Raw genomic sequence first — 55682 nt, 5'->3', positions numbered from 1 at the left:
GTTTGTAGTTCTCCTTGAAGAGATACTTCACATCACTTGTAAGTTGTATTCCTAGGTATTTTATTCTCTTTGTAGCAATTGCAAATGGGAGTTCACTCATGATTTGGCTCTCTATTTGTCTATTATCAGTGTATAGGAATGCTGTGATTTTTGCACATTGATTTTATGTCCTGAGACTGTTGAAGTTGCTTATCAGCTTAAGAATATTTTGGACTGAGACGATGGGGTCTTCTAAATATACAATTGTGTCATCTGCAAATAGAGACAATTTGCCTTCCTGTCTTCCTATTTGAATACACTTTATTTCTCTCTCTTGCCTGATTGCCCTGGCGTGAACTTTGAATACTATGTTGAATAGTGTTGAGAGAGGGCATCCTTGTCTTGTGCTGATTTTTAAGGGAGATGCTTCCAGCTTTTGCCCATTCAGTATGATATTGGCTGTGGGTTTGTCATAAGTAGCTCTTATTATTTTTAGATATGTTCCATCAATACCTAGTTTATTGAGAGTTTTTAGCATAGAGGGGTGTTGAATTTTATCAAAGGCCTTCTCTGCATCTATTAAGATAATCATGTGGTTTTTATCTTTGGTTATGTTTATATGATGGATTACGGTTATTGATTTGCATATGTTGAACCAGCCTTGCATCCCAGGGATGAAGCTGACTTGATCATAGTGAATAAGCTTTTTGATGTGTTGCTGGTTCAGTTTGCCATTTTTTTACTGAGGATTTTCACATTGATGTTTATATGGAACCAAAAAAGCCATTATAGTCAAGAAAATCCTAAGCAAAAACAAAAAACAAACAAACAAACAAAAAAAACAAAGCTGGAGGCATCATGCTACCACACTTCAAACTATACTACAAGGCTACAGTAACCTAAACAGCATGGTACTGATACCAAAGAGGATACATAAACCAACGGAACAGAACAGAGGCCTCAGAAATAATGCCGCACATCTAAAACCATCTGATGTTTGATAAACCTGACAAAAACAAGGAATGGGAAAATTATTGAGGATTTTTACATCCATGTTCATATGGAACCAAAAAGCCGTTATAGCCAAGAAAATCCTAAGCAAAACAAAATAAAACAAACAAGCAAAAAAAAAGCTGGAGGCATCATGCTACCAGACTCAATAAAGTACTGGCAAACTGAACCAGCAATACATCAAAAAGCTTATCCACCACTATCAAGTTGTGCTGCATATGACTAGCCTGTTTTCCTAACACCATTTATAGTGGGATCTAATTAAACTAAAGAGCTTCTGTACAGCAAAAGAAACTATCATCAGAGTGAACAGACAACCTACAGATTGGGAGAGAAGTTTTGCAGTCTATCCATCTGACAAGGGCTAATATCCAGAATCTCCAAGGAACTTAAACAAATTTACTAGAAAAACACAATCCCATCAAAAAATGGGTGAAGTACGTGAACAGACACTTCTCAAAAGAAGACATTTATGTGGCCATCAAACATGAAAAAAAGCTCATTCTCACTGGTCATTAAAGAAATGCAAATCAAAACCACAGTGAAATACCATCTCATGCCAGTTAGAATGGTGATCATGAAAAAGTCAGGAAACAACAGATGCTGGAGAGGATGTGGAGAAATAGGAATGCTTTTACACTATTGGTGGGAGTTCTGGGATACATGTGTAGAACTTGCAGGTTTGTTACATAGGTATACATGTGCCATGGTGGTTTGCTGCATCCACCACCCTGTTACCTACAATTTAAAACATAGCTTTAGAATACTTGTACTTCTCTATTATTTTTCTCAACTCATCGATAAGATATTGAATTTACTTTACCATTTGCTGCCTCGAAGCCTTAGATTTTGCTGAGAAGGTGTAATATTTTTAGGTCTGTCTAGACCATGATTTGGTTTTGTTTTTCTCGTAAGGAGTGAAATAGTAAGTTTTGGGGGTTGGGACAGTCTCTGTCCAAACTACTCACACCTGCCATTGTAGTGCTAAACGAGCCATAGGCAATACGGAAATCAGTGGGCATAGTTTTGTTCCAATAAAATAGTATTTATACAACAGGCAGTGGGCTGGAGTAGTTTGGTGCAAATTAGTAATACTCAATACTATATCTCTTCATTTATCTCTTCATTTTCAAAAGTCCTAATGCAGAATTTAAATCACATATTCCTGATTGATCACCTTCCACCTCATATTTCTGGTTGATCCCCTTCCACCTTCTATAATTTAAAGAATTGTAGAAATTTACAAACCACTGCTCAATGTAACCCCATTGTATATTGAGGATAATAGTAAATGACTATCATTTTACACTCTCATAAATTCAAATAATTGTAAGTCAAGCCATGGTACATTGCAGATTGTCTGTCTTCCTTGAAGGTTTTAGATTTTCTTATATGTTATTAATATAAAACATTTATTATTTTTTTGTTCAAAGTATCATCAGTCTCTCACATATGTTTTAACCAGAAGCCCATTGTCTTTTGGATCTTGCTTCTTCTATGGTTGCTGAAGAGTAGGCAGGTTATTTGTATGCAACGAAATGTGTTGCTTGGCTCTTTCAGATCTGTCTGTCATGCAGAGGTAAGACTAACTGAAAACAGTTTGCAAAACCTTACAGCAGCTTCCTTAAGCACAAAGATACTTTGGGGGTAATGGAATTTTCATTTTCTTGCTTGTGGTGATGGTTTCATGAGTGTATATGTGTGTCAAAACCTATTAAATTGTACTCTTTACATATGTATCATTTATTATGCCTAAGTATTTATAATAATATAAAGTTACAGCAGATTTTCTGCAGATAGTGTAGGATGGGAAGTTTTAATCCTGAGTAGGAAAAGATGTGTGTGTGTGTGTGTGTGTTGTGTATACACCTACACATACATACATACATACACACTGCTCCTTTAAATTTGAGACTTTAAAGCAAAGTCTCAAAATTTCAAAAGTCCTGGCAGTAATGAGGTATGGTAGAGATATGACAAAAAGTGCTGTTTCACAACAATGCAGACAGCTCCATTAATATTCAGCATATCAACACATGAAAGGTCCTTAGTAGGCAACAGGGTGATAGATGGATGAAGTGGAGGGTGTGTTTTTGTGTGTGTGAGGGTTCGTGTGAAGGGTTAGTGTTTAGCCTAATTAATGTGATGCTGACTGAGGCATTTGAGAAGCCCTTGTTGATGATCTTCTGTCTGATGATGAGAGGACTTGTTAGCTCAGATCATTTGTTCTTTTATAAACATGTCCAAGAACCTCTTGTACGCTTCCTGCTTTACCTCTATAATATTTCTCTCCACCTCCTAGTCATATTACTCAAGGTCTTATAGATCAAAATTTTTTGGTAATGTTTTAAGCAACCGAATATAACTTCTGCCTTATCCTTTAGGTTGCATTTGTATCCCTTAGCTGAGTTGTGTTTTTAACTCATGTCCTCCAATGTCTTGCATGTACTAGTAGACAACTACTCCCATCTTTAAACCAGGAATGGTGATACCCGCCTTATGTGTTCTCAAAGGCTGTTGCATAAAACAAGAATAAAATTATAAGGAAAAGCCATTTTAAAACTCTAAGACAAAATGTAAATGCTGCTAGTAATTTATATAGCTATTAGAAAGCATTGATGTAATATTCACTACCAGACCAGATTATAAAAGAAAAGACTACGATTTGCATATTGTTGGTACTAATATATTGACATGAAATATACTTCTCTCAATGGAAGTGACACTTCTAAATGGAATCTCTTGAACAACTGAAGATATTAAGTGCATTACTATGGGAATGACATATAATACATAAAAATTGTATTTTAAGGATATGTAACAAAGAAAATAATAAAAATATATTTTGGTGGGTCACAAATGCTGTTTAAAATCTTGCTTATGCATTTTGAATCTTTCAAAGTCAGGAGAACAAGAAATGTATTTTTAAATTATATTCATTTTCCAGAAACAGCTATTTCCTATCATCTTAGCTCTCTCTTTCCTGTCAAGATTTGTCACACTGCTTTTTAACAAGCCAGGAAAAGAGATCTGTCCATAGCTATCAATTTTTATTCCATAAGTATTCACAAAGAAAATATATGTTTTCCTAAGTAGTCATAGATTTAATCCCAAATCAAATTACCATTTTCTGCAGTACCTACAAAATTTTATGGTTTTAAAAAAAGATACAGTTTCACCCACTAGAAAAAAATTCATGTATCCCTTTGAGTCTTCTTGATTGAAAACTTAAAATGTCTGTAAAGATTTTGTTATCCTATTTAGAGGAAAAAAATTCATGTTAAGATGTTAAATTATGTAAGAAAAGACAGTGTGGGTAACTTTGCAGGAGATCAGAGACAGAAAACTTGTACTGATATTTTGATATTCTGACATAAAGAATGTGGTTATAATCTAGTACTTCCTTTCACATGATAGAGAGATGCCAATTGTGTTAGACGACTTTTTAAAAAATTTTACCTCAAATTTTTAATTGACCCAAAATGTTTACTAGATTAAAAAAATAAATAAAATGTACTTTCAGTTGCTTATAGAGGATTGAATATTAGGATTAAATGGAGGCAAGTTTGTGTGAAACAGACTGTTACAGGACTACAAAGAAAACCTTTTAAAAACATTTCTACTGTGTAAAATTCTTTTTTATTTTATCCAAAGTAAGTTCCATTGATCCTTTTTTTGGGAGGGAAATATATCTGTATCTATACATCTGTCGCTGCTTCTATAGCTCTATCTGTGGATAAATCCATCTATCTATGAGAGAAAGAGCATTTCAATGGTTTTTAAATTTTTTTTTTTTTTTTAAAAAGGGTCTTGCTCTGTTACCCAGGCAACACATGTGGAGGAGCACATCATGGATAACTACAGTTTCAGCCTTCTGGGATCAGGTGATTCTCACACCTCAACCTCCCAGATAGCTGGTACTTCAGGTTCCTGTCACAAGACACTGATAATTTTTTGTATTTTTGTAGAGGTGGGGTTTCCTCACATTGCCTAGGCTGGTCTTAAGTGATCTGCCAACCTTGCTTGGCCTCCCAAAGTCCTGGGATTAAACTGTGTTACTGTTTCTTGGCCAATTTTGCTTTCCTTCCTTCCTTTCTTTTTTTTGTTCTATACAGAATTATCTTCTTTCCTTTGTTTCAGGTAACAAATATTGTAGTGATTTAACATACTTTGGGTAATATCATTCTATTTTTAATATTGTAAAAGTTTTAAACTATCTTCTGGCATTTTGATTTTAGATTATTGGTTGCATCAGAATTTTTCTCCAATTCCTACCAATGTTGAGAAAATTTAGACTGTAAATCCTCAACAATGGTTTATTAGTTTGTTCTCATGCTGCTAATAAAAACATACCAGGGATTGGATAATTTACAAAGGAGAGAGGTTTAATTGAATCACAATTCCACATGGCTGGGGAGGCCTCACAATCATGGTGGAAAGCAAAGGGGAGGCAAAGCACTTCTTAGATGGAAACAGGCAAAAGAGAGCTTGTATAGGGGAACTCCCATTTATAAAACTCTAGGACCTCCGGAGATTTATTCATGATTACGGGGGAAACTGCCCCCATGATTCAATTAAAACTGTCTCCTGCCCTTGACATGTGGGGGTTATTAGAATTCAAGTTGAGATTTGAGTGGAGATACAGAAAAACTGTATCAAATGGAGTAATTTGAAATAAGTGGTATAATAAACAAATTTAAAAAAGAAAAAACAGCAGATGATTAGAGATGAAAATAATGTGAACTCTATATAAATTGTAGTCATGAATTAATATGCCAGAAGGATGTACATTTTCGATATATCATTTTCTATTCATATTTTTGAATTCTCTCTCAATATGTGATTATGCATATATGTGTAAGGGTATGTGTGTGTGTGTGTATGCATACATTGCATATATGTGGGTATACACATACTCATATTGGCTACAAAGGAACCTATTATGCATATTTAAAATATGTTGAATAAAGTACTTTCAAACATTTCATTTTGAACATCTTGAATCATGTCAAAATTCATAATGGCATAATTGCAGAGGAGCCTCCAGACCAAGGTGTATTGGGATGGGAAGGACTCCTAAATACATCCTAATACTATTTTGGTATGTGTAGTATAATGCAGATATCTTTACTATGTAGATTTGTTGCCTCCACTTTAAAACTGTGTCTATATTTTATCTGTCTCAAAAGTTTTGACAGTTCCTTATTGATAAGCTATGAGAAAGGAAGACATGAATAGTAACCTTTATTATACCAGGATTTTGTGAAGATGCTGCATGCTTAGGATCTCTGTAGGTAGGAGTTTGGTGAGGCAAGAATGCCTTACACAAAAGTTTTTCCCTATCCTAGAACACAAATTAAAAACGAAACAAGCTAATTCTCATGTGTTGAAAATTGCCTGTGAATCCAGTACTTTAGGTACCTTGCTTGGGTCACATTGTACCGTCATCCCTTAACATTCATGGAAGAATAGTTCCAGGAGCTTCACAAATGCCAGCATTTGTGGATGCTCAAGTTCTTGAAATAAAATGGTGTAATATTTGCATATAACCTATGCACAACTGACTGTATCGTTTAAATCATCTCTAGATTACTTATAATACCTAATACAAAGTACCATGAACATAGTTATACTGTATTGTTTAGGGAATAATGTTAAGATGAAAAAGTCCATACCTATTCAGTACAGATGCAATTTTTTAATGAATATTTTTCTATCCAAGATTGCTTGAATCCACTGATGTGGAACCCATGGATATGGAGGATCAACCCATGAATATGAAGGACTAAGGCACATAACAAAATTGCACACTAGATTAAGTCTTACAGGTTTTTGGAGTCTTTAGCATTAGTGGCTATGGAATAAATTCTAATGAGGTGCTCATAATTTTGTATTTCTTGAAGACCTTTACTTAGTTTTTAACTTCGTGGTTGTTTTTTGTTTGTGTGTTTGTTTTGCTAATGTGTGCTCTAGGTTGAGGGTTATTGAACTTTAACAACAAAACAGAATAAAAGTATTCATTGGCAGATGTTAAAGCGTAAGGATAGTATCTAATTGGGAATTTGGTGTACCCTATCATTTGCTTATCCTTTTTTAAATCTTCCTTGGCATTCTCAGTTTTGTTTTGTTTTGTTTTGTTGTTTTGTTTATATAAAAAGAATATTGGCCTGTAATCCCAGCACTTTGGGAGGCCGAGGAGGGTGGGTCACGAGGTCAAGAGATCGAGACCATCCTGGCCAACATGGTGAAACCCCGTCTTATTAAAAATACAAAAAAATTAGCTGGGCGTGGTGGCGCACGCCTGTAGTCCCAGCTACTCGGGAGGCTGAGGCAGGAGAATTGCTTGAACCCGGGAGGCGGAGGTTGCAGTGAGCTGAGGTCGCGCCACTGCACTCCAGCCTGGCGCCTGGTGACGGAGTGAGACTCTGTCGCAAAAAAAAAAAAAAAGAATATTGGCGATTTTATATACCTAATATTATGGGACTCGTACATCACATTGCACAGGTTTCTTAGACCTAACATCGCAGCCTATCCCTAACTGAATTAGTAAAGGCAGTTTCCACATGAACTTACAACTAATATAGTAATTATCACTTTTGCCAATGTTTGTTCTTGTTTACATATGAATGTTAGCTAAAACACCTTTGATTATTGCCAACATTAACCCATTAAATATGTATTTGACTCTTAACAGTCAAAATAGAATTTGAGTTTCAAGGCATTTTCAGAATCTTTTCATCCACCGATTTTCTATAACAATATCCTAAAGCTTGTAGATTTTAGCCAGAAAAGCTCTAATTTCGGTAGCCATTGAGAAAACATGTTTTTCTTTGTCTGTTTCTGTGGCTTAAAAACTGGAAATACGCCTTTGTTATCTTCTGATTTTCTTATTTCACTGTGGAGAATCTTGTAGACTCCAGAACTCAGTAAATCATTATACATTGTCTCATTCATGGCCACTTAGTGGCAGAAATCTTGTCTGAATGTTTGGGCACAAAAATAGTAAAATAAAAATCGTTAAGATTCTCACATAGAGCTAATTGAATATTGACATATTGCATAGCACTCAGCAAAGAGATATGTTTATTTTTTGAAGAAATTGGTATTTTCTATTTCCTTTTTAAATGTATAAAACATAACCATTTCTGTGTATTATTGTTGCTAACAGCCAAATATATATTTATTGAAGCACTCATTTTTCACTCTACTATTTGAAATTAAATTAAAAATGTACTTATACAGCATTCAAGTGTACCTTATGTGCAGAGCAATACTCAGGGATCAGTTTTTACTAATTAAGAGAGGGTCCTTAAATATTTGTACAATGTAAAATATCCATTGGCTGTAAAATGATGTTTATCTTGAAAATAAAAGATTGTATCAAGACCTGAACCGTAGTAAGAATTGTGTAACCGTAACTATGATTTCCTTCTGCTTTTTAAATTTTACTAACTACAGACTTCATTGACTTTATACATCCATATGACATCATTTTCCTTCAAATGTTGAGGCATTGTGAGTCTGTGTCTCTGTGTGTGCATTTGCACACACGATTGCCACAAAAGAAGCTACCAAGCATCCAAACATATTTAAAAATTTTTATATAAAGCACTTTTAAACATAAATCAAAAAATATGTGGCTGTCATGACTGGTTATTACAACACAAATCATGTGTTGGCCTATAGCTGTTGAAATCCCTAGCTGCTGAATGTCCTAGAAATTAAATTATATTTTTCTTTTCCTGCACTCTATGGAATTTGAGGCCGATCTCTGAGGTTAAATCACTTTTTTGACCTCAAAGATCTTTCAAGAAGTATTCATAAGAAGCTGTCTCTGGAGCCTTCCACTTTATAGTAACAAATGATATGAACTGTGGAGCTAGTAAAAAAAAAAAAATAGCAAGTAAAGTTTAGCTAATAGATCTAACGTCAGGTGAATGAGATTTTCTTTTGCCACGTACTTGTTCTCTTTTCATTTTCATATCTAAAGCAATTATTTTACCAAAATCAAATAATATTCTATATCACATTAATACCTTCAAACGATGTATGATTTTACTTAAGGTAATAACCAGAGATATTAGGGGAAACATCTCTCTCCTACCTATGACTTTTATGAAAATAGATTTTCTTTAAATACAGAAAAGTTCGAGTTGTAACTTTCACTTCCTTAGACAAAGATGCCCTGAGTTATCTGGTAAGTCAGCAATAGTATTTACATTTCTTAATTGGTAAAAATTATTTAATAATTTGTCAAGAGTTCTGGATATAGGGTAAATTTGTTTCTTCTGTTTTCTTTTCCTTTTTTTTTTTTTGAGACGGAGTTTCGCTCTTGTTACCCAGGCTGGAGTGCAATGGCGCAATCTCGGCTCACCGCAACCTCCGCCTCCTGGGTTCAGGCAATTCTCCTGCCTCAGCCTCCTGAGTAGCTGGGATTACAGGCACGCGCCACCATGCCCAGCTAATTTTTTGTATTTTTAGTAGAGACGGGGTTTCACCATGTTGGCCAGGATGGTCTCGATATCTTGACCTCGTGATCCACCCACCTCGACCTCCCAAAGTGCTGGGATTACAGGCGTGAGCCACCGCGCCCAGCCCGTTTCTTTTGTTTTCCTAGATTGCTGTGACAAGGAGCCATGTAAGTAAGTATTCCCTACAAATAATTTTTTTAATTGAAATTTACAAACACGGAGTTTAGTGAACATATTGTTTTCTCACATTAGATGATTTTTAACCTTAAAATCAATTTTATCAATAATGTGTAGGTGATACTTCGATTCTCTATTCATTTTTTTTTTTCTTATTTATGAAAGTATATTTGAGGAAACGGTTTACTTTTTTTAAATTATACTTTGTTCTGGGATACATCTACAGAATGTGCAGGTTTGTTACATAGGTATACACGTGCCATGGTGGTTTGCTGCACCCATCAATCCATCATCTACATTAGGTATTGCCTCTAATGCTATCCCTCCCCTAACCCCCCACCACCTGATAGGCCCCCATGTGTGATATTCCTCTCCCTGTGTCCATGTGTTCTCATTGTTCAACACCCACTTATGAGTGAAAACATATGGTGTTTGGTTTTCTATTCCTGTGTTAGTTTGCTGAGAATAATGGCTTCCAGTTTCATTCATGTCCCTGCAGAAGACATGAACTCATCCTTTTTTATGGCTGCATAGTATTCCATTGTATATATGTGATACATTTTCTGTATCCAGTCTATCATTGATGGGCATTTGGATTGGTTCCAAGTCTTTGCTATTGTGAATAGTACTGCACTAAACATACATGTACATGTGTCTTCATAGTAGAATGCTTTATAATCCTTTGGGTATATACCCCTAATGGGATTGCTGGGTCAAATGTTATTTCTGGTCCTAGATCCTTGAGGAATCACCACACTGTCTTCCACAATGGTTGAACTAATTTACACTCCCACCAACAGTATAAAGGTTTTCCTATGTCACCACATCCTCGCCAGCATCTGTTATTTCCTGACTTTTTAATGATTGCCATTCTAACTGGCACGAGATAGTATCACATTGTGGCTTTAATTTGAATTTCTCTCAAGAGAAGTGATGATGAGCTTTTTTCATGTTTGTTGACCACATAAATATCTTCTTTTGAGAAGCATCTGTTCATACATTTCGCCCACTTTTTGATGGGGCTGTGATTTGTTTTGTAAATTTGTTTAAGTTCCGTGTAGATTCTGGATATTAGCCCTCAGATAGATAGATTGCAAAATTTTCTCGCATTCTGTAGGTGGCCTTTTTGATTATAGTTTCTTTTACTGTGCAGAAGCTCTTTAATTAGATCCCATTTGTTAATTGTGACTGTCGTTGCAATTGTTTTTGGTGTTTTAGTTATGAGTTCTTTGCCCATGCCTATGTCCTGAATAGTATTTGTATAATTAAAAGATTTTAAACAATATATGGATAATTAAGTAAACATTTTATTATTATGATAAGTGCAGTGTTTGAATAGGAAGTAATTCCCAGTGAATAGGAAGTAAATGGAACAGAAGAGAGGCCTCAGAAATAACACATTTACTTGATATTTAAAATTAAAAATAAGGATTCAAATAAAAAGACAAGCTATATGGTAAGAATGATTTTATCATGCTGATTTTGATTGCCATAAAGCATTACACTAACAATATTACTACCACTGCTACTACTACTAAGTAAACAAAAAGAGATATTTAATTGGGCCTATTTCTTAATGGTGATATTTTGTTATCCACTACCATTCAGTTGGGTTATTAAACATCACTTTGTCTAGCCTTCCAAAATTATTTATGAATCTAATCGTTTTATTTTGGTTCATAATATATTACTGAGGCTCAGAGCTTTTCCTCAAAAGAGCACCAAAATTTGGTTTTAATTCTCTCCCAACTGTGTGAAAATCTCAGTCAGAATAGGAATTTGATTTCTCCTTAATGAGGGAGTAAAGTAGGATACAGAAATGTCTTAGCATGCCCATCCTGTCATGATGATGCTCACTCCCTGAAAGACCTCCTGTGTCCACAAGGCCCCCAGTGCATTTTGGAGTTTTTGTCCTGATAGTCAGTGTTCTGCTCTTGAGGCTGGTGTTCATATTCAGTTTTTGGGCTGTTATACACCTCTCAGTTTGGATTTCTTATGTGGAAAACACAGAAATTTTGGGTTTGGAGATTATAACTCAACATTGCTGGCTAATTTATCTTCCATTTGGGGAAAAAATTTCAATTTATGTGTTTTCTGTGTTTTACACCTGAATTGATAGTGACTTATGGAAACTGAGATGAGACTATGGAGCCATACTTGTTTTGCTCACCATGTAAAACTGAGAAAGTATTCATTGGTGTTTAATCATTGCTAAAGCATCCTAATGTTTTGCACAGGTTGATTGTTATCAAAATAGCTTATAATAGGAAAGCAATAACTTAACAGGTAGTTGAACTGCTTTGATTAGAGGAAACAATGTCCCTTAGAAAGAAGTCAAAATTATATCTAAACCTATATGAAGGAGTGTGATAGGATATTAAAATAGAAGATTGAGCTGAATCAAAAATTGTGTATTTGGAAGTGAATAGATACCATAAAATATTTCAGTATATTTTATTTATTAAAACTTCTGAAGCTAGGCTAAGCTGAGTTACAGAATATAATAGCAACTATTTCAGTTTCCCTTGCTTTTAGGCATAGCAAGATAAACAGGTTCTAGTAAATGGGATGAATCAATAACTGGAATTGTGTAGCTTCTGGAAAGTGTTCTTAGTGGGAGATAACTCTTTTTTTCTCCTCATTGCTGGATTTTCACATTCTCACCCTGTAGACTTTTCATGTGGTCTGAAGTCTGTGATGCATTCTGTGGGTGTTATACTGGTGGCCAGTTCCAGATGCAGATGTCATTATGATTCCAGCCAATGAGGGCTACGTTTACGTAGATGACGGGATAGAGAGCTGGAAGAAACGCAGATCTTTAATGAACCACTGATGTTGACTAGGTACCTTGACATATTACAAGAGATATATTAAGTCCCAACTTCATTTTTCTGGAGCATTGTGGCAGTTACTACATTTCCTTCTAGCTGGGATGCCTTTGGAAACTATATCAGTTTCTCTCTGTCACTTTCTGCCTCTGCTTTTCTCTGACTCTTTTCTTTTCCTTTCAGAACTCTGGTTCTAATACACACTTAGGGGTTTCCTTATTCTGTCCATATTTTCTGAACTCCCCCTTCCCAGATTCTGTGGTTGAAATAATCTAGAATGTTTTGGAAACATTTCCCGACAATTATTGTTGCCATTTTATATCCCCCAGGGTTCATTTACTTATTGGAAACTTATTTAATAAGCTAATTTTAGTGAAATTTTTATCAGCTGTTATTGGACAACTGTACATTAGTTTCTAGATAACATTATAATGCTACTTTAGTCTTTATGTTCATTAAAAATAAAGGTCAGATTAAATAGTGTGAACATTTTAGAACACAGGCTTATCAGCAGAGAGAATTAAATACCTCTTAATTTTTTTACAAAGGGATGGTTATCTCTTCTGCCCATCTGTATGTCCAGAACTGCTATAAAATAGGTGCAAATTAATTTAATAAATTTACAATATGAATTATCTTGCAAATATGTATATATACAAACACATAAATTGACCACCTCAGGACAGATCCATTACTCTATAAGTATTGAATTCTCATACTTCATGTATACAGTGTTGACTGTTATTGAGGAAAAAGTCAAAGAGAACAGGTCCTTGTTTGGCAAACTAGATGACAGGAGGAATACTCAGTTCACTGTGACAAAGTAGGCAGTTCTAAGATAAATAGCTCCTAGCAATGCTTGGGAAGGGAAATTTTCCTTAGATGGCTCTGTAGAAACTCTGTGAACAAGCTGTTATATCTTTTACAAATCTGCCAGCTACTTTTTATGAGCTTCAGTTGCTCTTTATGACTATAATAAAAGGAGAGTAGAAGCCGTGTGTATATCCCATGGTCCCCGAAGCAAGCATCCTTACACAGCAAAGGTAATGAGATCTTTGGATGTTCCTTTCCTTCAGCTGCTGGATGCTCTCTTAACTCTTGTTTTGACACCATTTTATTGTGCCTATCATAATAAAGTATGTGTGAAATATATTTGACAGATTTCAGTATTGTTAATCTAATAATTGGCAACATTAGATCTACTATTAAGAAAGAATTAAAAAACAAGAAAATTAAAATTTTAAATAATTCATTCTATTTGATAGACACCTTGTCATTTAGATATGTATTTATTAACAGTGCAATCTTAAAATATCTTCCACCTTTAAGCATAAATTCGATATAAATTTTAAAGGACAGTTAAAATAATACCATGTATATAAAAATATCAACTCATGTTTTATAACAGTGATAGATTTATAAAATTTGTACCTTAAATTCTACATCAATGTAGATATTCTCATAATTTTAACCTCCATAGACTTTTTACCAAACTATAGTTTGCCATTAAAAAAGTAGATATAAGCAATTTCAAAAAATTTTATTAATGTCCTTCATAGTTACTATGTGTCATAATATATTATTTAAATAACATGTAAGAACTATGTCTTTTGGGGTTTAATTCCAAAAATTGGCATGGATACTTTAAAACTTTTTATATTTTAGGGACAATGTATCTTAATTTACTAATATTTATCTCTTTGACATCTTGAAACCCGACAGCTACATTATCTTCTTACAATTTGTTGACCTGTAGAAATTTATGATTTAAATTTTGAACTCTATCAAAATTTATTTAACCTTATTTTTATTCATTTCAATTATCTGATTTTCTGTTTATGTGTTTCCTTGTTTTTGCTTTTTAAAATCCTAGCAAATATAGTAGCATGCATTTCTATGTCATTGCAAACTTTTTCTGAATAATGTTGTGGTGTAATGCAAATAAAGATGTAAGAATTCAGCGCATCTTACTCAAAGCTATTTCTTTCTCTTCTGAGGTCAGCACCATGGTGTTTATTTCTCTCTACCTATGTCTTCATTTTTCATAAAACAATCTAAACATGACAATTGATATAAAGGTAACTCTATGGCTTCCTGGTCTCCCTTGCTACTGAACTACTTTCAGTTTGAACCATGCATTATACTTCAGCATCATTAAACAACTTTTAAATCCTCATAGACAGAAACGTTTTGCCTCCTGTTCACCTTTCCTATATTTATTTACTTCTCTTTATAGTTACATAGTTTTAAGATTTAATTTTGACATCATTTTTTTCACTAAAGATGTGACTTCGTTTTGAGCACAGTGTCTTGAGCACATTGAATATTTTCTCTCGTTGCTCTTATGTCTATACAATTAGTGCTGTCACATTATTGGATACATAAGTAATGACCCAACTCACCCTATATCACCTTTGCCAAAAATAAACAGCATTTATTTTGTTTTTCTGCCCTTTCATTATCTGTTCATTTTACATAAAAGCCCCTTTCATTCTCTACACTTTTGTCTTATTTATCATTCAGATCTTATCTTCTCCATCAACTCTTCATCAATGTCCAAGATTTTTCTCTTTATTCTTCTGTACTACTACAGACATTACTGATTATGCTTTTCATCTGGCAATTTGAATGTTCTTCATGTTGTCATTAGTCTTGTTAATTGCTTAAAAATGTGTCCTGTATCCTCAACTAGGCTGAAAACCCTGAAGAAAGAACTGGCTCTTAACTAAGTTCATGGCTGATCTGGGAATGTTCTTATGTAGACCTATGAATCTTTTGAAATTATAGGTAATACAGTGTATTTATGTACATTTCTATGTATATATTTTTTTCCCAAAAACACAGTGGCTAAAAGTCTTTGTCAATATAATGAAGGTCTTCATATCTAAAATCCACTGATCTAAAATAATAAGAATCGTGATTTGTACTTTTATTTCTTCCATAAGGCATATAAGTCAAAATACTTAAAAAGCATTTGTAATTGCTTCCCCAAACCTTAGGCTCCTAGTTGGAACTCCTGGAGTGATACTCCCTAGAAGTGTAGAAAAACCATAGCTAGATGAACCTAATAAACAAATGCAATGAAGCTGTAAGTTAGCTCAAATCCATAATGGTCGTGTCTCCTATTGGGTTGTATTGCTTATGTTATTTTTTAAAGAATACTTTTACATATTTTCTCATGAAATTACAGATAATTTTGCAAAATATGTATGTATATTTTAAGGAATACTTGTAAAGAGAATATCCACGTAAATACCATGAAGCTCAAGATCTGGATAATTGCCTACAAATCAGAAGCTTCCTGGAAGTCCCTTCATATGTAAATGTTCTTCTTTTCTCCTAGAGATTTTATTCTTTCCAAATCTAGATATATTAATGTATAAATAAACATTAAGATATGCCATGATTGCTGATAGCAAGATTCCTGTTAGTAAAAAACTACTCATGCCCCTCTCATGTTTCTGCATGTTATTCAGAATCATAAACTCCATTTTTCCAACTATTTTTAAAGCTATTTGTTATTATATTAACACAATAAACATCCAATGTAAAATTTATCATTCTATATAATAAAGATAATGTCCCCTTCTCAGGCAAGAGTTAGACAGGCTAACGTTTGCCCAGTATAAAGTATGTATTATCAAAGCCAGCATTCTTGAAACTGTGGCAGGCAAACTGGAGAGCTGACATGTAAAATAAAATTTCAGACCCTTTAGAGTTCTTGGCAATCCTACCTTATAAAGATATTACGTCTCCACAAATTTTTATGCATATGCAGTATAATTCCAGTCATAAAATATTTTTGTTGAACTTGACAAATGTATTCATATATTGTATGCGTATAAATGCAAAAAGAGTCTATTAGGCAGAATATTTCTGAAGAAAAATAAGGTGGAAGGAGATAATCTATAAGATATCATAACTTTTCATATAACTAAAGTGATTAAGAAAATGTGGAATTGGCACAAGCATTTGGAAAACGGATGTTGGAACAGAAAAGAGAGCCACAAAATAGATCTATACTTATATGAATCCTTGATATATGAGAGATACGTCGTGGTAGATAAATAAGGAAAGAACAGATATTTTAATAAATTGAGATACCACATTTTCATATCAATATAAAAATAACATTGAATTCCTACACCATATCATTTCCACAGATTAATCCCATACTTATTTGAGAAAAATATAAAGATATTAAGCAGTTGTATATCATGAACTTCTTTGGAGTTGAAAAGAATTTTTAAACAAGATGAAAAACAAAAATCATAAGGGAAAATATTTCTAAATACGAATGTATATATATATATATTAGATGAATTCAAGACTGGTATTTTTTAATTGATTATAGCAAGTGTTATTAGTTATGCCATGTAGAAATGAAAGTCTTCTGCTTTGCTGTAGAGAGTAGACAATGGCTCAGTGACTTTGGCAAACAGTTCGGCAATGTTGATGATCCATGTATGGTATGACCCATCAATTCCAGATAGGTACTCCGAATAATCTTTAGTCTTTGCACAGGTGCATCAAGGTGTTAGAAATGTTTATGACAAATTTGTTTATGGATATATCTCAAGCTATAAATGACTCAATGACTATCGGCAGTAGGATGGAAAATAAACTGGAGTATAATACAGCAATATTTTCTAGCAATGGAACAAAGTGAAATATGGCTACATGCAACATAGATGTATCTCAAAACATGTTTAAGAAGCCAGTGCAGAAAAAAGGGAAATGGACAAGTTATCTATATAAACCAAAACTTAGTGACGACTAAATGCTATTATATGTGTATATGAGATAAAATGATTGAGAATATTCTGTTAAACCTTTCAGTCAATGGCCAAAGCATTTAGCTCATAGTCAAATAGAAATGACATTGGTGTGCATCTTTGTTTCATTCCTGATCTGAGGAAAAACTTATATTTCCTGGTTAATATATTTGCTATTGGAGGTAAGTATTTTCATATGGTGGAAGTTTCACTCTTATTGCTGATTTGCTAAGAGCATTTTCTGTATTAATACATATTACATTTAATCAAAAGCTTTTCCTGCATTTATTGTGACATATATTTTCCTATTCAGCATTTGAGATGAATTACAGTATTTGATTTTCTAGTGTAAAACTGAGTAGGATTTAAACCAAGGAAGTATGTTTTATCAGTTTCATAACATTTTGCTTAGTATTTCCACTGTGTTCTTGACTTAGTTAATTATAATTTTTCCTGCATCGTCATCTCAGTTATTGGTAAAAAGGGTATGTTAGCATCATAAAATGAATTGTGACATATTTTCTGTTTTGCTGATACTCTGCAAGAATTGGTAAGATAGATGTGTTGATTTTCCTTTAGCATTATTAGAGTTTGCAGGAAAAATCATATAGGCCTGTAATTTCTTTAGTGGCAAATATTTTTCATATTGCTGTCATTATATTAATATAATTGTTTTATAGTTGAATTATTTGCATCATGAATCATTAAATAGCTCAAATTTGTATATTTTTGATATTACAAGGGTAAAGAGTTGAATTATTTTATAATTGATTTATATAAGAGTTGTAAGATTTTATATATTTCTATTACATCTTTATTTAAAGCTAAGTTTTTATTTCATTAATAAAATATAATTCATAATATGTTTTCATTTTGGCAGAATCTGTTGATAATGGACCACTGTCATCCTCATTTCAGTTGTATGTGTCTTCTACCAACTAACCATGATCAGCCTTCCAACAAAGGTATCGTTTTGTCACTTGAGAATAACAGTATTTTAAATGATTTATTTATGTTTAGTTTTAGTTTCATTACATTAGTACTTACTCTACATTATTTTATTTTTCTTTTAAATTTTACTTTGAACTCTTTCTGGTATTTCGATTTGGATTCCATTTAATATATTGATTTTCAGTCTTTCTCTTTTATAATACACACATGAGATGCCACAAGTCTGTTAGGTCTGGACTTGGCTATGCTACAATGTTTAGCTGTCATTTTAAAATGCTTTTTAATTTCCATTATGATTTCCTCTATGACCTATTTTCTATTTAGAAGAATGATGAATATCACAACACCTGAAGGCCTTGTCTAGACATCAGCATAATTATTGTTCATTTCCTACAATTACTGCATACATTTTTTTTTATTATACTTGAAGTTCTGGGGTACATGTGCAGATCCTGTATGTTTGTTACATAGGTACTGTATACATTTTTAAACCTTGAAAGACAGTTGAAATTGCATAATGAACCATTAAATAATTAATATTTGTAAGTTTGGTGTATTATTGGTATAACAGGTAGTGACATTTTCTTATGTTTTATTGGATCTATTAAAAATGTTTCATTGGAATTATGAATTTGCATCTCTTTCTGTTCTATAATTTTAATGTTTATGTACTGAAGTGGAATTAATATTTTGCTAGCATAATTACCATTTTGTTTAATATTACCACTGTGTTCTTGAATTAGTTACCTATCATTTTTCCCTGCACTGTCATCTCAGTTTTAGGTAAAAAGGTTATGTTAGGCTCATAAAATGAATTGTGACGTATTTTCTGTTTTGTTTATACTCTGCAAAAGTTTCTAAAATTTGTGTTATTAGTATTATAGATTGATACAAATATTGATGGATATTAATATTAATCAAAACAATTTCTATTCAAATATTAATATAAATATGAATGCATTAATTATGGTATAAATATCAATTTTAATATGATAGGACAATTTGGAATTATTCTATATTTTATATGTACCTTTCTTAAATTATACTTTGTTTTGTGGTGCGTGTGCAGAACATACAGGTTTGTTACATTAAGTGTACACATTCCATGATGGTTTGCTGCATCCATCACCCCACCGCCTGCATTAGATATTTCTCATAATGTTATCCCCTGCTCACCACCAACAGGCCCCAGTGTGTGATGTTCCCCTCCCTGTGTTCATGTGTTCTTATTGTTCAACACCCACTTATGACTGAGGACCTGTGGTGTTTGGTTTTCTGTTCTTGTGTCAGTTTGCTGAGAATGATGGTTTCCAGCTTCATCCATGTCCATGCAAAGGACATGAACTCATCCTTTTTAATGGCTGCATAGTATTCCATGGTATATGTGTGCCACATTTTCTTTATTCAGTGTGTCATCGATGGGCATTTGGCTTGGTTCCAAGTCTTTGCTATTGTGAACAGTGCCAAAATAAACATACGTGTGCATGTGTCTTTAAAATAGAATGATTTATAATCCTTTAGGTATATAATCAGTAATGGGATTGCTGGGTCAAATGGTATTTCTATTTCTAGATCCTTGAGGAATCGCCACACTGTCTTCCACAATGGTTGAACTAATTTACACTCCCACCAACAGTGTAAAAGTGTTCCTATTTCTCCACATCCTCTCCAGCCCCTGTTGTCTCCTGATTTTTTAATGTTCACCACTCTAGCTGGCATGAAATGTTATCTCAGTGTGGTTTGATTTGCATTTCTCTAATGACCAGTGATGATCAGCTTGTTTCATGTGTTTGTTGGCTGCATAAATGTCTTCTTTAGAGAAGTGTCTGTTCATATCCTTTGCCCACTTTTTAATGGAATTTTTTTTCCTTGTAAATTTGTGAAGTTCTTTGTAGATTCTGGATATTAGCCCTTTGTCAGACGGGTAGATTGCAAAAATTTTTTCCCATTCTGTTGGTTGTTGATTCACTCTAATGACAGTTTCTTTCTTTGCTGTGCAGAAGCTCTTTAATTAGATTCCATTTGTCTATTTTGGCTTTTGTTACCATTGCTTATGGTGTTTTCGTTATGAAGTCCTCGCCTATGCCAATGTCCCAAATGGTATTGCCTAGGTTTTCTTCTAGTGTTTTTATGGTGTTAGGTCTTATGTTTAAATCTTTAACCCATCTGGAGTTAATTTTTGTAAAAGGTGTAAGGAAAGGATCCAGTTTCAACTTTCTGCATATGGCTAGCCAGTTTTCCCAAGACCATTTAATAAATAGATAATTCTTTCCCCATTGCTCTTTTTTCTCAGGTTTGTCAAAAATCAGATGGTTGCAGAAGTGTGGCATTGTTTCTGAGGTCTGTGTTCTGTTCCATTGGTCTGTATCTTTGTTGTGGTACCAGTACCCTGCTCCTTTGATTCCTATAGCCTTGAAGTATAGTTTGAAGTCAGGTAGTGTGATGCCTCTAGCATTTTTTTTTTTTCTTGCTTAAGATTGTCTTGGCTATGCAGGCTCCCCAGCCTAGTAAGGCAGGGCAACATTCAAATTCAGAGAACACCACAAAGGTATTCCTTGGGAAGTTCAACCCCAAGACACATAGTCGTCAGATTCACCAGGGCTGAAATGAAGGAAAAAATACTAAGGGCAGCCAGAGAAAAAGGTAGAAGGGAAGCACATCAGACTCACAGAGGATCTCTTGGCAGATACCCTACAAGCCAAAGGAGAGTGGGGGCAAATATTCAACATCCTTAAAGAAAAGAATTTTCAACCTAGAATTTCAAATTCAGCCAACTAAGCTTCATAAGTGAGGGAGAAATAAAATCCTTTACAGATAAGCTACTGCTGAGAAATTTCATCACCACCAGGCCTGCCTTAGAAGAGCTCCTGAAAGAAGCACTAAACGTGGAAAGGAACAACCAGTACCAGCCACTGCAAAAAAGAACCAAATGGTAAACACCATGGACACAATGAAGAAACTGCATCAACATACAAAACAATCAGCTAGCATCAAAATGGCAGGACCCTTAAATGTAAATGGACTAAATGCCCCAATCAAAAGACACAGACTGGTAAATTGGATAGAGTCAAGACCCTTTGGTGTGTTGTATTCAGGAAACCCATTTCACCTGCAAAGACACACATAGGCTCAAAATAAAGGCATGGATGAGGATTTCCCAAGCAAATAGAGAGCAAAAAACAGCAGGGGTTACAATCCTACTCTCTGATAAAACAGATTTTAAACCAACAAAGATCAAAAGAGACAAAGAAGGGCATTACCTAATGGTAAAGGGATCAATGCAACAAGAAGAGCTAAATATCCTAAATACGAATGCACCCAATACAGGAGCACCCAGATACATAAAACAAGTTCTTAATGACTTAAAAAGAGACTTTTAGACTCCCATGTAATAATAGTGGGAGGCTTCCACACACCACTGTCAATATTAGACAGAAAATTTACAAGGATATTCAGGACTTGAACTCAGATCTGGACCAAGCGGACCTAATAGACATATACAGAACTCTCCACCCTAAATCCACAGATTATATATTCTTCTCAGAACCACATCACACTTACTCTAAAATTGACCACGTAATTGGAAGTAAAACACTCCTCAGCAAATGCAAAAGAACGGAAATCATAACAGTCTCTCAGAACACAGTGCAATCAAATTAGAATTCAGGATTAAGAAACGAACTCAGAATCGCACAACTACATGGAAACTGAACAGCCTGCTCCTGAATGATACTGGTTAATGAAGTAAAGGCAGAAATAAAGGTGTTCTTTGAAATGAATGAGAATAGAGAATGTACCAGAATCTCTGTGACACATTTAAAGCAGTGTCCAGAGGGAAATTTATAGCACTAAATGGCCACAAGAGAAATGAGGGAAGTTCTAAAATCGACACCCTAATGTAATGATTAAAAGAAGTAGAGGAAAAAGATCAAACAAATTCAAAAGCTAGCAGAAGACGACAAGAAGTAACTAAGATCAGAGCAGAACTGAAGGAGGTAGAGACACAAAAAAACCTTCCAAAAAATCAATGAATCCAGGAGCTGGTTTTTTGAAAAGGTCAACAAAATAGATAGACCATTAGCCAGACTAACAAAGAGGAAAAGAGAGAAGAATCACATAGATGCAATAAAAAATGATAAAGGGGTATCACCACCAATCCCACAGAAATATAAACTACCATCAGAGATTACTACAAACACCTCTATGCAAATAAACCAGTAAATCTAGAAGAAATGAATAAATTCCTCGACACTTATACTCTCCCAGGACTAAACCAGGAAGAAGTTGAATCCCTGAATAGACCAATAACAAAGTCTGAAGTTGAGGCAGCAGTTAATAGCCTGCCAAACAAAAAAAGTCCAGGTCCAGATGGGTTCACAGCCAAATTCTACCAGAGGCACAAAGAGGAGCTGATACCATTCCTTCTAAAACTATTCCAAACAATACAAAAAGAGTGAATATTCCCTAACTTATTTTTATGAGATCATCATCATCCTGATACCAAAACCTGACAGAGACACAACTAAAAGAGAAAACTTCAGGCCAATATCCATTAAAAACATGGATGCAAAAATTATCATTAAAACACTGGCAAACCGAATCCAACAGCACATCAAAAAGCTTATCCATCATGATCAGGTCAGCTTCATTGCTGGGATGCAAGGTTGGTTCAACATATGTAAATCTATAAACCTATCACATAAACAGAACCAAAGACAAAAACCACGATTATCTCAATCGATGCAGAGAAGGCCTTCTACAAAATTCAACAGCCCTTTATGCTAAAAACTCTTAATAAACTAGGTATTGATGGAACATATCTTAAAATAATAACTATGACAAATCCACAGACAATATCATACTGAATGGACAATAACAGGAAGCATTTCCTTTGAAAACCGGTGGAAGACAAGGATGCCCTCTCCAACCACTCCTATTCAACACAGTATTGGAAGTTCTGGCCAGGGCAATCAGGCAAGAAAAATAAATAGAGGATATACAGTTAGGAAAAGAAGAAGTCAAATTGTCTCTATTTGCAGACAACATGAATGTATATTTAGAAGACCCCATCGTCTCAGCCCAAAATCTCCTTAAGCCGATAAGCAACTTCAGCAAAGTCTCAGGATATATAATCAATGTGTAAAAATCACAAGCATTCTCATACACCAGTAACAGAAAGCCAAATCATGAGTGAACCCCCATTCACAATTGCTACAAAGATAATTAAATACCTAGGAATACAACTAACAAGGGATGTGAAGGACCTCTTCAAGGAGAACTACAAATCCCTGCTCAAGGAAATAAGAGAGGACACAAACAGATGGAAAAACATTCCATGCTCATGGTTAGGAAGAATCAATATCATGAAAATGGTCATACTGCCCAAAGTAATTTATAGATTCAATGCTCTCCTCATCAAGCTACCATTGACCTTCTTCACAGAATTGGAAAAAAGCACCTTAAACTTCATATGAAATTATTCTATATTTTATTACTAAAATGTTACCCTCTTTAATTTTATTGTTTAATGTCTCACTTGTGTGTTCACAATATAGCTTGTCTGTTCTAACATCTGGAGGCAGAAAGACTTGCATAAGGCATTCATATCTGTTTATTTTTTTTTTTTCTAGCTTGAAATACAGTCAGTAGGAAAAGGGTAGGCATTTTTCAATAATATTAAAAAGTGATTAAAAAACCCACAACATCCAGGAGAAAAATATTGTGATTATGACATACCATAGATAGTCTAAGGAGTAAGAAGAAAAGAGAGGATGTGAATTGAATTTTTTTTCAGAGAATTATGGCTTCAAATGTATTTTTCTGTACTGGAGAAACTGGAAAGCAATGTGTATGTCGTGGAGATGACACAGGCCAAAAAATGACTTAAGTTTTCATCACTGGCTGATCTATAAGCTCAGTGTAAGCAGGAAGTAAAAGCTGAGGCCGAGGCAGAATTACAAATGGCCTCATTAAGTGTTGACAGAGTGCTTTGGCATTGGGTCAATCCTCAAAGATTGGGACGAGTGTTATTTGTCATATACTATTTTGTTTAAGCTCCTCACATTCAACAAAATATCTGTCAAAACACTGGCTGAGCAAAGGTGGCCTTCAACAATCGTGATACTCAAACCTTGGGAAAAAGAGATAATCTGATATATAATGCTATCAAATTGTAATAGTCAAAGTTCATTAAGAACAACCAGAACAAACAAAACAAAACAACAACAACAACAAAACATTTAGCTACAAAGCATATAACAAATAATGTAGGAAAAGAATTTATGATTAAGACCTGAAAAACACAAGGAACAAAACCAAAAATAAACAAATAAGATTTAATTAAAAAGCCTCTGTATATTAAAATAAATAATCAACAGACTTAACAACAGGATTAGAAAATATTTGCAAACACTGCAACTGACAGGAAATTGATATTGAAAATCTATAAGGAACTCAAAGAGCAGCAACAACAAACCAAATAACCCTATTATAAAATGAGCAAAGGACATGAATAGACATTTTTCAAAAGAAGACACACAAATGGGCAATAAAAATATAAAAAATACTCAACACCAGTCATCATCGGAGAAGTGCAATTTAAAGTCACAATAAGGTATTGTCTCATGCCCATCAGAATGGCTATTACTACAGAGTAAAAAAAAAAAAAAATTGCTGGAGGTACACAGCAGAAAAGAATGTTTATACGCCATTGGTGGGATGTAAATTTGTACAACGTCTTTGAAAAACAGTATGAGGATTTCTCAGAGAAATAAAAATAGAACTACCATTCAATCCTTAATCCCACTATGAGGTATACTCCCCGAACACACAAAAAAATTAACAGGATACTTGTATTCATATATCAGTAATATTTACAATAGCAAAGATGCAGAATCAACCTAATTGTCCTTCAAGAGATGAATAATGAAAATATGGTAGATATTATATAATACACACACACATACAATGGAACACTGGCCGTAAAAAGGAATAAAATGGGTGTCTTTTTTGGAGCAACATGGATGGAACTAGAATATCTTAAGTGAAACAACTAAAAACCTGAAATTCAAACACTGCATGGTCTCATTTATATGTGGAAGCTAAATAATATGTACAAATGGACATAAAGGGTAAAATGATAGACATTGGAGACTTAGGTGAAAGGGTGGGAGAACAGTAAGGGATGAGAAATTACTTAATGGGCGCAATCTACATTATTTGTGTGATGATTAAGCTAAAATGCCAGATTTCACCACTGCATAATATAGCCATGTAACAAAACTGAAATTTTGTCGCTTAAGTATGTAACACATAAAAGGAAAGAAAAATAAATTGACAAAAACTGTCCATGAGGAAGCATAGACATTTAATTTTCTAAACAATGGCTTTAAATCAACTGTTTTAAATAGAACTAAATAACATTTTTTAAAAATGACTTATGAACAAAATGGCGTAGTCAGTAATGAGACAGAAATGGTAGAAAGGAACAAAACAGTCTAGAACTAGAAAGTAAAATAACTAAACTTTAAAAAAAAATTACTACATAGATTCCACAGTTTTTAGTAGATAAAGAATCAGTAAATATGAAGACTGAAAACTGATAATACAATTTTAGAAGCACAGAGAAAAATGAATTTTCAAAAATGTGATTAGAATTTAAGGGACATTTGGGACACTATCAAGAGGACCAACCTATACATTATAAGTGTCTCAGAAGAAGAGGAGGAAAAAAAAGGAACAGAAAAATATTTAAAGAAGTAGTGGTCAAAACTTTGTTTTTTTTATTTTTTATTTTTTTATTTTTTATTTGAGATGGAGTTTTGCTCTTGTTACCCAGGCTGGAGTGCAATGGCGCGATCTCGGCTCACCGCAACCTCTGCCTCCTGGGTTCAGGCAATTCTCCTGCCTCAGCCTCCTGAGTAGCTGGGATTACAGGCATGCGCCACCATGCCCAGCTAATTTTTTGTATTTTTAGTAGAGACGGGGTTTCACCATGTTGACCAGGATGGTCTTGATCACTTGACCTCGTGATCCACCCGCCTCGGCCTCCCAAAGTGCTGGGAGGTCAAAACTTTCTTAAATCTGAAGATATGAACTGCATATCTAAGAATCTAAAGAATCTGCAACTAGGACAAACTAAAAAAAAAAAAAAATCCACACAGAGAAAGATTATAAGCAAGTTGCCAAAAGAAAAAGAGAAAGAATCTTCAAAGCAGCAAGAGAGAAGCACATCCTCACATAGAGGGATTCCCAATAAAATTTATAGATGATTTCTCATCAAACATCATGGGAACCAGAAGGTAGTGGTATAATGTATTTAAAGTTGTTAAAAAAAAAAAAAGAGAGAGAGAGCGAACCAATAATTCTATAACTTGCACAATTTCATAATGTAAAACAATTTTAAATCCGTATTATATATCTATGTCTTGTTCAAGAATGAAAAACTAATGCATGCCCAGATAGACTAAAGATAAGAGGGTTTATTACTGGTAGACTTGCCCTGTAAGAAATTTAGGCTGAAACAGAAGGACACTAGACATCAACTTGAATCTGTATAATTTTTTAAACTATAATATAATTACAAATGTAAATGTAAATGGCAATATAACTAAACCTTGGGGTTGAAACTTCCCTTTATTTCCTGTATGAATTAACAGAAAGTACAGAACAATAATTATAAACTTACATTAATAGGTATGTAATGTATAAAGATGTAGTCAGTGAAAATAACAATATAAAGAGATGGATGAAATGTATAGGAGTATTTGTATACTACTGATATAAAGCTGATATTTTTCAAACTAAGCTGTTATAAATTTAAGATCTTTGGGTAGATTGAAAAATTTTTTGCCCATTCTCTTGGTTGCCAGTTCACTCTAATAGTTTTTTTTTTTTTTTTGCTGTGCAGAAGCTCTTTAATCAGATCCCATTTGTCTATTTTGGCTTTTGTTGCCATTGCTTTTGGTGTTTTAGTCATGAAGTCCTTGCCCATGCCAATGTCTTGAATGATACTATCTAGGTTTTCCTCTAGGGTTTTTATGGTGTTAGGTCTTATGTTTAAATCTTTAATCCATCTGGAGTTAATTTTTGCATGAGGTATAAGGAAGGGATCCAGTTTCAGCTTTCTGCATATGGCTAGCCTGTTTTCCCAATACCATTTATTAAATAAGGAATCCTTTCCCCATTGTATTATCCCCACTGATAATACAATTTTAGAAGCACAGAGAAAAATGAATTTTCAAAAATGTGATTAGAATTGTTTTTGCCAGGTTTGTCAAAGAGTAGATGGTTGTAAATGTGTGACATTACTTTTCAGGCCTCTGTTCTGTTCCATTGGTCTATATCTCTGTTTTGGTACCGGTGCCATGCTGTTTGGATTAATGTAGCCATGTAGTATAGTTTGAAGTCAGGTAGCAAAATGCTTCCAGGTTTGTGGGTTTTTTTGTCTTGTTTTGTTTTGTTTTGTTTGTTTTTCTTAGGATTGTCTTGGCTATGTGGGCTCTTTTTTGGTTCCATATGAAGTTTAAGGTGTTTTTTTCCAATTCTGTGAAGACAGTCAATGGTAGCTTGATGAAGATAGCATTGAATCTATAAATTACTTTGGGCGGTATGGCCATTTTCATGATACTGATTCTTCCTAACCATGAGAATGGAATGTTTTTCCTTCTGTTTATGTACTCTCTTATTTCCTTAAGCAGGGATTTGTAGTTCTCCTTGAAGAGGTCCTTCACATTCCTTGTTAGTTATATTCCAAGGTATTGTATTCTATTTTTAGCTAGAAAGAACTTAAACAAATTTACAAGAAAAAAAGCAACCCCATCAAAAAGTGGGCCAAGGATATGAACAGACACTTCTCAAAAGAAGACATTTATGCAGCCAACAAACATATGAAAAAAACTAATCATCACTGGTGATTAGAGAAATGCAAATCAAAACCACATTGAGATACCATCTCACACCACTTAGAATGGCAATCATTAAAAAATCAGGAGATAACAGATGCTGGCAAGGCTGTGGAGAAACAGGAACACTTTTACACTGTTGGTGCCAGTGTAAATTAGTTCAACCATTGTGGAAGACAGTGTGACAATTCCTCAAGGATCTAGAAATACCATTTGACCCAGTAATCCCATTACTGGGTACATAACCAAAGGATTATAATTAGGAAGAATCAATATCGTGAAAATGGCCATACTGCCCAAAGCAATTTACAGATTCAATGCTATCTCCATCAAGCTACCAATGACCTTCTTCACAGAACTGGAAAAAACCACCTTAAACTTCATATGGATTCAAAAGAGAGCCCGCATAGCCAAGTCAATTCTAAGCAAAAAGAACAAAGCGGGAGGCATCAGGCTACCTGACTTCAAACTATACTACAAGGCTACAGTAATCAAAACAGCATGGTACTGGTACCAAAACAGAGATATAGACCAATGGAACAGAACACAAGCCTTGGAGGCAACACCACACATCTACAACCATCTGATTGTTGACAAACCTGACAAAAACAAGCAATGGGGAAAGGATTCCCTGTTTAATAAATGGTGTTGGGAAAACTGGCTAGCCATGTGCAGAAAGTAGAAACTGGACCTGTTCCTGATACCTTACACTAAAATTAACTCCAGATGGAATAAAGACTTAAACAGAAGACCTACTACCATAAAAACCCTAGAAGAAAACCTAGGCAATACCATTCAGGACATAGGCATAGGCAAGGACGTCATGACTAAAATACCAAAATCATTGGCAACAAAAGCCAAAATAGACAAATGGGACATAATCAAACTCCACAGCTTCTGCACAGCAAAAGAAAGTCATTAGATTGAATTGGCAACCAACAGAATGGGAAAAAAATTTTGCAATCTCCCCATCTGACAAAGGGCTGATATCCACAACCTACAAAGAACTAAAACAGATTTACAAGAAAAAAACAAGCCCATTCAAAAGTGGGTGAAGGATATGAACAGACAATATGCAAAAGAAGACGTACATGAGGCCAAGAAACACATGAAAAAATGCTCATCATCACTGGTCATTAGAGAAATGCAAATCAAAACTACATTGAGATACCATCTCACGCCAGTTAGAATGGCGATCATTAAAAAATCTGGAGACGAGATGCTGGAAAGGATGTGGAGAAATAGGAACACTTTTACACTGTTGGTAGGAATGTAAATTAATTAGTTCAACCATTGTGGAAGACAGTGTGGCAATTCCTCAAGGATCTAGAAATAGAAATTCCATTTGACCCAGCAATCCCATTACTGGATATATGTCCAAAGGATTATAAATTGTTCTATTATATAAACACATGCACACGAATGTTCATTGAAGCACTGTTTACAATAGCAAAGACTTGGAACCAACCCACATGCCCATCGATAATAGACTGAACAGGGAAAATGTGGCACATATACACCATGGAATACTATGCAGCCATAAAAAACAATGAGTTCCTGTCCTTTGTAGGGACATGTATGAATCTGGAAACCATCATTCTCAGCAAACTGACACAAGAACATAAAATCACACCACATGTTCTCACTCATAGGTGGGTGCTGAACAATGAGAACACATGGACACAGGGAGGGGAGCATCATACACTGGGGTCTGTTGGAGGGGAAATAGGGTAGGGACAGTGGCGGGTGGGGAGTTGGGGAGGGATAACGTGGGGAGAAATACCAGATATAGGTGAAGGGGAGGAAGGCAGCAAACCACACTGCCATGTGTGTACTTCTGGAACAATCCTGCATGTTCTTCACATGTATGCCAAAACCTAAAATGCAATAAAAAATATTTTAAAAAATCATTCTATTATAAACACACATGCACACATGTTTATTGTGGTACTGATTACAGTAGCAGAGACTTGGAACCAACTCAAATGCCCATCAAAGATAGACTGGATAAAGAAAATGTGGCACATACACACCAGGGAGTAGTATGCAGCTATAAAAAAGGATGAGTTCATGTCATTTGCAGAGACATGCATGAAGCTGGAAACCATCATTCTCAGCAAACTGACACAAGAACAGAAAACCAAACACTGCATTTTCTCACTCATAGGTGGGTGTTGAACAATGAAAACACATGGACACAGTGAGGGGAACATTACACATGGGGGCCTGTCAGGGGTTAGGGGGTGAGGGGATTGGGGAAGGATAAATAGGGATTGGGGAAGGAGAAATACCTAATGTAGATGACAGGGTGATAGATGCAGCAAACCACTATGCACATTCTGCACAAGAATTTAAGTATAAAAAAAGTAAAACTAAAAAAATAAAAAATAATGAATTTAAGGTCTTAATATAATCCCCAAGGTAACCACTAATAAAGTAAAATACACATGAAAGAAATGATGGAATCAAAGGGGTATACTACAAAAATGAAATGAAAAAATTGAGAAACAAAAATATATACAACAAACATGTAACAAATGGATAAATGTTAAATAGTTCCTTTCTGACAAGTACAAGAAACCTACTTTAGATGCCAAGACACAAAGAGCCTAAAAGTAAAATAATAAAAGATCGTCCATGAAAACAGTAACCAGAAGAGCATCTGGATGTCTCTTAATAATGAAATGAACAGACAGAAAATCAATGAGAAAATATAGGACTTGAATGATATAATAAACCAACTAGACCTAACAGATATATACACAAACTATTCCTCCCAACCCAGAAGACACATTTATGTATTCAACATAGAATGGAAGTTCTAGTAGAGTGAGTTACACAGAATATTCTTCAGTATATACCGTAAATTAAATTATCAAACAAACCTTAACAAATTTAAGGAGATTGAAATATTACAATCATCTGTTTTTCTTCTGAATACAGAGTAACTAGAAATTAGTAACAGAAAAACACTGAAAAACTCATATGAAAATTAAATGACAAACTTTTAAATAAATGGATCAAAGAATAAAGCACAAGGGAAATTAGAAAATATCAGAAAATACCTTGTGAGAAATGAAAGTAAAAACACCACGTATGAAATCATATGGAACATAGTAAAACCAGTATTTAGAGATACATTTTAACTGTAAACACCTGAACTTTTAAAAAGAAGAAAAATCTCAAATTTATAACCTAACTTTACATCTTAAAGAAAAAGAAAAAATTAGTATGAAGCATGGAAAATGACAATCTGTCAAACAGATAATTGGTGTTCATGAAGTAGGAAGTGAACAATAAGGGCAAAAATATGCAGTAATTTTTTTAAAATTAACTTTTTTAAGTAATAAAGTTGTTAATCACAGGGTATATCATATCACAGTACAAGTTTAAAAAATATTAAAACCTTTGGTTAATAAAACATATTATTAAGAGAGTGAAATAATGACTCATTTGTACAATGAGATAACGTACTGTGAAGTATGTATCTTGTAAGAGATTTATATCAAGACATTAAAAACCTATAAGTCTACAAAAAAAAAAAACCCAATTAAAAACAGGTAAAGAACTTGAATAGGCATTTTGCTAAACATATGCACATGGATAATGAACACATGAAAAGTTGTTCAAAACCATTAATTATTAGGCCATCACAAATCAAAATCACAATGACATGTCATGTCAGCATGTAAAAATGATGCAGCTGCTGTGGAAGACAGTTTGGTGATACCTTAAAATGTTAAACAGAATTACTATATGAGCTAGCAATTTAATTTAGTATCCAAATGTTAATGTTTATAGGAGAATTATTCACAATAGCCAAAAGGAGGAAATAACCCAAGTGTGTCTATCATCAGATGAGTTGATAAACAAAATGTGGCATGTTTGCATATTGTGGAATATAATTGAGCCATAAGAAAGAATGAAGTTCTGATACATGTCACAATAAGGATAAAGCTTTTAAATATCATGCAAAGTGAAATTAGCCAGACACAAAAGAGTAAATGTTGTTTGATTCCTCTTATATAAAATATTTAGAACAGGGACATTCCTATAGACAAAATTTAGGTTAGAGTTTTTTGGGGTGGAGTAAGAAAAAAATATAGGGAGTTGTTGCTTAATGACAGAGGTTCTGTTCGGAGTGATGAAAATTTTTGAAAATAGTGGTGATTGCTGCACAAAACTGTAAATACAATTAATGCCACTGAATTGTGCACTTCAAAGGTTAAAATGGCAAATTTCTTATTATATATTTTACAATAAAAATGTAAAAAACATGAATTATAATTTTTTATGTAGCATTTTTATTTGTAGAATTTTCTACAATCTTATTTTTTGTATATTTTTCTGATCTAAGATAGTGTAAATTTTTAAATTTTTCTTCAAATATAGTATTAAAAGATGGTTTGTTATATGGAATAAGATACAAAGACCATGAAAATGTTTTTGCTGATTTGAAGGAATAGACTCCTGGTTCAAATTTTCAAGAAAAATATCTGATTTTCTAACCAATTTCTGATGTTTAAATGAGAGAACCCCGTATTAATGGGAATTTGTTGACTCTGAGATAAAGGAATCTTCCTCCACTGAGGGTTTATTAAAATTTATGTTAGTAATTCAGGCACCTTTGGGTATTTGAAAAAGTAACAAAGATTTAACTTGTATTTGGGATGTGTGTGTGTATATGTACCTATTTTTTATTTTAATTCTATTCTTGAACCATTTACATAGGGATATTATCTTCCTGTTGATAACTGAGTTTTAGAACTAGCACAGTTTATGTCTGTGTTTTAATGTAATTATATACCTCCATTGCATTCTCATACTGACTTTCCCACCACATGTATCTCATTCTTATGTTTGATGAATCTTGTTTTGGAGGCAGAGGTAGAACTAGAATGACTGGTATGCGAAGTATATTTTATTAATTAGTGAATGTTTTAAGTGTGTTACTTTGATTATAATAAATTATTCTTAAATTTCATTTTTAATAATATACATTTTTATATAATTTTATTTTTCTAACACATTTATTTATAATTTATATTTACTAAATAATTTATCACAATCATATATCAAGGTGGTAACAAATAATTTAAATTTAACACTAAAAATTATATTACTTTCAAATGTTATGACCAGTTTCTTGGTTTCACCCAGTTATTACTAGTATAAATTATTAAATATTCTGAAGAACTTTGATGATGTCAGTTATATTTTACAGTATGGATTATGGCTTTATCTCTTTACTTAATTCCTTTTATTTTGCTTTGTATTACCTTCAAGCCACACAGGAATTCCTCAGTCCTCTCAATTGGATGAAGAGGATGCTTATTTCTCACTGCAGTTTTTATCTGGAAAAAAATAATGCATATGTATTAATATACTATTTGTGAGGTTACATTGAGTCAAAAGCAGAAAGCATGCTTTACGAAATTTTTCTGATGGATCAATAACAAGGTAGGTAAGTTATCTTCTACAGTTTTTCCATGTACTATATATCGTGGGTGGTTCTATCCTCATACTCAAGCTGCTTTTCTACTTGCTAATATTGGATATTTCTTGCCAGGCTCTTCAAATTGTGCTGTAACCTGGAAGAAACCTTCCTATTCTGCACAAACCCTGAATAGCCCTGATAGTTTAAACCTCACCTAATTATTCTTTATCAGTTAGAAACTAGAGGGGTGGAGGATTGAGAGACGAACACTATAAAATTCAAAACCAATGATGCATTGGCTGAAAAACCCTGACATGAATTGTGAGAGCAAAGAAACCACAGCTGGTTTTGCAGATGCAGTCCAGGTGGGCCTTGGCAGATGATATTGAACTGTATAAATTGTAGCTCTAATATTTTCTGCGCTACGGCTGATATTGTAGGTTTAGCTAAAGTAGTAAATTACTAGGAGGCATCATTACTTTCCAATTAAGATTCACTTTAAAACAGGTAGATCTTCAATCTGAATTATTTTTCAAATACAGCTTATGTCCACATGCTTTAAAGTGTGCACTAATACCTATCAGTTGTGCACAATTTATGGAGCCATTAGTAATAAGATTTATAGAAATGCTATAATTCGAAACTCTGAAAATAAAAGAATTGCACATAATTTATACAGATACTCTGCCATCATGATAATCTCCTACTTTTTAAATGTCAGCTGCACAGAGTGACTTCATTTCAAAGAGCACTTTATGAAAACAAAAAACAAAGAGTAACTTTAAAGTTGAAACTCTAACAAATAATATCTTAGCCAGGTGATCAAAGTTAGTATCAACAGTGATAAGCCCTTTTGATAGTTTGTAGCATTGATGTGAAAAGAATGTCACTCTATCTCTGTGGCCTTCCTCCCCAAAATGCATATCCCCAGTTTTCTCAGGAGACAAGCATCAAGCAAAGCCCAAGTGAAGGACGTAGTACAAAATACCTGATCACTACTTCTTTAAATTGTAAGGTGGTCAAAATCAGGGAAAATGTGAGTAATAGTCACAGCCAAGAAGAGCCTGTGACTTGACTACTCAATACAATACTGTATCCTAACATCATGTTGGATCTCATGGTATCCTTGAAAAGACTCTAAAAAGAATATTAAATACAATCTAAGGAAATTTGAATGAGTTGTGAAATGGATTAATACCATATCAGTATGGGTTCAATAATTATGACAAGTATACATGAGATAGGGAAACAGTGTGAAATATATAGGAGCTCTTTGTACTATTTTCACAATTTTTCTGTAAGTAGAAAACTATTCTAAAAGAAAACTATTTTTAAAAAGCATTGTTATATTATAAATGACACAAAACATGTGGATTTGGATTTAGCAGATGTGGGTTGGAGCCGGACATCCTGCATTTCTAATAAGCTTATGGTGCTTTTCATGTTGCTCATGCTGCTGGCCTGGCTGTCATGTAGTGGCAGTCATAGAGTGGCCTCCAGGTCAGGAGAATGGATAAACTCTTCTTATCCATATTATTGATTCTTGTTCCCTAGCCAACCCAAAACACTACCTTAAACTTTCCATTTCCAGGAGAATGGGCATCATCTGGAACTTATTAGAAATGCAAGTCATTTCATGTCAGATCTATTGAATTAGAAAGTCTAGGATTGGGACCCAACAGTATATATTTTATAGTAAGCCCTTCAGAGGTGCTGATGCATGCAAATACATAAGGAAAATGAATCTAAAATCCAGCACTAGTATGTTATTCCTTCCCCTTCTTTTGTTTGAGTGGGAGTAGAAGATAAGTTGGAGGTAGGGGTGTGTGTTTGAATGGTTAATTCACTGAATAAATGGTTACACAAAATTTACCTCTTTATCTTGAGACTGAATTTAATTTTAAAGAAATGGATTTATGCAATTTGTCCAAGGACGTTAGTCACTGCTTATGCAAGCTTTCCATGGCTGTTCAATGACAGAAGGAAGGCTGATTTATATCCAACATTAAAAAGAGCATAAATACTAATGTATCAATCATTTGTATCTCCCCAAAGAACTACAAATTATATTTTACAAATTAAAAATAAATTACTATGGATTCCTAATCAGCTCAGGAACTGGATTCCTGATTCTAGCTCAGTCATATAGAGATTTAAATGTATCTTTTTTATTGGATTTTTTGTTTAGTTACTAGATACACAATAATGTAAGTTTTGTAAATATATGGTATAATAGCTTTTAATTTCATTTTTGTTTTTCTTATATGGATAACCTATTCTCTCTATTCTTATGTATTTCTGCTTAATATTATGTTTAATAATTCATGTTGATATGTCCACAAATATATTGGAATTTCATAAAAATTTCTTACACAAGTAGGGCACGACTTTTCTATTCTTCAGAGGATTGTTCTTTTCTAATGTTTTAATTACAAATGATACATATATTGTACAAGTCTACTTTGGTACAAGGGTGATGATTTCTATATGGCATATAACCAGGAACAGAAATGCTGGACCAAAAGTTATGACAATATTTTACTTTCCTAGATATTGCCCCAATTTTCTCTCAGTGCATATTTTAATTGATTTCTCACTTACCAGTTTTTGAGGTATCCTGTTCCACATATGCACACATCTGATTTCATCCGACTATTTAATTTCAACCAATCACATGGAATTGAGGTTACCACATACATTTCCAAAGCATATTAACTTGATATTATAAGGTTGACTATATGTTCAAACATTTCCTGATTTTTCAACTTCTGATCTATCAATTATTTCATCATATTGATTGTCGATTCTTCTTTCAGCATTTATATATATATATATGAACATTTATATTCTAACTCTTAATCTGCATGAATGTGTGTACTGCAAATATATTGTGCAGGCTTTGGCATGTATTTTCAATTTTTGTATTGTCTTTTGAGAAACAGGAGATTTTGTTTAGTTAACTTCATTACTTTCATAGTTCATACTTACTTTTTTCCTCTTTACTCCTTTCTGTGTTTAGGTTGGCAATAAGACTTTTCCCATTTAGTTTTCAATTAGGTTTGTAAGGCAGAAGTAAAGCTATTAAGCTATGACTATTAGTCCAAGTAAGCAGACACTTGCACATCTTGTAGTTTATCTGGAGGCGCACCTGATTGGTATAGAGCAAAAGCCAAAGGCTTTAGTTCAGTCCTCCACAGCTCATCAGATCTCCCACTTCAGCTTCCTGGGACAGGTGCATGTGCAGATAGATCCAGCTCGAGGAGTATGTACTTCTCCTGCTGATCATCTGTCATATCAACGGTAGAGACAGTGAGAAACAGATTTTAATTTGTCTTTATGTGTTCTGATGATATTACTCTTCTCACTTCACATATATCTTTCCTTCTTGACTATAAGCCACCATACAGTGACTCCAAGTCCACTACCAGACTTGAAAACAATCAACTTCCATAGACTTCTTCACTAGCACCAGTGTGGTGTTCTTGGTTAATAGTGTCTCTCATATTCTAATCAATTATTTTTAGCTCTTTAGCATCTTAGCTTTTTCAAAAAACATGAAAGATTTAATCTCCAAAAGAAGCTTTTCTTATCCATATTATTCACATTGATTATTGTTCCCTAGCCAACCCAAAAGACTACCTTTAACTTTCCAAGTAATGTGATTTTACACACATAGATTTTTAATACACAGATTATTATTCAACGTAGAATTTATATTTTTGCATGAAAGAAGTCATTGAGACTTGGTTTTCTTTTAAGTTCTATAAAAATCAATTGACCCAGCATCACTATTAAATAGGTCATCAAATGGTAATATACCTATGTCTTTCTCTATTACTTTTCATTGTTAATTTATATGCCTGGAGCTCTTCTACACTGTCTTAAACATTTTGTAATTTGTAATGATAATGTATGTTAATATTCAATAGCATATATCATGCTACCTTATTCTTCTTCAAGAACATCTTGGTTTTTTTTTTTTACATTTTGTTGCAATGCGTATATGTATGATACTTATGATACTACGTCTTCCTACTACTATATATACATGTGGTATGTAGCTCAGTTCATTTAGATCTTTGTGTGTTTGTATCTACATGATTTATTTATTTCTGTGTATAAAATAAATGTCCTTTTTATTTTAAATCACATATTTTCATATTTTCTGTTTGATACTTTTTTCTCTACCTTTAAAGAATAATTTAGCAAAGGTGTATCTTCCATTCAAACTCAAAATTTCCTTAAGGTGGTTGTTCAATGATCTATATTGTTGAATTTTGGTTAGAAAGTTAGAACTTCCAATTTAATTCTTACTCTAAGCTAAATTTAGTATATAATCATCCTCCATTTATACAGCACATATGCTTGTTATATACATCATCAGTTGACTCTGTTTTCTGGAATTCCAACTGGTGCAAAATTCAACCAGGCCAAGTTAATGTAAATATTTACCCCCTTTTAACATCCCAATAATGAAAATGACATATAGACATCAATATTTCCCTGTTGAGACAGAGCTGGTAACAAGCCAAGTCTCTTCTAAGTCTAAGAAGGGTTTTACTCAGATTTTCCAACCCCAAATAGGTAATTATATAGTAATAAAGAGGTCAATTCATCAGGAAGTTATCCAGTTGTAAATACACACACACACACACACACACACACACACACACACAAAGCTAACATCAGAACACCTAAAATATAAATATTAATAGAAAGTAGAGACAGTGTACAATTCAATAATAGTAGGGGACTTCAGTACCCAGAGACAGATTTTCAGAGAGAAGATAATGAGGGGACATCATCATATTTAAACTAGACTATAGAACAAATGAACATGATAAACAAATACAGAACATTCACTCAAGAGCAGAAGAATACAAGTATCTCAAGCACACAAAAAATATTCTCCAGGAGAGATCATAGGTAAGAAAATAAGTCTTAACAAATTCAAGAAGATTGAAATCATATCTAGTATTTTTTAAACCACAATGTTACAAAACTAGAAATCAATAACGAGGAATTTTGATGAATTCACAAATTCATAAAAATTAAACAACATGCTCCTGAACAACCAATATATCAATGAATAAATTAAAAGAGAAATTTAAAATATCTTAAAAGTAATGAAAATAGAAATACAACATACCAAAACTTGTGGGATGCAGAAAAAGCATTTCAAAGAGGGACGTTTACAGCAATAAACATGTAGCTCAGGGATTCCAAACCCAAATAGGTAATTATATAATGATAAAGAAGTGAATTTGTGAGCGAAGTTATCCAGTTGTACATATATATGCACCTAACACAGAACACCTAAAAATATAAACAAAATATTAATAGAAAAGGGAGACAGAGTACAATTCAATAATAGTAGGGGACTTCAATACCCAGAGACAGATTTTCAGAGAGAATATCTTTCACAGAGGTGAAAGATCTTAAATAAACAACTTTTTTAACAAAAGAAAAAGTACAAAATTGGCATAATTTAAAAAATCATAAATATCAAAGTAGAAATAAAAAACAGATACTAGAAAAACAACAGATAATATCAATGACATTAAGAAATGGTTTTTTAAAAAGGTAAACATCAAAAATAGTTCAGCTAAACTAAGAATGAAAGAAAGAAGACTTAAACAAAATCAGGAATGAAAGAGGTGACATTATATACCATAGAAATACAAAAGATTATGAGACTATTATGAGTAACTAAATGCCAACAAATTGGATAATCTAGAGAAAATGGATAAATTTCTTGATACATACAATCTAATAAGACTGAACTGAAAAGATATAGAAAATCTGAACAGAAACTATCAAGAAAAGATTTAATCAGTAATAAAAGGTCTCTCATTAAAAATGGTCCAGGACCCAATTACTTCACTGCTGAATTTTACCAAAAGCTAAAGAAGAACTAATACCAATCATTCTCAATCTCTTTTAAAAAACTGAAGAGGGAATAATTCAAAACTTTTTTACAAGGCCAGAATTATCCTAATATCAAAACGAGACATGGACATTACAAGAAATAAAAGTACAGGCCAATATCCCTAAAATGGATGAAAAATTCCTCAACAAAACACTAGCAAACCAAATTTAACAGCACATTAAAAGGATCATTCACTATGACCACATGGGATTTAACCCAGTGATGCAAAGATATTTTAACATAATCAAATCTATAAATGGGATATACCATATTAACAAAATGAAATATAAAAGTCATATGATCATCTTAATAGCTGAGGAGAAAGAATTTGACAAAATTTACCATTATTTCATGATAAAAAGGCTAATATTATGTATAGAAGAAACATACCTCAACATAACAAAGGTCATCTTCAAGAAACTCACAGGTAACATGGAACTGTTGAAAAGTTGAAAGTGTTTCCTCTAAGACCAGGAACAAGACAGAGATGCCTACTCTGCCAATTCCATTTGACATAGTAATAGAAGTCCTAGTCAAAGAAATCATGAAAGTAAAAGAAATAAAAGGCATTAAATTGGAAAGGAAAACGTTAAATAGTCCTTGTTTTCAGGTGACATAATTACATATAAAATACACTAAAGATTACACTAAAAAATTTTTAGAACTAATACACAAATCTGGTAAAATTGCAGGATAAACATTAACATCCCCAAATCAGTAGTGTTTCTATAAACTAACAACCACCCCCTCAAAAACAATCAAATAATCAATACCAGCTAAAATACCTATGAAAAAATAAATAACATACTTAGGAAAAAAACAACCAAAAAAGTGAAAGACCTGTATACTGAAAACTATAAAACGTAAATGAACAAAATTGAAGAAGACTCAGATAAATGGCAAGTTATCCCACATTAATGGATTGGAATATTGTAAAAGTGTCCATAGTGCCCCAAAGGATCTACAAATTCAATACAAACCCTATCAATATTCCAGTGTCATTTTTCACAGAAATTGAATAAATATCCCCAAATTCATATGGAACCATGAAAGACTATAAATAGCAATCTTCAGTGAAATAAGCAAAGCAGGAACATCACACTACCTGACTTCAAAATACACTACAAAGCTACGGAAACCAAAATAGCCTGGTAGTGGCATAAAAAGAGACACATAAACCAATGGAACAGAATAGAAACTGCAGAAATAAATTCATAAATTTATAATCAATTGATTTACAATACATTGATGAGAACACACAATAGAGAAAGGACAATATCTTCAATAAATGTTGCTACTGCTGGATATTCACATGTGAAAGAATACTACTAGACATTCTTTTCACATCAAAAACAAAAATCTATTCAAAATGCCTTAAAGGCTTAAACATAAGACCTAAAATTGTAAAACTACTAGAAGAAAACAAAAGGAAAAACTCCATGCAATTGATCTGAGCAATGATATTTTTGAATAGGAAACAGAACTCACAAACAACAAAATCAATAATAGACAAATGAGTTTGCATCAACCTAAAAAGCTTCTGCACACCAGAATCAAAAGAGTGAAGAGACAAGGCACAGAATGAGAGAAAATATCTGCACAACATACATTTGATAAGAGGTTAATATTTAAAATATACAAGAAACTCAATAGTAAGAAAACAACCTGATTTTAAAACTGGGCAAAAGATGTGACTAGATATTTCTCAAAAGAACACATATTAATCACTCACAGATACATGAAGAAATCCTCAACATCTTTAGTCATCAGGTAAATGCAAATTAAATCCCCAATGAGAAATCACCTCAGAACTGTTAAAATGGTAGTGATAGATACATAGACAGATAGATAGATAGATAGATGATAGATAGATAGATAGATAACAAATGTTAGTGAGGATGTAGAGAAAAGTAAACCCTTGAGCAGTTTTGGTGGGAATGTAAATTAGCACACCCATTTTGAAAAATAGTATGGGGGTTACTAAAACACTAAAAGTATCACTATTATATGATCCAGCAATGTCACTACCAGTTGTATATCTAAGGGAAATGAAATTAGTATATTGAAGATATCTTCACTCCCATGTGTACTGCAGCATTATTTTTAACAGCAAAGATATGGAATCAATTTAACTGTCTATCAATGAATGAATAAAGAAAACATGGTATACATACATAATGGAATACTGTTCAGTCATAAAAATAAATAAAATCCTGTTATTTGTGACAGCATGGATAAACCTTGAGGACATTATATTAAGTGAAATAAACTAGGCCCAGGATGATAAATGCAAATACCCAAGTATATGAGAAATTTTAAAAGTTAAACTTAGAAAGAAGAATGATGGTTACCAGAGGCTGTTGGTGGGAACAGGGCGTGGTACAAAAATTACTTGTAATTTTTGTAGACACCAGATGAGTGTCCTTTTCTCTACCTTTTCTTTGTTCTCTACTTTTTCTTCCCAAATGAGAAGCACATGAGGAAAGGTTTCCTACTTTCTCATGTGCAAAAATCAGATACAATGCAAAAGACAGGAAGAATAAGTGGTATACAACATTTCTAAAGTTCACTTTAGTCATAAAGCAAAATTCAAACCATTTCCATCAACTTAATTTTGGATTAATTTCAGTTATTATTGGTTATATGCAGTTCTGAGTAAACAGGAATTTTAAAACATACACATATGCAATTACTTAGCATAATTCAAATGAAATTCATACACCATTTAACTTCAAATTAAGTATGTGGAATATTATACTTAAAAGACACATAAGCCATTAAGAAAAAAACCTGAAACAAATAAGAGAAAACATATTTATGCTAATTTGATGCTCTAAATTCCATAATAGTCATAGCAAGAATCACTAAAAATTTTATGACCATTTTTAAACTAAATATTATACCTTAACCATTTTTAAACTAAATATTATACCTTAAAAAGAATGTTTCATAAACAATTTGTTTTGTATGCATACTTCAAGCTCATATTTCAAACAAGTTCCTTACTCATGGATACAGGGAATATTGTGTAGCTTCTTGCTGACCGTCCCTGCAGTAATTCACAAGCTTCAGCTCCTACAGTACAGCTGTGAAGTCAGTAGGGAGTCATATAGTTATTTGTGACTTTACACATCTGTCAGCTAAATCCAAGCATAAAATGCAAAACTGTACACATGAGGATATTATGGGGATTGTGTCTCTCCCTGGAAGATATTGGATCTATATGCCTACAAAAGATCCATAAATGATTCTTTGCATAAAAAATATCTATTTCTTTTTTACTGATGCTTATGCTATACTAGGTCTGTGAGGTTTTTAAACAGAAGGAGGCTCTGTAATCATGAAAAAACTGAAAATGGATCATACAGACTACTTTGGCATCTTTAGAAAATGTGAGATTTCTGAGCACTGTGTGGCATCAGAATGAATACCACTTCTTAATTGGAAATATTTTACAGTACCAGAGGAAATAAAATTAGATTGAAAATTATTCATATCCATATGAATTTTAGTGGAAGACTTCAAAATAAACTGAGCATTTCAGAGGTCTGCATGTATGTAAAACACAAAAACATACCTCACTGATTGCACAGAATTACTTGATAGTGTAATTCTTGCAGTGTATTTCAATTTCTAAGAGAACAGTTAATTGCAAAAATTAACACTTAAAAGCCTTCAGTCACAGATAGTGTGAAATTTTGTTTTGTGTATAATTAAGAAAAAAAGTATGGATCATTTATTCTATATATGATACTGTTTCAACACTTTCAGTTTACAATCAGCTAGAAATTTAAAGGATGCCTGGCTTCCAAATCTAAAATGTACATTTTTAAACAGTTTTGAGATATTGATTCTTCTTACCTTTTTGAAATTTTTTTTTACTTTCTTTTCCTAGCATCATATAGTATAAAGGGGCCAGAAAAACTTAATTAGACTTCTAGCCTTCCACTTATGAAATTTGTGCTTACACTAGTAATTTACCACTCAAGAATCAATTTCTTCATCTGAATTTTAAAAGTAATGACAAGAGTTCTTAAAATTCAAGTAACTGGTAAACAAGAAAACATATCCATATATGTTTACCCTATTGATAATAAAACAGCAGTTCTCCTACTCTCTCTAGTTAATATTAGGACAATTAGTGTTAATATATTAAGATCTTTTCCATGATCAGACCATATGTCATACTGAGATGTAAACATTGATTACCCTTTACTCCAATCTAAAATACTCAGTATTTATGAGACTGAATTATTGCATCCTCACAAAATTCATATGTTGAAATCTAACCCCTAATATGAAGGTATTTAGATGTGAAGTCTTTGGAAGGTGATTATATCATGGGGACGGAGCTCTCATAAATGGGATTAATTATCTTATGAAAGAGACTCCAGAGAGCTCCCTTGTCCCTTCTTCCATATGAGGAACATATTGAGAGAAGATTCTGTGAACCAGGAAGCAGTCCCTCGCCAGATATGAAATTTGCCAGAGCCTTGATGTTGGACTTCCCAACCTCTAAAACTGTGATAAATAAAATTGTTGTTGCTTGTATACCACCTAGTCTGTGGCATTCTCTTATAACTACTCAAAGCACTAAGATACCATCAATAACAATGCAGGAATTCTACACATGTATTTTTTTAAGTCTTACTAAAGGAAACACCAAGTTTAAAAAGAAATCATTTAAAGATGGTACTTAGGAGAGATCTTGAAACAATAATATGTCTATTAATAAATTTTTTTTTGGTTATCAAATTTTTTAAGGAACATCTTAACTCCAATCCAACTCATTGTTTTTGTAGACAGATTGAATTTTGCTGCACAGTTCTCTATTTATGCATAACAGGACTTCCAATTTGGTGAGGATAGTTCTGAACTGTCTTCCATTTTGAAATAAAAAGTAAACAGAGGGTAGTAACTGACCCAATAGATTAGTAACTCTCATGATTTTCTACTGTTGAGTTGAAATTCCATTATCAATATTTATGGGATAGGGAAGCCATTCTGATACTACATCCATATTTAGAACTCCAAGAAAAAACATTTTTTCTATGTATTTTAACCTAGAGAAATTAAAATCGATATAAGAATATCATGACTTAGAAAGACTTGAATAGAAACAGAACTTATCCACCAAGTTAGAACCTTAGAATCTGAAATAGTTTAACTGAGAGGTCAAAATCTGCTCTTCCATCTTCTAATGGGAGATCTCAGGCAGATGAAAGTTAGTAGGTCAAATTACCTTACACAACTTGGGGCAAGTATTATGCTCATCTATGTAGGTTTACTAGATATTGGTGCTCAATATATAGTAAGGTCCAGCATAAAGATGTTCTGAGCTTGAAACTGGAGATTTATGCAGATGTAGAGGTAAATAGGTTTAAGGTTGAGTATCTTCAAATCGAAATAGTGACTGAAGATATTAATTTGTAGATCCATTGCCTTTGTCTGACTTCATAATTTCAATGAATATTATGTTTAAACAGGGTGTAATGCCCCATCCATTTTAAGGAGATAATTGGCTGTCTGCTCATACCTCAGTTCCAATTGGCCAACCTATTAGGAAACAGAAATTGGTCAAGGCAACCACAAAAGTAAATATTAAACATTAAACAATACAAAATTCCAGAGTTATAATCCTTAACTCTGATTAAAGAAATGGTTGTAGCAAATGCTTTTATTCTTAGTAACTCTTTTTTTTTAACTGACTTCGGACTACTATGCTAACCTGATACTTTTATGCTAGAAAATATTTGATATAGCTAGTTATAATCCATTTGAAAGACTGTTAACAGGTTATTATCAGGCATGGTCAAAAAGACTCTCATCAATAAGGCAAAGTCATCTGATATTTCCTTAAAGAAAAGAACTTTCAACCCAGAATTTCATATCCAGCCAAACTAATCTTCATAAGTGAAGGAAAAATAAAATCCTTTGTGAACAAGCAAGTACTCAGAGATTTCATCACCACCAGACCTGCTTTACAAGAGGTCCTGAAGGAGGCCCTACACATAGAAAAGAGCAACCAGTACCAGCCACTCCAAAAACATACCAAATGGTAAAGAGCATCAACACAATGAAGAATCTGCATCAACCAACGGGCAAAACAGCCGGCTAGCATCAAAATGGCAGTATCAAATTCACACATAACAGTATTAACCCTAAACGTAAATGGACTAAATGCCCCAATCAAAAGACACAGACTGGCAGATTGGATAAAAAGCCAAAACCCATCAGTGTGCTGTATCCAGGAAACCCATCTCACATGTAAGGATACACAAAGGCTCAAAATAAAGGGATGGAGGAAGATTTACCAAGCAAATGGAGAGCAAAAAAAAGCAGGGGTTGCAATTCTCATCTCTGATAAAATAGACTTTAAAGCAACAAAGATCAAAGGAGACAAAGAAGGACATTAAATAATGGTAAAAGGATCAATGCAACGAGAAGAGCTAACGATCCTAAATATATATGCACCTAATACAGGAGCACCCAGATACATAAGGCAAGTTCTTAATGACTTACAAAGAGACTTAGACTCCCACACAATAATAGTGGGAGACTTTAATACACCATTGTCAATATTAGACAGATCAATGAGACAGAAAATTAACAAGGATATCCAGGACTTGAACTCAGACCTGGAACAAGCAAGCCTAATAGACATATACAGAACCCTCCACCCCAAACACAGTGAAATCAAGTTAGAACTCAGAATTCAGAAGCCAACCCAGAACCGCACAGCTTCTTGGAAACTGAACAACTATCTCTTGAATGTTGACTGGATAAACAATGAAATGAAGGCAGAAATAAAGATGTTCTTCAAAACCAATGAGAACAAAGACACCACATACCAGAATCTCTGGGACACATTTAAAGCAGTCTCTAGAGGAAAATATGTAGCAATAAGTGCCCACATGAGAAGCAAGAAGAGATCTAAAATTGACACCTTATCGTCAAAATTGAAAGAGCTAGAGGAGCAAGATCAAAAAAACTCAAAACCTAGCAGAAGACAAGAAATAACTAAGATCAGAGCAGAACTGAAGGAGATAGAGACATGAAAAACCCTTCAAAAAATCAATAAATCCAGGAGCTGGTTTTTTGAAACGATCAACAAAATAGACAGACCACTAGCCAGATTAATAAAAAAGAAAAGAGAGAATAACCAAATAGATGCAATAAAAAATGATAAAGGGGATATCACCACAGATTCCACAGAAATTCAAACCATCATCAGAGATTATTACAAACAACTCTATGCACATAAACTAGAAAACCTGGAAGAAATGCATAAATTCCTTGACAGTTGCCTCCTCCCAAGCCTAAACCAGGAAGAAGTTGAAAACCTGAATAGACCAATAAGAAGGTCTGAAGTTGAGGCAGCAATTAAGAGCCTACTACCCAAAAAAAGCACAAGTCCAGATGGGTTCACAGCCAAATTCTACCAGACATACAAAGAGGAACTGGTACCATTCCTACTGAAACTATTCCAAATAATCCAAAAAGAGGGAATCCTTCCCAAATCATTTTATGAGACCAACATCATCCTGATACCAAAATCCGGCAGAGACTCAACAAGAAAAGAAAACTACAGGCCAATATCCATGATGAACATAGATGCAAAAATCTTCAATAAAATACTGGCAAACCGATTGCAACAGCACATCAAAAAGCTTATCCACCATGATCAAGTAGGATTCATCCTGGGGATGCAAGGCTGGTTCAACATACGCAAGTCTATAAATGTAATTCACCACATAAACAGAACCAAAGACAAAAACCACATGATTATCTCAATTGATGCAGAGAAGGCCTTTGACAAAATTCAACAGCCCCTTATGCCAAAAACCCTCAATAAACTAGGTATTGAAGAAACGTATCTCAAAATAATAAAAGCTATTTACGAGAAACCAACAGCCAATATCATACTGAATGGGCAAAAACTGGAAGCATTCCCTTTGAAAACTGGCACTAGATAAGGATGCTCTCTCTCACCACTCCTATTCAATATAGTACTGGAAGGTCTAGCCAGAGCAATCAGGCAAGAAAAAGAAATAAAGGGTATTCAATTAGGAAAGGAGGAAGTCAAATTGTCTCTATTTGCAGATGACATGATTGTATATCTAGAAGACCCTGTCGTCTCAGCCCAAAATCTCCTGAAACTGATAAGTAACTTCAGCAAAGTCTCAGGATACAAAATCAATGTGCAAAAATCACAAGCATTCCTATACACCAATAACAGACTTAAAGAGAGCCAAATCAAGAACCAACTGCCATTCACAATTGCTACAAAGAGAATAAAATACCTAGGAATACAACTAACAAGGAACGTAAAGGACCTCTTCAAGGAGAACTACAAACCACTGCTCAACGAAATAACAGAGGACACAAACAGATGGAGAAACATTCCATGTTCATGGTTAGGAAGAATCAATATCATGAAAATGGCCATACTGCCCAAAGTAATTTACAGATTCAACACTATCCCCATCAAGCTACCAATGACCTTCTTCACAGAACTGGAAAAAACCACCTTAAACTTCATATGGAACCAAAAGAGAGCCCACATAGCCAAGTCAATTCTAAGCAAAAAGAACAAAGCGAGAGGCATCACACTACCGGACATCAAACTATACTACAAGGCTACAGTAATCAAAACAGCATGGTACTGGTACCAAAACAGAGATATAGACCAATGAACAGAACAGAGGCCTCGGAGGCAACACAACATATCTACAACCATCCAATCTTTGACAAACCTGATAAAAACAAGCAATGGGGAAAGGATTCCCTGTTTGATAAGTGGTGTTGGGAAAACTGGCTAGCCATATGCAGAAAGCAGAAACTGGACCCCTTCCTGACACCTTACACTAAAATTAACTCCAGATGGATTAAAGACTTAAACATAAGACCTAAAACCATAAAAACCCTAGAAGAAAACCTAGGTAAAACCATTCAGGACATGGGCGTAGGCAAGGACTTCATGACCAAAACACCAAAAGCATTGGCAACAAAAACCAAAATAGACAAATGGGACCTAATCAAACTCCACAGCCTCTGCACAGCAAAATAAACAGTCAATAGAGTGAATCGGCAACCAACAGAATGGGAAAAAATTTTTGCAGCTTATCCATCTGACAAAGGGCTAATATCCAGAATTTACAACAAACTAAAACAGATTTACAAGATAAAAACAAACAAGCCCATTCAAAAGTGGGCGAAGGATATGAATAGATACTTTACAAAAGAAGACATACATGAGGCCAACAAACATATGAAAAAATGCTCATCATCACTGGTCATTAGAGAAATGCAAATCAAAACTACATTGAGATACTATCTCATGCCTGTTAGAATGGCAATCATTAAAAAATCTGGAGACAACAGATGCTGGAGAGGATGTGGAGAAATAGGAACATTTTTACGCTGTTAGTGGGAGTGTAAATTAGTTCAACCATTGTGGAAGACAGTGTGGCGATTCCTCAAGGACCTAGAAATAGAAATTCCATTTGACCCAGCAATCCCATTACTGGGCATATATCCAAAGGATTATAAATCGTTCTACTATAAGGACACATGCACACAAATGTTCATTGCAGCACAGTTTACAATAGCAAAGACCTGGAACCAACCCAAATGCCCATCGATGATGGACTGGACAGGGAAAATGTGGCACATATACACCATGGAATATTATGCAGCCATCAAAAACGATGAGTTCGCTTCCTTTGTAGGGACATGGATGAACCTGGAAACCATCATTCTCAGCAAACTGACACAAGAACACAAAATAAAACACCGCATGTTCTCACTCATAGACGGGTGTTGAACAATGGGAACACATGGACACAGGGAGGGGAGCACTATACAGTGGGGTCTGTTGGGGGGCAGTGGGGGGATACAGCACGGGGTGGGGAGTTGGGGAGAGATAGCATGGGGAGAAAGGCCACATATAGGTGAAGGGGAGGAAGGCAGCAAATCACACTGCCACGTGTGCACCTATGCAACAATCTTGCATGTTTTTCACATGTACCACAAAACCTAAAATGCAATTAAAAAAAAAAAAAGTAGAAATACTGATCATGTTCTGTGCAATGTTAGAGAGGTATTAATCAGGAGAGGGCAACTCAATGAAGTTTACTTGCAAAGTAGCAGTATTGTATTCAAAAATCTCTAAGAGAAAAAGCTGGTAAAAGGAACTGCCCATACACAAGCAGGTTACTTTACTGTCATTGAGGCCAAATAGAGGGGCTGTGGGAGATCAGTCAGGATGGTGGGAAAAATTACAGGAAAGATGCAAACCTTATTAGAAGGCTGAAAGGTTTTGCAAAAGCTTCGGGAAAGGGTTATGGCTCGTGGCAGTCTAATCCTCTTACCTTGACCTAAAGGCAGAGAGCAGCTAGCAATGGAGTGCAAAGGAATTTATCTAAATAAGTTTGCTTACCAATTTCTCTAGAAACTAACCTTTGATCATCTGTGCGCCAGACTGCCCCCTACTGAGGGGTAGACAATGTTAATTACCCACAAATGGTGTTTGCTCCAGACCTTTGTCATTAAATCTCTACGGAATAAATGCGAGAGTCTCTGGTTTATCAGGGCACACTTTGTCCTCGGCTTAGCTGTGGAGTTCCTTAGCCTCGCTCACAGGCAAAATACCTGTGTCTGTGTACTCTGTTCATCCGTTGCTCAGCCAGAATCTGCTGGACAGACTCAGCAAGGGGCAACCCTTACTACATGGTCTGAACCTTATGTTTCTTTGTCAGTAGAAACAAAAAGCTGCCCATTTAACTGACAGGAATGCCTGAATTAAGAGTCACTAAGTGGCTGGCTGAGAGGATAAGTTGGAAACAATTTAACACTGTGTCCTCAACTTATACAGGTCTCACCGAAAGGCTTCCATAATCTTAAATTACACTTTCTTTTTTTTTGAGAAACACAATGCGTGATCATAGAATTGTACTTCTATGTGGAAGACAGGCATTAAAGTGTTTCCTTTCCTAAAAGATTGTGAACTATAACTTGGGAATGATCATAAAAGAAACTGAATTATTTCAGGAAACATCGTCTTTTGATCCTGTAGTCCTAAGTTGATTGTAAAGATCTCTCTAAGGGCTGCTCTTGGTTTATCGGTAGCATTTCTATAGGGATAAGTATATTTATACTGTGTATTTTGTGGGAAGCAATCCCTGCAATGGAAGTCATGCAACTGGACTTTAAATGCTGTAATGAACAAACTAAATATATTTGGTTCCGTCTCTGTCACAAAAATAGAATGGACAATAAAGTGGCATATTCAAAAAACTGTCCAGAAGTAAAGACAGTAGAGAAAGAAAAAGTGGATATTTTGAGGGGAAAATTTTCAATGGGCCTCTCTCCTGTCTGCTGTTTGCAAGTAGGCCACCAACTACATTTTGTTCTGAGAAATCCTTTTAAGACTGTTCATGTAGGGAACTGCCTTGGAAGATAGTGTCTCGCTCAGGAACAAAGAAAACATTTACTTACAGCTCAGAAGATAACAGATCATCTATCCCTTTGGAATAAAAAGCAGAAATATATACACATAAAGATTCAGATTGCCTAAAATCAGAATTCCTTTTATATAAAAACTCCCTCTGCATCAGCATTTGTCAACTGGCTCTCCTTCCATCATTCTATAGGAATTGGGGCTCAGGGAATGAATACAGTCCCTGATACTCAGGTGTTTGCCCTCACTAAGAGTAAGAATATTTCCTTCTGTCTCTAACCAAGGAATCTTAATATATTTCACTAGGATCCATGAAATTTTGACAGGCATATGTGTTTGTTGAAAATAGTGCAGAATTTCAGACTGTTCCCAGATCTGTACAACTGAAAATTCCATGTGAATAATTCAGATAAAAAAATGGCACCCTTCCACCATGACATACCATTGTCTCAACTGACCAGTATAAGACTACAGCCACCATTTAGTTAATGGTTTATAGGCTATGAGTGAAGACATTAATTGGATAATTACTGTAATCGAACATGATACCACTAGTAATGGCAACATCATTCTTAAACCATCACACAGCAATAACTATTGATATTCTAAATAGTAACAAATATTTTTAAAGTGTAGGCTTGCTAGAGGTGTAACAGTTGATGATCATTAATGGAAACACTACAGTAAGTCTCAGGGCAGAACATCTCTGAAAAATGTAGTCTTTAATACAGAATTACTTGGTTAACATAATTTGAAAGGGAATTTGACTTCCTATAGCAACTGGCTGGCAGTGGATAGAGAAAATGAAATCACATTGTTGTTATAGGAGTGGATGAACAGTGACAAACGTGACACCTGGAAATCAGTATCTATAAAAGCTTTAGAAGATATCTGAAATATGCTTACATTCACAAAGCAATACAACCTGAACTTACTGGTCAATGTTGTTTGGTCAAAGAACCTGTCACTGGATTTTGCTGTGCATGGTCAAACTTCTGCTGCAAAAATATTGAAGAACGGTAGTGTAATTTTAATTGATGTATGTAAAACGTTGTTTTCCTCTCTGCTACATGTATGTATTATAACAAAAAGGTTATAATTTTATGTCAAAATTAAAGGTAATTCAGACTTATGTGTACCATGAACCACAGAACTAGCGAATATTCCTGGAAGATTATTTAAAATCTCTAATGTGATAGTTATGAAGAGTTACTGGCTAGAAAAATAAATTTGGCTTTAAAAATACTGCATGCCCTAGGATAATCTTACAAATATTCAAATGACTATGAATAAACAACAAAATTAATTGAGCTAGAAATACACAATTAAAAGGCCTTAGAAGGAACACAGCTATTATTAAAATGATTGTAGCAATAACTCCTGACCCCTGTTTTATGTTTCCAATCCAGATGGTTATTGGGGTGTGAAGTACATTTTTTAAAACAAAATTTTGAGGAAACTTTAAGACACATAAAAACAGATTTGAGACATATGTGTCAAAGAGATATTGGCAGAGCTTGGAAAGTGTATCCAGAAGAAAAGAGTTACCCAGAGCCCTATAATCCATTCTGATCAAACCCTCTTAAAGATATGTTAATAAAAGAGATTTAACAAATTTACTGATGGCATTTCCTAATAGAATGTACGTTATTTGACTAGGAGTTCTTACGACAAACTTGTAATCCACAGATTTTGGAGAGAAGGGAATATAGCTTCCTGTAGTATGTCACAAAATCTTTGATATGTAAAATAAGTCTGTTTTATGATGAAAATGGCTATCTTTTATGTAAATGATAACATACAGCACTTAGAAAACTCATATATTATAGCTGGACCTCACTAATGAGGTTTCCTAATGAGGCTAGAAGGAAAATATGAAAATATATCTGTAGCTCTAGACTTGCTGCTTCATCTATGCTTCATGGGTACTTCCACTTTGAAACTAATATTAAAGTTTGATTGTGTAAGATCTGAGATTCCTGTATGTGATTTGATGATCTGATATTTTCTGTTATCTCAATGTATTTACATCTCAATGCATAATTTTTTGAAAGGCAAAATACATCTTACCTGAATAATACAAGCTTTCATTGGAGTTTTGTTTTGTTGTGTTTTGTTTCTTATTAAGAGAAAAGAAAAATGGGAAATAAATTGTCATTACTCAAGCAGGGCATGAAAGATATAACCTTCTACTTCTAAGTAAAGTTTGATTTCTCTGACTTGAAGCTCATGCTATTTTGTTTGCTCAAAAATGGGAAGGATGGGGTTTACGGACTTCTCGTCAGAATTATTTAATAGACTTATGTAATTTCCTGAGTCTATTTTCTTTTCCATGTTTCTATTGTGTGATGGGAAAGTGAGTCATTTTTCTAAGGACTAAAATACAATATAAGAATAAACTTTATAAACCCAAAATGTTTGAAGAAAAATATATTTGATCAAAAATAGACACATTTCCCCTTCATTGTTGTCATCTACAAACATTCAAAACACTTTTCTACTTATGAGGTTCCTGAGTCTTGGTTTACACTGTTTCTTTCTATCCCTTCACCTCCATGGCATCAATAGCCATATGGAAAAGTTGTCCATAATTCTGGTCTCCAAATCTGTGTAGCCCATGAACTAAATTATCATTTATTTTCCACCTTTATCCCCTAACCTCATAGCCATACTTTTAAACCTGTCAATATAATATCATAATTTCTGAAATATCTAATTCAAATACCCTGTGATTTGAAACCCCCTCTTATATTTCTTGCTCATTTAAGTGGTTACACTTTCAAAACCTCTAAACTATAACTCCAAGATGCTAAAACTTTTAAAATGAAATGGTATTTTTATAAATTTGGTGCTAAAACTCACTTTGTGGTAAAATCTGACATGATTAACTTTATTCATCACTTTTTATAGTTATTATTTTCTTAGTTGATGTGACTATGCATTTGTTCAGAGCAGAAAAAGAATCATATTTGATTAGCAGGTTCTTCTGCAATCCTTCTTGGAGGCATTACATAAAATACTTCATTATTTAAGTCTAAAATATGCTGAATTATAAAACACATTTGGTTGCAAGGATTTCAGATAAGTGATTGTATACCAGGAATATAATATTTATTTGAACTCACCAAGACTTAAAATTCTACATTCAGCTCCTTTTTTGTCTTCTTATCACCATACATCATCTTTCACATCTCCTATTTAGAAAAACAAGTCAATCATTACAAGAAAAGTTGCATACACTAGCAATTTTTTCTTCTATTAACAAAACGAAACTAAAGCTTGTCTGTCTTTTTCCTAAGGGCATCTCCGCAATTGAAATATCATGACCATGGGTTTCTTTAAATTCATCTTAAGAGAGGAAACCACAGGCACTCAGCTTGCTTTCTAGCAATGGCAAATTCCTTAAACCAAGTCTTTCCTAATTGCTTTATTCTCTTTTGAACTCACACATTTTCTCTCTAGTTCCTCTTGGTGAATAATCAGATGTATTTACCCCACCTATTATCCAGGCAATTGAAGGTCTCAAATAGAGGATGTTATACTTCTCCCTGAACAAACCCTTAAGTTTGTCTTCAGTTCCTCCCTCTTATTCGATTTCATTTTTTCCACAGCATATATTAACCTGAAATGATCATACTTCCCTGTTAACTTGACTATTGTCATCTTCATTACAGCTGAATTTGAAATAAAGAAAAAAAAATAGCTTCAGCATTTTTTCCTTCTGAAATTCCTAGGTCTAGAATAGTTCTTATCACAGTGTAGGTGCTTAATTTAATAATATAATTTAATCTTAAAATCCTGTCTCATTGCAATCTACCTAAAGTGGACTCCTAGTTGTAGCGGAATGAGTCTAATTTGAAATAAAAAGGTTGTTTTTTTTTTTTTCCTGTGCCAGCAATCTATCTTAAAATACAAGTTTAAAACTGTGCCTTCAGTTTTGCTTCTGGTTAAATACAAAATTGGTGCTTGATAAAAGAAGTTATATTTACTTTTCTTGGAAGCATTTCCATTTGAATTACGTTGAATTACCTGAAACAACAGACCATTTTCAAGATACAAAAATTTTTAAAAATTAGATGTATTTCTCATGCCAGATTGAAATTCTCCTCTTTATGCCTTTAACACTTTATGAGATTGCCAGGTATAGAATTTGGTTCTCTACTTCTAATCTGAAAGTTAATTACTGTTTAGATGAGAAGGTTGATTCACCTAATATTTCTTTGCTCAAAAATTGCTAGTTTTAGATTCGAGACTTCAAGTGCTGGGAGGGCAAGACGAGTGGATGGCGAGGTCAGGAGATGGAGACCATCCTGTAAACATGGTGAAACCCCATTTCCACTAAAATACAAAAAATTAGCCAGACCTGGTGGTGCACACCTGTAGTCTCAGCTTCTCCTGAGGCTGAGGCAGGGGAATCGCTTGAACCAGTGAGGAGGAGATTGCAGTAAGCTGAGGTCGTGCCACTGAACTCCAGCCTGGGTGACATAGTGAGACTCCATCTCAAAAATAAATAAATAATGAATAAAGTCGCGAAGTACATTAAGCGCAGTATGTTTTGCAAGGGTCCTTCCAGATGCCTATTTTTGTGATTATATTCATTAAAGAAGAAGAAAGGAAAGAAACAAGAGAAGAAGAAAAAATGAGAAGAAAGAGGAGAAAGAAAAGAAGAGTGAGCAGGAGGAAAGATGAAGTAGGTGACAGCGAAGCTAAAGCACACGGTTTCCAACATTAGCTTGTGTACCGTAAAACGACAATCATGAA

The 55682-nt window shown here is 33.9% G+C and overlaps 1 long non-coding RNA gene across 1 annotated transcript; it reads right to left on the bottom strand.

The window, feature by feature from the left end:
• Positions 1–10975: 10975 nt before the first annotated feature.
• LOC105712377 (uncharacterized) lies at positions 10976–54212 on the bottom strand. Its single transcript, XR_001106308.2, has 7 exons — positions 54047–54212; positions 52992–53040; positions 39851–39989; positions 38681–38847; positions 36680–36817; positions 33374–33448; positions 10976–12437 (listed from the first exon to the last, which is right to left on the bottom strand). It is a non-coding gene; the product is annotated as an uncharacterized LOC105712377 (long non-coding RNA).
• Between the last annotated feature and the right edge of the window lie 1470 nt (positions 54213–55682).

This window comes from Aotus nancymaae, unplaced genomic scaffold, assembly GCF_030222135.1.
Source record: "Aotus nancymaae isolate 86718 unplaced genomic scaffold, 86718_ANA_hifiasm-v0.15.2.pri h1tg000048l, whole genome shotgun sequence".
Taxonomy (NCBI): Eukaryota; Metazoa; Chordata; class Mammalia; order Primates; family Aotidae; genus Aotus; species Aotus nancymaae.
The sequence above is the reverse complement of the archived record's forward strand: the minus strand, read 5'-3'. Positions and strand labels throughout refer to the sequence as shown.